The sequence below is a fragment of the Uranotaenia lowii genome, chromosome 1, assembly GCF_029784155.1.
Source record: "Uranotaenia lowii strain MFRU-FL chromosome 1, ASM2978415v1, whole genome shotgun sequence".
In the NCBI taxonomy this organism is placed as follows: domain Eukaryota; kingdom Metazoa; phylum Arthropoda; class Insecta; order Diptera; family Culicidae; genus Uranotaenia; species Uranotaenia lowii.
Window position 1 is genome coordinate 51,029,516 of NC_073691.1, and position 60,948 is coordinate 51,090,463.

The 60,948-nt window shown below is 37.9% G+C and overlaps 4 protein-coding genes across 4 annotated transcripts; 1 reads left to right on the forward strand and 3 right to left on the reverse strand.

Annotated features, from left to right (window-relative positions):
- Positions 1–6,589: 6,589 nt before the first annotated feature.
- Positions 6,590–11,635, reverse strand: LOC129760021 (uncharacterized protein K02A2.6-like). Its single transcript, XM_055757604.1, has 3 exons — positions 10,201–11,635; positions 9,004–10,139; positions 6,590–6,667 (listed from the first exon to the last, which is right to left on the reverse strand). The coding sequence occupies exons 1-3, from the start codon at positions 11,633–11,635 to the stop codon at positions 6,590–6,592; spliced, it is 2,649 nt and encodes an 882-aa protein (XP_055613579.1).
- A 904-nt stretch (positions 11,636–12,539) lies between these two features.
- Positions 12,540–19,030, reverse strand: LOC129760032 (uncharacterized). Its single transcript, XM_055757616.1, has 3 exons — positions 18,990–19,030; positions 17,053–18,012; positions 12,540–12,566 (listed from the first exon to the last, which is right to left on the reverse strand). Exons 2-3 carry the CDS (start codon positions 17,992–17,994, stop codon positions 12,540–12,542), a joined length of 969 nt encoding a protein of 322 aa, XP_055613591.1. The 5' UTR covers positions 17,995–18,012; positions 18,990–19,030.
- A 14,789-nt stretch (positions 19,031–33,819) lies between these two features.
- Positions 33,820–35,314, forward strand: LOC129740240 (transmembrane protein 135-like). Its single transcript, XM_055731849.1, has 5 exons — positions 33,820–33,992; positions 34,065–34,192; positions 34,274–34,397; positions 34,462–35,010; positions 35,061–35,314. The coding sequence occupies exons 1-5, from the start codon at positions 33,837–33,839 to the stop codon at positions 35,295–35,297; spliced, it is 1,194 nt and encodes a 397-aa protein (XP_055587824.1). The 5' UTR covers positions 33,820–33,836; the 3' UTR covers positions 35,298–35,314.
- A 3,038-nt stretch (positions 35,315–38,352) lies between these two features.
- LOC129739588 (uncharacterized) lies at positions 38,353–56,077 on the reverse strand. Its single transcript, XM_055731062.1, has 5 exons — positions 55,493–56,077; positions 55,190–55,332; positions 39,546–39,807; positions 39,157–39,485; positions 38,353–39,095 (listed from the first exon to the last, which is right to left on the reverse strand). Exons 1-5 carry the CDS (start codon positions 55,910–55,912, stop codon positions 39,044–39,046), a joined length of 1,206 nt encoding a protein of 401 aa, XP_055587037.1. The 5' UTR covers positions 55,913–56,077; the 3' UTR covers positions 38,353–39,043.
- Positions 56,078–60,948: the final 4,871 nt, after the last annotated feature.

Sequence of the window (60,948 nt, forward strand, 5' to 3'; positions counted from 1 at the left end):
TGGAAGGGAGTGAGATGAGTCAAACCTATCCCAAACCAGTGGTAACGGACCCCTTGGTTGTTTTACAAATATTGTTGATGAGTTAAGCATAAACAATATTTGAATGTGCGATCGAGATTTCCCGTACCGACTCGGGTTGAAAGACCTATCAGGCACTGGTGGGTTCTCATACATACATACATACATAAACAAGGATTTCATATCTAGTACTTGAGGCGGCTGACGATCTGTGGAAATTGCAAATCACTCAGTGTTTCATGACGGTTGACACGATTAGTTGCCTTATATACAAAGAAGACTGCCTCCAAATGCGACTGAATTCACTGAAAATTTCATCAATTTCCATCAACGTATTCAAAAGTTATTCACAAAACAAAGTGGTGCATTTTTTTCTAATACCCTCAATGAGGGTCCCTCATTAGATTATTTTCCATTCATTTTATTACTTAGTCACGTCAAAGCAAAATATACACAGTTAGAAAAATCCATGTAGCATTACATGCAAGTAGATGGGTAGAAGGGAATCGGCCTTTTACATGTGATGATACTGTTTATTTCATGTAAAATCCCAATAGCATTCATCTGCTTTGTTTATTGTAAGTTTACATTTTATTACCCCAATTCAAAATTCCTATTGGATCGCAATATTCGAAATAAGACCGGAAACACAAGTTTGACCAGGTATTCATACTTTATTAGCAGATTTTATGGTTGATATTTACACCTGTTTATAAATGTTTGAAGTTCCCCCGGGAATTGGACAGCGGACTGTAGAATGCAAACAAATTACTCCTTCGCTGCATTCGCCCGCTGCTTTTGGCTCTTATGGTTTCTGAAAAAATAAGATCAATCGGTGTGAAAAATTAGTGACGATTTGTTACAGCTATTCAGCACCGTCTTTTCACATACATTTTGATAAATCTTAGAACAAAACTTACCTTGCTAGAATATTCTGCGAGCAGCAAACGGAATTCAATTCCTACGGGAATTGGAGCAAAACAACAAGTGTGTTGACAGCTTTGAGCACATGCAGTTTCATGTAAATGTCCTCTAGAACATGCATTCCCATTGAGTTTCTGCGCGTTTCGCTTGCATTTTCATGTAAATTTCTTTGCAATTGCAAAGACGCTATAGTCTTTTTCACATTTTCTCTGAAATTATGCGGAAACGTAAATTCACTTGTAAAGTAGGATAACATTTTTTTCTGTGTATGAAATCTCATCATTATTAATTTTTGGTTCTTTTGAATCAGAAGGTTGCCGAACCCTGCTCTGGGAAAATGGGCAAAGCTACACCCATAGAAGATGTTGCAAAAATCCAATGCCTATTTAGCAAACCTCTATGCCGAAAATGCGCTGAATAGTGTACTGCACTAAAGATGATATGATTGAAAAAACACTACTGCCATAAAGACTCGAGTTCCCTGGCAAAATGATGCACGGCCACTACATTCAAACAAAACAAGAGAAACATTTTGTGGGATTTTCATCCTATTGGATATGTCATCAAAAAATAAAATATAATGAGAATCGAACTCAATGCAAAATCTCATCTGGGCTTGCAAGTCCAATATCTTATCCAGGGCACCATCTGAGTCGGTTAGCATACGAAAATTTTATTATTGATGGTTTATTTAAACCAATATATTTTCCTCGATTTTCCTCGAACATTTCTCGATTGATACAAAGTTCAATTATTTTCTTAAATATTATTCTGGATCTGATGAAGAGAAAATTTAGACGATGAAAATGGACAAACGGAGAAAATCATCCTGATTTAACCTTTACCAACGGTTATGCTAGCCACAAAAACATTAATATGCAACACTTTTTTTCCGAGTGAAAGTTAATGGTATTGTTTTCCATTTCCGCCAACCGTACACACATGTGCCAAACCAAAAACGTAGCCCCACTTGACGTGTGACTCAATTTGTAACTGTCATCTTACTAATGACAATCTCTCCGGTAGAAGCGCCCCAGCAATTTGGCCACAGAATCATCTCGCGCTTTGGGCGAAACGAGAAGTTCGTTCGCAATTTACAAATTACGATGTTTTTGGTGGGTGCATTAATCATTTTTTTCCATTTAGGTACCATTCATTTGTAGTTGAAAGCTATTCAGAACTTAGCCATAAGTGGGAAGGCGGTTGTAATTAAAATAATTTATCAAAGCACATCACCGGGACCACCGTGAGTCAATCCTTTACTGAGTTTTCTTTTTCGGAAAAGGATTGGAACGAGAAGGATTCGTATATGAGAAATGGATTTTTCCCACCGAATGTCACCAGTCACGAGATCATCGTGTTATTTTTGTGAATATCCTGTGACAACCGTGATGAATCAAGAGCCCCGCCAAACGTCACTCGAACCAGTGTCAACGTTAAGAATTCCTCGGAATCGATTCGCTCTGGCGCTGGTCCACAGATTTTACTGCAGCAGCACCGAAAAAAGAGGTAACAACTCCAACAAGCCCTTATTATGATGTATTACATCGATTGAGGTGACGCCCAGGAATTATCCTGAATATCCTCGAAAGCCAAATGACATCATTCCATTGACCACGAGGGGAGACGCAAACGATTGATTGAGAACCAAGTGACAGCAAACGACGCTCCTTCGCCCGAAGAACGGCATCAAGCTAAGAATTATAATCACAGAATAAATACACAAATCCATCAGCCGAGCGCCAGGCAGAAGCGAATTGAAAATTTACAGTTGACTTGTTAACAAAATTTTATGGGAACGGGTAGTTTTTCGGGATGTGATGCGGTTTCGTCACGGTGTCACTTCAAAAAGGCTAGACGTGTCTGGAGCAACCGAAAACGATCGAAATCGGCTTTTCTCTCGAGGAACAAAAAAGGCGTCTCCTAGACGAAACCTTAAAACGTTGTCGTCCTCTTCGTCGGGGGAAAAAGTTCAAAGAAAATGGACAGCAGCTGAATGAAGGTGCGCTCTACGGGTGTTGCAAGATGCGGTTCTCTTGGAAGACGTTTTGACATCAAATACGTCTAATCAACACGGTAAAGCGCCTGAATTGGGGCTTAATTACAATGAATGAGGCAGCGCTTTGTGATTTTGAGTTGAGGATGAAATAATTAATATTGTTTGGACAGAGGTGGCAGTTTGTGGTATGATTTTGGAAAAAGGGGAAAAGGAAAATTTTAAAACCATCCACAAATAGAATAACTTCTAGAGATTCTGATTTTTTTTAAATTAAAAATTCTTAATTTTGAAGCGCCTTTAAGTATGCAACGTCTCCTTTTCGAACTAAAATGCATTGAAAGAAAATTTATTGCCCAACTAGGAAAGGAAATGTTCACGATTCAGTGAGTTTGATGGAAGTCATCTAGCTGTCGTTTAGAGCCAATCCATATGTGTCATTCCGAACAATGGCTAGGACTGATCCAGGGGGCATCTGCTTTTCCCAAATTCCACTGGGATATACCGAATGTATTCACTGGCACCGACCAGTGGAATCAAAACCTGAACCATTTTCCCATTGCAGTTCCTCCCGGTGTGGCCAACAATGGCAGATGAAATATTTTTATAAATCGCTCCTTAAGTCTGGCATACACTTTGGTGCACACAAAAGCACCGGCATCAGTCACACATCCCCCATGCTTTAGTTTTTTTTTCCTTCTACCCGAATGTTGTCTTCTGTCTATCTGTGTGAAAAGGTTTGATGAGGTGGTCATGAAAATGTGAATGAATTTGCTTGCCCGGCACCACCATTCACCCTTTCTCCTTGCTTGTGGAAATACTAAAAGAAGGATCTAGCTGAGGAACGACCAACCGCATTCTTACACATTGGTCATCTTTTATGAGCTAGGAAATGAGAAAGAACTCCGAACTCCAAGGGATGCAAATCATAACCCAATGAATGGTGGCATGCATATATTTTCAATATGGCTCATTTCCTATTCCTGACAGCGATGAATTCATTTGAAAATGGATTACTTATGGACGGGCAGTGGTGCTTAACGTTGTTTGAACGTTATAATACAGGAAAATGTCAAAAAGCACGCAACTAAGTTCTAGTTGTTAGGGATAGACGCCAAATACAGGACCAGTTTTTTCCACATGATAAGTAATGTGCAAGTAACTTCAAAGTTACACTGTTACTCCGATCGCCGATCACTTATCCTATGAATTCCCATCACAGAAAGCAGGGCTCGGGATAGAGATTTCATGAATCACAGGGAAATTGCTTAATTTATTCAAAGTTCGAAAATCCCGAACTTCGAAACGTTTCATTTCTCCTGTAATCCGGGCTTAAATTTTTTACGAATGTTCAGGGACTCGAAAACCGTCTTGTATCACACACAGAGGATCGTCGCAGCTGTCATCCGTTTTCTGTCGCACTGTTAGTAGTTTGTTCATTTCCTTCTTTTGTGTAGCGTCAAGAAAGTTTTCGTATGTGCGGTAGAAGGTGAAAAACGAAGATCAAAAGAAGACTTCATGGAATCTTCATGTATTTTCAGGTTCGTTGTTATCAATCTTTCATCATTTAGATTCAGTAATTTACGTTTATTATCGTTATCGAAACACTCTTAATATATTTTTCGTAGACATACAACGAAATGTGGCCGGAGTATAGCGAAACAGCGGGAGTGAACGAAAACCGTTTTGTTCCAGCGGAGTGTCAATTCGAGCAAAACGGACGTCGGATTGGCCTTCGCAGCATTCATTTCATTCCATACCTCAACAATACTTCACCTGCTAGCTTGATCAGAAACTCCAAGATCATGGCTTGCATGGGCCTGATGGAGAGGCTGCTGAAGAATGTATTTTTTTTTAAATAATTCATGACTGAGTGTGAAATTGAAATCCTTTGTTATTGTTTCCAGGCAAAGCTCAAAAAACATCCTGACTGACTATTATTCATTTTCCTTCGAAGTATAATAATAAATATTATTGTAATTTGAAAAAAAGCTGCTTCATTAAAAATTTTGTGTAATAAAAACCTAAAGTCTATGTAAATGTTGTGAGGACACTCTTACGAGCCTACAGGGAAATTTTGAAACTTGCTGCTAACCACAGGAGAAATCACCTTCAGGTGATTTTTACAGTTGTTTTCCTATAATGTTTTTCACAAATCTTTCTATTGTGCTTTTTTACATTTTTTTCTAATATTTTTTTCCATGAACTTGGTTTTAAAAGCGTCTAAAACTAAATCAGTGTTTATACCGACTTTTGAAATTTTCATACCGGCTTTAAAATACCGATTTCAATGAGGAATCACTACTACAGTTCTGTTTGCCGCTAGTAGTATTCGGAACGTTTAACTAACACTTTAACATTAACCAAAAAACAACCATGTTCGTAGGCCGGCAGCTCGATTTTTGAACTAAAATTTGTGAACGTTAATTTTCCCATTCTTGTCCTTACAGGCCAGTGGGACGCCAGTTAATGTGCGTGAGAATTGTCAAAAACAACTCTATTGTGGGCGTGGGTCAAATCCAGACTGTCGCACAAATGACATGATAACCGGCTATATTCTTCAAAGGACAGTTGTGCTAGCGATTGCTCAACATCGTTGGATGAGATAGGCTTTCAAACACTATCCGTACGATAGGAGCGCAAAGATAACTTATATCAAGATGCCACACTCTCACCGTTTTTAATAATATCCTTAGCTTACGGTATTTTTAGATTGCCATGGTCTGAACCCGGCCCCCTATTCTTTAACTGATGGCCAAAGTCGGCTATGATTTTCTTTCCTCTCGACGGCTATGTGCTGAAATCTGCTTCTGCCCTAACCTATGCCCATTGCCTTATAGCTTTCAATGACCAGTGCTGGGTTGCCTTCAAGTACTGGTCCCATTCTTCCTTCTTCCCTGAGGGAATATGCCAGAAATACTGGCATAGACCGCTAATGTGGAGTTCTGGATCCTATTGAGGTCCAAATTATTTTTTTTTTTAGGGATTTTCATCCTGTTGGATGATTCATCCCATTGAGGTCCAAATCGAAAACATAAATGCTGGCTACACTCTGCAAAGGTCAGTTGTGCTAGCGATTGCTCAGCATCGTTGGCTCTTATACACTGTCTGTATGGTAGAAGCACAAGGAAAACTTATATCAAGATGCCACAGCAGGCTCTGGGTTAAATCAAAGTTCTGGAATTCCTGGCAAACGAAAAGTCCTCGCTTACAAAAATAACAAATTATTCTTGTTTTCGACAACAAGTTCCGTATAGATAAGTATTCTTAATCCTTTCAACAGTTATTTTACATTTCCCCAGAGGGAAAAATGCCCCCCCCAGCCGAATGAACCATTCACCATCAGAATTATTTTCCTGGACGAACCAATCCCCAGAAAAATGTTATCCGGAATGCCGTATATATTACAGGAAATTTTTTCGAGAATGCACCCTTTTCCAAAATTCTTTAATCATAGAATGCATCATTTCCCAGAAAACTTTTCCTCAGAATTAAAATATTTCCCAGGAATGTTAATACGATGAATTATTTTCCAGAATTTTATTTCCCAAAGATTTTTTTTTTATTTATTTATTAACAATTTTGTAGCAGTTGGATTAGTCTGAAGACTGTTGTCGGCTGCTGAAGCCGGCGATACAGATGTGCACGTGATTAACACTTGACCCCTATGACTTCTTCGGGGGTGGATTTGTTGGTGTTGAGGCAGGTAAACTTCAAAGTCATACTTTGCTACAAGGAATATGATGAGCTAAGGAAGGATATTGGTAGGGTTTGAGGATTGCAAAGTTAGAGGATAATTTCCTATCCCTTTTTGCTCCCAAGAGTCCATATAAGTAGGTTTTACCGCGCCTACGTCGCGTTGCTTTAGGAGATTGTCTTGGGAGTGCTATGCAAGAATTAAAGTTTTTTATGATGGCGAAGCGAAGAGATAACCAATCCCCCGACTAACCAAACTATCTTTGTACCGTAAGGCTCCGTCAAGGTGGATCAGTACCACTAAGCTGAATTAGTTTAAGATGCGTTGAAGAGAAAAATCTTAAGGTTATTTTTGAAAGTCTCTAAATTTCTTGCGTTCTTTAAGTCTGATGGAAGTGAATTGAACAGATTCATTCCACGATAAGCTAAGCTATTTTGTGCGAAGTGTGTTCTTGCTCTAGGCAAAAAGAAATTCATGTTTCCAGCGCTTCTCGTATTTCTATTGTGAATGTTTTTAAATATAAATGAGTTCAAGGTTCGATTTCAGTAGGTTTCTTGAGATTTTGAAAAAGAAAGTTAAGGTTTCAAATTTGTTAAGCATTTCCAAAGGTAATAGTTTTTGACTGTATAGTAATCTAGTGGAAAATAAGGTAGGCAACTTTTTAACATATTTGAGAGGTTTGTTTTGAAGAATCTTAAGGCGTTGCAAGCGTGTTTCAGCAGCATAGCCCCAAATGGAATTCATGTTGATCAGGTGGGATTGTACATAAGCATAATAAATTTTCCAAGCTGTTTTTTCATCTAAGTATTGACGGACTTTTCGTAGAGCGAAAACATAAGGAGTTATTTTTTTGCAAATATGGCTTATATGAGCGTCCCATTTCAGATGTTCGTCAATGTATAAACTATGCAGAACTGCCTTTGGCTCGCCTGTGGTAATTGTCCTTCCGGGCTTGAGGGGCATCTTACCTGGTAATACGGGAACGGTGTCGGGAAGCGGCTGGTACTCGTAAACGCTCGATATGGACTGGCTGCCTGAGGAGGGCCGTGTTGCCAGGCGGTATGATTGTGCGACCACACATCCACCTTCTTCTCTAGAATATTTTTTTCCGTAACACATAGTCCCTGAATCTACATGCGGATTATTTCCTATCCGACGCGATTTAAAAAATGGAAGTGAAATCTTCCAAAAAATAGAATTTCATTTTCTTCAGTGTGATTCACGATGTTTTTTTTCTCATTCGCTTCGATGTTTTCCTGTCAACGCATAAGACAGAGTGCTTACAGATACGGGTGGATGCATATTGAGAAAAAGTAGGCAAGGGGTACCAAAAGTTTCTCAGTGGTGGGGGTGGAGGCGGAACACTTTTTTTGACAGCCAATTGTTCGCCCACCAATTCTACGATTACGATTGCCTGTCAAAAAATGGATGATTCAGTGTATTGGTATAAGAGCACACCCGAAGCTGTACTCGCCCTGGCATTAGAGATTGCAGATCAAAACAAACGAACAAAACACAAAAGTTCGGGATAAGGTAAATAACTTAAAAAGAAATCAATATTTAATTGTTTATTTTAGGTTTGTTAGCCGAGAAAAGCTTATTCGATTTGGCTACTGGACTGAAGCGATTGAACATAGCCCTTAAGGGGGGGGTAGGGTCTAACACTTAAAAAAAATCGATTTTTTTATTTTTTTATTTTCTTATTGTAAAACATTTCAAGAATGTTGTGTCAAATTTTCAAGTCAATTGAAGCAAAACTGTAGAAGTTATAGGCCTTTATCTCCTCCTATCTAATACTGCAAGAAAGCAAGAGCAAAAACTTCAAACGCGTTTTTCTCGAAAGCACATTTTTAAAGTCCGTGGACATCGTCATTTGATAACTACTTATCCGATTCTTTTCAAATTTGGAACATATTTTCTACATATAAAATACCAGACCCCAACGTTTTTCTTTTTTGATTTTTTTTACTTTGGGGAGATTTTAGAGGTGAAAAATGGCGGATTTTTAAGTGAAAAATCGTAGTTTTTACTTCAAACAGCCACAAAAATTTCATAAAAATATTTTTAAGTTAAATAAAAACGTTGGGGTCCAGAAAAACATCTATTATAAATATTTTGTTCTAATTTTTTGACTTCAGATGATTCTGTGCTGAGATACAGTGTCCACCGCAAATCCTGTTTTCTAAAAGGCATCCTCGAAAATGCTCCGTCACCGGCTCATTTTTCAATATTTTTCTACGAAAAAATTACTAAATGTTCTTTTAACAATGCTTTGTATAATGCAAAAAAATTGAATACATTTGTTTGAACGATAGCTCTAGAAAAAAATCGTGAAAATGGTGTTTTTGTTATATCCGTTAGACCCTACCCCCCCCTTAAGGAAAACCGGAGAATGTTTCACTCGTGTTGATCGGCGAACGATATCGGTTGGTGAGATTGGTCCTGATGTTTGAAGCTGCTCTGCTTTGGTGTTGTGCTGGCGTTTGATGCTACCGGCTGGTTCAAGACTTTCCCTCCAATTGTGGACTTTTTTGGTCTGAGAAACGTGCCGTTTCAAAAGCTGCCCATGTTCATCGTTCAACAAGAGATTACCGTTGTTCTCTTTTACAACAGTGAATTTCCGAGGATCAAACCGTGAGTCGCCTTTCATTCTTATATTCCGTTCAACTATTACCATGTCTCCGGGCTGAACACGACATGTACGTGCCCCGCGTTTTAAATCTTCGCGTTCTTTAGATTTAATCTTTGATTCGCGGTCTCTCGCGTTCAACAGTTCATCGTCTATTATCGCTCTCCCGCGACGAAGCAGTGGGAGGTTTCGTTTTATTTTCCTTCCCGTCATGACCTCTTCCGGTGGCACTTTTGTGACGGAATGAAAGGCTGCATTGTAGGCTTTCACGGCAGCGTTTAATTCGTCAACATAATTGCTTCCATTTGCATGAGCTGCTGCCATTGCTTTGTTCACCAGCTTCATGCAACTTTCGGCTAGACCGTTTTGCTGAGGGTATAATGGTGTCGAATATAAAACGTTAATCCCACGCTCCTTGCAATATTGTTGATAATCATCGCTGTTGAACGGGGGCCCATTATCGGATTTGATGTTTTTGGGGAAACCCTCTTTCTCGAAAACATCATCCAAAACTTTACGCGTATTTAGGAAGCTGGTGGACTTCACGGGTTTTGCAAAAATATACCTTGAGCGGTAATCGATAATGACGAGAATAGAGATCCCTCCGAATTTTTGGTAAGGGCCGTTAAAATCTAAAGCTAGCGTTTCCCATACAGCGTCTGGCGAAAATGTTCGCTGCATCGGGGTGGTCTTTTCGGGCTTTCCGTTGGTCGCACAAATTCGACATGAGTCTGTCCAAGACTCCGCGTCTTTTGGCATGCCTGGCCACCATACTCGTTGTCTCAAGATGCTTTTAAATTTGGCTAAGGAGGGATGGCCTTCATGAGCTACTTCTAGCGTAGCTTTCCTCAGTGAGTCCGGGATCACGGCACAACCTAAAGGATTTAAATTTTTTTATATAACATTGACAACCATATAAAGACGAATGTAAATAACCTGTTTTTGTCAGTATTCCATCTAAAGCTGATAATTCACTGCCTAAAACTTCGTATTTTTTTAGGTGCTTTGGCCAAATTCCTGTCTCGAGTGCGTCCATCACCTCGACGAGGAGCTTATCAGACGCAGTGGCTTTCCTTATCTCGTCTTCGGTAATGAATTTTATAGAATTTGCTTCTAGGGTGGCAATCTCCCAAGGGCTAGTGTTTTCTTCAAAAGGTTCATCCTGACCTTCGTATAACCGAGATGACGGGTCCGCGATGTTATCCTGGCCTCGAACGTATTCTACGTTAAAATTGTAAGGACTAAGCCTGAGTGCCCAACCGTCTGCACGTGTAAGGGCCCGTTTGGAAGCTTCGCGGGATCTGTTCAACATGAATGTGAACCCCTGTGCGTCAGTGCGGAGAGTAAATTGTCGTCCTAGTAAAAAATATGCGAAATGCTCAACCGCCCACACTGCTCCCAGAGCTTCTCGCTGATTTTGGGGATATCGTTTCTCGGTATCGGTGAGTGCCTTGGATGCGAAGTAAATGACTCGTGGGGGTTGTTGTATCGCATCTTCCTGTACTAGGACCGCTCCAAGGGCGCTCGGGGAAGCGTCGGTGTACAGGATTGTTTTCGCTTTTTCGGAAAAGTAACCGAGTGAAACTGTACAGTTTGAAATCTGGTCCTTTAACAATTCGAATGCTTTTGTTTGGGCGTCGCCCCATATCCACGAAGGAGAGCTAATGATTGCCCACAAAGGGCTCGCGGTGTCAGCGAAGTTACGAATGTACGGGCTGACATAAGAAGCAAGACCGAGAAAACTTCGAAGCTCCGAAACAGTGGATGGTTTCCTGAACTTGCGGATGGCTGCCACTTTGGCTTCGTCGATATGAAATCCATGCTCGTCCAGTTCATGGCCCAGGAACTTTATTCGAGTCTTGTCGTACTCACATTTGGAAGCGTTGATAGTGAGGTTGTTTGATCGCAGGATTCTAAGAATAAGAGCGACTGTTTTGTGCAGCTCTTCTAGGCTGTCCGAGAAAGCAAGAATGTCGTCAATAAATACAATTTTGTTTTCAACTTCCTCGAGGATCCGGGACATTTCGCGCTGAAAAATTTCAGGAGCGCAATTGACCCCAAACATGAGGCGCGTGAAACGGAACATTCCGGTTTCCGTTAGGAATGTTGTTAAATCCCTAGAATTTTCGTGTAGCTCTAGATGGTAAAAAGCATTTGAAATATCGAGCTTTGAAAAGTACTTGGAGCCATGAAGTTTGATCTTCATATCGTCCAAAAGCGGCATGCGATAGTACTCACGCTTGATTGCACGATTGGGAGCCCGCATGTTAACGACCAAGCGGAAGTCGTTTCGGCCTTTAGCGACTGCTGACATCCCACTTATCCAGTCGGGAGCGGTCGTGACGCGTTCTATGATGCCCTGGTGTTCCATCTCTTCTAATCTAGCTCTAGCGCTCTCACGAAAGGCAGCCGGGACATTGAAATAGGCATTCTTTGTGGGGGACACAGATTTATCTACACTAAACTTGATGCGGACCCCCGGTACTTTTGGAAATGTCTTGGCCTGCTGATAAGTTTCACATGCATTAATACAAGCTCCTACTTTCAGCAATTCCAGGTCACTTGCTGTTGCTCGTCCCAGCAAGGAACGACGGCCAGCGTCGGCTACAAGAAAATTAGCTTCTACCAATGGTTTACAATGGCCTACAACTTCTACCTGTGCATTGAAGCTACATCGAATAGAAATGGGTTTGCTAGAAGCATACGATCGCAGATCTGCATTTGTGCCCAATCGGATTGGCTTTAGAAGGGCCTTCCCTGCAAAGTAATCGTTCTTCAAACGCTTCCAATCATCTCCGCCGATGATATTGACATCCGCGCCGGAATCTATTAAAAAACGGATTGGACTCGACGATCCAAGACGACAATCAATAAGAACGTCCGATAGAGTCAAGCTGTTAATGTCAGGACAAGGAGATTGCTAGAAAATTTAAGAAAAAAAAATGAATAAAATTCAACTACTGCTTTTTTCTTTATTGAAGTCCAACAAACAAATCATTTTAATTTATTTAGCTCATTTTCACTCCATATCTACCTTTTTTTCGTCTTCCGAATCTGTCCATCCTGGGATCTTCGTTTGGACATTGTTAGCATGTTTCTTTTTTTGATGGCACGTTGCTACATAATGACCCCGCATTCCACATCCTTTGCAGTTTTCATTTGCCGCCGGGCATTTACCATGTTTATGGAAAAGGAAGTTACATTGCGGGCATCTTGACCGTCGTCCTTGTCCGTATCGTCGTTGTTTCGTGGAATTGAACGGTTCAGCGGTAGCGTTATAGCTGCGTTTCATAGCGCCCCGTCTTTCGGGCATCCGTTTTTTTTTTTATAAATATGTCTTTATTTGTATCAAATCATGATTACACTTATATTACATTATTGCATTAAACTAGGTGTTCAGCTCAATAATGAACTGTTCATAGCCCTATAAGTAACTAGATTATAAAAATTTATTTATAAGATTTAAATTTGCTGAGCGCAATCAAGTTTTTAATGTAGGAGAACATCCTGTAATAGCAAAAATATTTTATACTTAAAACTAAACACTATCTTAAAATTAAACTAAACATAAAGAGAACGAATCTCTGCGATGGATGACTGCATCGATTTGCCTCTGAAGTTGGAGATGATTTTGTTGGCCATCTCTTCGATAGATTCAATGCCTGCAATCCGATGAAGATCTTCGGTGCTGTGCCAAGGTGGAAGCCGCAAAATCATTTTCAGAACTTTGTTCTGAATCCTCTGGATGACTTTCTTCCTCGTCGCGCAGCAGCTAGACCAAATCGGAACTGCATACATGATCGCTGGTCGGAAAACTTGTTTGTAGATGAGCATCTTATTTCGCAGACACAACCGGGATTTCCTGTTGATGAGAGAATAAAGAGATTTAGTGTATTTACTACATTTAGATTGAATATCTTCAATGTGATTTTTAAAAGTAAGATTCCGATCAAGTGTAAGTCCCAAGTACTTCACGTGATCAGACCATTCTAATGAAACCCCATTAAAAGTTATGGAATGATTTTCATTAGGTTTTAAAAAATTTGCTCTTGGCTTATGGGGAAATAAAATAAGTTGAGTTTTGGAAGCGTTAGGAGAAATTTTCCACATTTTCAAGTAATTCAAAAAGGAATTTAAATTTTGTTGCAATCTACTGCGTACCACCCGTAAATTTCGACCTTTTGCTGAAAGCAAAGTATCATCAGCAAATAATCTTCTACCTTTTCCTTCTGGTACATCAGGAAGATCAGAAGTAAAAATATTGTATAAAATTGGCCCAAGTATACTGCCTTGAGGGACACCAGCTCTAATGGGTGTCCTTTCAGAGCATGAATTTTGATAGCTTACTTGTAAGGTTCGGCTAGTCAAATAATTTTGAATAATTTTGGTGAGATATACAGGAAAATCAAATCGAGCTAATTTAGCTACTAAACCTTTGTGCCAAACACTGTCAAAAGCTTTTTCAATATCAAGAAGAGCAACACCAGTTGAATAACCTTCAGATTTGCTAGCGTTAATCATATTAGTTACACTCAAAAGTTGATGTGTAGTAGAATGTCCATGACGAAAACCAAATTGTTCATCAGGGAAAATGGAATTTTGATTAATGTGAATCATCATTCTATTCAAAATAACTCTCTCAAATAGTTTACTTAAAGATGGAAGCAAACTAATTGGTCGATAACTTGAAGGCTCTGAAGCACTTTTTCCAGGTTTCAAAATTGGAGTTACTTTGGCATTTTTCCATTTATTGGGAAAATAGGCCAAGTGAAAACATTTGTTGAAAATTTTAACTAAAAAATTTAAAGTGCTTTCAGGCAACTTTTTAAGAAGAATATAGAAAATCCCATCTTCCCCTGGAGCTTTCATATTTTTAAATTTTTTGAAAATCAATTTAAGTTCATCAATATTTGTCTCACAAGAACTTTCAAACACATTTTGCTTAGAAAGAATATCATCAAATTCTAGGGAAATTTGAGCATCAATTGGACTTACAACGTTTAAATTAAAATCATGAGCAGACTCAAATTGTTGGGCTAATTTTTGAGCCTTTTCTGAATTAGTTAAAAGAAGTTTATCCCCATCTTTCAAAGTAGGAATTGGCTTCTGGGGCTTTTTCAAAATTTTAGTTAATTTCCAAAATGGCTTTGAGTAGGGTTTTATGTCCTCTACTGCTTTAGCAAAATTTTCATTACGAATGAAATTTAAACGACGTTTGATCTCTTTTTGAAGGTCGCAATAAATTAATTTCAAATAAGGATCTCTAGTACGTTGATATTGGCGTCGACGAATGTTTTTCAGTCGTATCAAAAACTGAAGATCATCATCAATTAAAGGTTGATTGAATTTATGTTTAACTTTAGGTATTGAAGCGGCTTTAGCATTGACTATTGCAGTTGTCAAATTTTCTACAGCCAAATCAATATCTTCTATTGAATTCAGTGGAACGTTTACATCTAAATTACGTTCAATAAAATTCATATATCGCTCCCAGTTAGCCTTTTGAAAGTTAAAAGTTGATTTTAAAGGGTTTTCAATGGGACTTTGGGATAAAGAAAATGTTACTGGAAGGTGGTCTGAATCGAGGTCCGCATGAGTAACTAATTGACTACAATGCTCGCCTAAATCCGTTAGAACCAAATCAATTGTGGAGGGATTTCTAATTGAAGAAAAACAAGTATGCCCATTAGGATATTCAACAGTATAATAACCTGCAGAGCAATCATTAAACAAAATATTCCCATTAGAATTTGATGAAATATTATTCCAAGATCGGTGTTTTGCATTAAAGTCACCAATAATAAAAAATTTAGATTTATTTCTGGTGAGTTTTTGTAAATCTCCCTTCAAAAAATTTTTCTGTTCACCGCTACATTGAAAAGGCAAATATGCGGCAACAATTATAATTTTCCCCATAGAAGTTTCTAATTCAATTCCAATTGTTTCTAAGACTTTTGTATTGAAAGAAGGAAGAAGTCTAAATTTGAGACGACTATTGATGACAAAGCTACACCCCCACCTTGTCGATCAAGTCGATCATTTCGTAAAATTTTAAAGAAAGCATTGCTTTTCAAGTTATTGTCTGGCTTTAAAAAAGTTTCAGTGATGGCAGCAATATGTATGTTTTGAGTTTTCAAAAATAAAAAGAACTCGTCTTGGTTAGCCAGCAAAGATCTAGCGTTCCAATTCATAATATTTAAACATCTATTTGGATCCATGAGGGAATCGTAAAGTCATAATAATTTTGTTAGCATAATTAAAAGAAGTTTGGAAAGCTTCAAACATTGAATTTGCTTTCAACATAAGTTGCATCATTTCCATTAAATTTTGATGCAAAAATTTTAATTTTTCCTCAGTAATCTCACCCAAATCAACAAAATTGTTAGAATCAGAAGAGGAAGGAGAAGAAAAAGTATTTGAATTTCGAGGATTTTCCCAAGCCTTCGCATGAACGTTGAGACTTGGTTTTTTCCCATTTTTATTAGTTAAACCTGAAGAGGGCAACCCATTTTCAACCACCTCTGAGAACGATAAACAACGAGTCCAGGTAACATTAAAATCACTTCGGGTATTACCCAGCCGTGATTCCAATGTAGACCGAGGCTGAATGCGAACAGGCAGGTTGTTTGCCGGCCCGACGTGTGAAGACGAAAAAGAGGAAGGAGGAGAAGAAACTTTTCTGGAAACTTTGGGATTTTTCCTAGAAGCAATAATTTTTGCCCTGATGGGACAGTCTAGCGAATTCGAGGAATGATTACCTGCGCAATTTGCACACTTAAAAAATTCTGTTTTTGGCTTATCACCACCAAAAAGGCATTTAGATTTTTCATGATCGAATGAGCCGCAAAACATGCATCTGGCATTCATTCTACAATTTTTAGTTCCATGACAAAAAGCTTGACAACGACGACATTGCGTAATATTTTGAAGAAAATTGGTAGAAGATTTACGAAAAGGTTCGAATTTGACTCGACAATGAAACATAAGACGAGCCTTTTCAAGAATTTGCAAATTATTAACCTGATCCTTTTTAAAATGGATCAAATAAAGTTCAGGAGCAAAACCAACACTACTGATATTATTCGTGTTGGTTCTTTTCCTCATTTGAATTACTTGAATTGGAGAAAAACCTAACAAAGAATTTAATTCAGCTGTGATCTCATCCGGTGTCTGATCGCCAGTGAGACCACGAAGTACAACTTTAAATGGACGATCACTTCTAGTGTCGTACGTAAAAAATTGGTGTTTTTTATTATTCAAATAATTTAAAACCTTTTGAAAATCACTAAAAGATTCCGCCAATATACGAGCAGTTCCCCTTCGACCGATCTGAAAAGAAATCTTCACATCCTTGACGGAAGTGACGATTTCTTTTCGAAAGGCATTGAAGTCAGGAATCGTGACCGTTATTGGTGGAATCTTTTCGTTTTTAAGAGTATAAGAAGAAGAAGAAGGTTTCTTAGTACTCTTATCAGAATTAAATATGAATATTTCTTCATCACCGATGTTATGAAGGCCATCGAATGAATTGGAAATTTCAACTTTTTTGGCAGATGGCCCTGGATTAGGTTCAGCAATCCGTTTTCTTCCGGCCCTTGAGCCGGCCGAAGACTTCCCCATGCTGGAAAGAAAAGAGAAAATATGAATAAAAGAAAATGAAAATAATTTTAGCACTGAAAAGTGCTGATTGAAATACAGGTAAGGAAAAAATAAATAATGTAAAATGTTCCTGCAGGTACACAGCAACGATACGATGCTCCGGCGTACGTGTTGACGGCTCAACGGTACAGATGGAAGTGTTTCGGGCATCCGTTGTTTCCTGTTATCCACAGCGAAAGCTTGTTGCGTTTCGGTGTGGGTCCCTTCGGAAGGCAATGCTTCCTCGCGAGTGGCTAACTGTACAATCTTGGTAGCGTTGTATTCATGTATTCTCGATTCTTTTGCCAGTGTTCTGCTACGCATTCCTTTTAAAAGTTGGGTTCTCACGAATCGGTCCTGGTCGCTGCAACTGTACCCACAAAGGCGTACTTTTTCCATCAGGCGAGCGTGGAAAGCCATTGTTGGCTCATCTTGTTCCTGCTTCATGTTAGAAAAGGACTCATGCTCTGCCGTGATGTCGATCATTGAGCGCAGGTAATCTTCGATGTTTTTAATGAAGATACTGTAGCAATTTGGTTCTTGGAGATTCGGGCGGAGTCTGGCAGCTCTAACTATTCCCTGAAGCTTCTCCCCCATAGCGAGGAAAAGCAGTTGGGATCGCTGAATTGTATCGTTGGCATTGTACAGAGAGGCTGCAATCTCGAACCGGTCAATGAAACGAATCCACTGTTCCCACATCTTGCTGGCAGGCACATCATTCGGGAACGGTTGAATGCTCTCCCAACGGATGATGTTGGTGCTTTTCGTTGAGTTGTTCGCTATGTTCCAACTGCGGTCTACATCGTTGGGAGCTGTGCGAGTAGGGTATTGTTGTATCGAGTTGAAAGCTCTCTCCAACCTGTTCAACTCTTCTCCAAAGCGGTCCAATTTTTGATGGAAATCAAAATTGCGGGACGTTTCGTTGGACATCGTTTCTCCTCCCTTTTTCGGACTGGCTTCAGGAGACGGTGAAGCTTCCATACTGGAGTAGCTGAGTGAAATGCTTCCTTCGGCCAAGTTTTCGAGGCTCTCATTAGTTGATCCTTCTGAATCGTTCGAAGGGGCTCGTACGTATTTTCCGTCAGAGAACATTTTGATGAACTAGTCAACCTACGAGAATAAAGGAATAATTGCTAGTGTTTAAAACACACCTCAAACGTCATTTCGGGAATTTATACCGAATGTTACTTCGAGCTATTTCTTTAAAGGATTTTTCGAAATCAATAGAATAAAATTAAATTCGGCCTTCAATGGCACGTTTCAGTAACCGGACATCCACGATCCATAACTAAATATCGAGCGGTCGTCCTCGATCCGCGATTTAAGCAGTCAGACGGTCGTCAACGATCCGTAACTAAATGTTTAGGCGGTCGTCCTCGATCCGCGATTTACACAGTCAGACGGTCGTCCACGATCCGTAATCAAATATTCAGGCGGACGTCCACGATCCGCGACTCTTAGCATTAAACGGTCGTCCACGATCCGTAACCAAAAATTTAACGGTCGTCCACGATCCGCGACTCTCAGCATTAAACGGTCGTCCACGATCCGTAACCAAAAATTTGACGGTCGTCCTCGATCCGTTCTCAAGTAATTGGGCGGTCGTCCACGATCCGCTTGCTATTCAATCATTACGCACACAATTAAGAATAGCGGTCGTCCTCGAACCGCACACTCTTTCCTTAAGCGGTCGTCCAAGATCCGCACATGAATCTAGGTCGATGATGTAACGGTCATCCACGATTCGCGGATTCGTCCGTTCAAGGTCCATCATGATTCGTAATACTAGTGCAAGCTCAAAGGAAAGGTGTACTCTTCTTTCGGAAATTTTGTTTCGGTTTCGGCCATTTTGCTTTTTTTTTACGCTTTCCGATGGACTTGGCTATACCATTTTCCCTTCGATGAGAGTAAAGGTAGCCATTTTGTTTCATCTCTGGTTTCGTCACAAATATGAAGTTATAACAATTTCCCAAAGGAAGAAAATCCAGAAATGTACTCTAAATATAACCTAGCAGGATCGCCATTATGCAGAACTGCCTTTGGCTCGCCTGTGGTAATTGTCCTTCCGGGCTTGAGGGGCATCTTACCTGGTAATACGGGAACGGTGTCGGGAAGCGGCTGGTACTCGTAAACGCTCGATATGGACTGGCTGCCTGAGGAGGGCCGTGTTGCCAGGCGGTATGATTGTGCGACCACACATAAACCAAGATATTTTATTTCAGAGATTTGTTGGATCTGCGTTTCATTTATTGACAATGCCAATGTTCTAGAGTGACCCCTTAAGGAAAACACCATAAGTTTAGTTTTCTTTAGATTTATCGACAAATGATTTCTAGAAAAGTATCCGGACAGTAATTTTATGTCCCGTTCAATTAATGTCTTCAAATTCATCGAATCATCGGTTGCATAAAGTAGAGTGGCATCATCTGCGTACATTTGCAGTTTTCCGAAAAGCGGTGTTTGAAATATATCACTAATATAAATATTAAATAGTAATGGTCCAAGGACGGAACCTTGAGGTACACCATATTTTATTACTTTGTGAGAGCTATAATTTGATTCTTTGTGATTGATCATTTTAAAAAGACTAATTACAATATGAAGAGATTAGTCACCGTAATTTATGGTTGTTACTTAATTTTATCGGTGAAAAGTGATGTCCTTTCCAGTAGGGACATCTTAAGATTATGAAATTTTATAGACGGACAGAAAGTTTGAAGAAATGAAAGATGGTGAAAATGAGCGGGTAGAATTTATTATGAGTTCGCGCTGCAAGCTACCCCTTGTGGGGCGAGTCACGCTTGACCTACTAATGATGCAACTCTATCTGTATCTACCACTTCATAGTAGTTGGTCCGTGCCGAACAAAATTTCGGTATGTGATGATAATGATAATGATGATAAATTCTACCCGCTCATTTTCACCATCTTTCATTTCTTCTAACTTTCAATCCGTATATGAAATTCTTCTATTTCAGATTAGCTTGATATATATGTAATAATATTTTTTCCAATGTACTGAATTTTTGTTCCATTCATGTTTTGTTAGAAAAAATGTAATTTCGAGTTTTGAAATGTCTTTATTTAAAATTTGTTGAAGTTATCAAAAAAATTCATGATTCTACAGATTTCACTGCATATTTTTTCGTATCCGAATTTGTGTGACAAATCACACATTTGTGAAAATTTAAAAATAAATTACAGACTTTTTTCTGCAGGGAGATTAGCCGTTAGGAAGGAAAAAAGAAAACTGAACTGAACATTCGAATCAAAACGCCATAGCGAAGAAAGAAGCAGGAAAAGTTTATTTTTTTCAGGAGCATAGATATCCAAAAAATGTCGTTGATTCTCAAAGAATATTTAAATAAAATAGTGTCGAGAGCCATATTGGATTTTTTTTGTGACGCCACAAAAACGAATGTATTGAAAATTTATATGCGAATGACAGAAATTTCAAAGAAAAACATGTTTTAGAACAAAAATGAATTCCAATTTCATTTTGATTGTGTTGTAAGACAGAGGTCTTTCACTATGTTATGAAATTTTCTGGTCCTTTGAAGATTGCATTATGTTTTTTCTCATTTTAATAATGAACGCAATGTCATCTTGAAGCTAAAACGTTCAAAAACGAAGATAAAATCTACTTTTAAAAGGTCTAGCTTGTAGTTATTGAGTGTTCAACTGATTGTCATGACTTTTATCCAATCGGTTTACCATATTCAATTCTTATGTAGAACAATTAACATCAATTGATTATTGTTAACTCGATTTACTAAAATGCGAATTAATTTATTTTTTTTTATATAAAAGTTTGTTTTTTGTTACCTTTTTTTAATGAGGATCTTAAACTGCATTGATTTGATCATTTTCATGGAAGACTTTGAACTAATTTTAAAGTTTTGCAAATTTGTGCAGGGAAAATCCACCATTTTTTCGAACTTCGATGGTCTATTTCATTCAAAAATTACTCGAAAATCTAACTGTTTTCGTACCAATCTTGAAGAGCAAGAATCCTTCTAGAATAACAGGTATTAAAAGTGGAACATTTCCAGCAAATTCTTCAAATTATCAATGAAAAAGGCAAATTTCCTAGTAAATTAACAGATTTTTCGTGATTGTGACGTCGCAATGTGTACTAATACTGAAGCAGGGCTGCCTCGACACTACCTTCTTTAAATATTCCTTGGTTGATTCTTCGAAAACATCACTTAATTATTTATTAATTGAATTAAAAAAACATGATTGTAAAACTGCAAAATATTTCGAATATTTTAAAAATATTCTGGGACACGGTGCATTCTGGGGAAAAAAATCATCCTGTAAAATCCTGCCTGATAGTTCTTATTAGCAAAATTGAGTAGTGTTAAAAATTGTTTAAAGAATTATTGTCAGCTGAGTCCAAATAAAAAAAAACTTTCACACACAAATATTTAAAGTTTAAATATTTCAAAAATTTATTTCATATTAATACGGAATGGGAAAATTTTGATTGACAATCTCTGCCCATATAAATGACGAGAGAAGCGGTTTCTATCTATTGACATCATCATCATCATCATTATTGGTGCTAAAGATCCGGTATCGGAGTTTTTTCCCTAACTTTCGCTACTTTCCACAAATCAACATACTTCTCATGTACATTTATAGTCGGAACGAAAAAGCCTCCAGATCGAAACCAACCCAGAGAGTCAGAACGAACGCAAACGACCGGGAATCCATCATCCGATTGTTAGCATGCGAAGGATATAAATGATGTATCATTTAATCATGTTCAGCATAATTGATATAATTATGTGTGGTACTGCTTGGATAGAAGAGCGACGACATACAGATGAGTTCTAGAGCATGTGGGTAAAAAATCCTTTCGATTTGGTTTATCCTCGTACATACTTCTTTCAGAGAAGAGGGGGTTCTATTACGATTTATCACACATCCTTTAGGCGCTCGTGGCTATGTACATAGATAAAATTGCCATCAATCCGCCGCTTTCGGTTCCGCAAGATTCATGGCTAAATTTTATGGGACCTACATACACTATTTAGGATCGAAGCGGGTTGAAGTGTGTTTACACGAATGTTCTTGCCGAATGTGAGTGAAATATTTTTTAATTACTTTAATTGATTCGGAAATGCGACCGACTACCAGCTAGCAAATAGGAGCTAAGCCACGTTGAGATGAGCCCTGTAATAAACTGTTTCTTCTGTGGAAGATTTTTGGAATGAATGAGTGGGTGTTTGGAAGTCGCGCTCATTTATAACGGGCGATGCCATAAATTTAATGAGATTTTATGAGGCGCTCCACAGTTGGTGCTTTATGGGCTACGAGATACGGGAACATGTACATATCTCGGCACATTTATAACACGCATTTAACACCTAATGAGTGGGGAAAATCTGCGATTAAATGGTGGAGTAAGTCATAAAGATTTCTAAATCGAAATGATAATTATAACGACTTACAATTTTGAAAGCACAAGTGATTTTTATCCGTTCTCAAATCGTAAAATCTCAAAATCGTCACAAATTCCGATAATTTATATCGCACAAAACCAGCGGAAAAGAAAAAAAAAATTAACATGTTGTACCTACATGATTTTAGATAAAACAAAATCTGTAGAAAAAGTGTAAATTTGACAACTTTTAATTTATTAAAAATACATGGAATAAGCTTTCTTCTAGCCTTATTTTTATCAGCGCTTACAGTTAACTTGCTATCATTCTTGCAAGATACCTATTGTGATACCTCATCACAACCAAACTAAATTTTGATGTTTTTTGCACGAGCAATGATGGAAAAGTATTACTTGTCACGTAAGTAACAAATGCTATTGATTGCTTCCAGTAAATTCACTACGCCGAATAAATAGAAAGTTTCCCGGTATTTGCCTCTGAAACAAACGGGCGTAAGTGCAAGTTGAATGGATCAAAGGACGAAAGAAAATAATAAGACAAATTTCCCCTCCAAGCGACGAATGTTTTTGGACGTATAAACGATTTATGTTTGAAATTTTTGTATGTTTCGTATATGATTAACTCGATAAAAATAGGATAAAATTGGTTAAAAATCCCAGAAAAAAGTACATGATTTAAAAAATAGCTCTAAATATTTCAAAAAATTAATTTCATTATGTGGAATATCTGACACGATAAGTTTCGATAGATATTGTGAATATTTAAGGGCTCTCAACGCAGGAATAAAAAAAGGATTTGGAACAAACTCTTCAAATTACAGAAGCGCTTTTCTCGGTTCGGTGTTTCTGTTTCATTCGACGTAATAACAGCTCACTCGCGAATTATTGATAAACTTATGTAAATTTTCCTCGGTGATCAATGTTACCCCGGTTATCAAAGTTCCTAATATTTACTTTACGATACATGATATCTGATTGAACAGCAAATGTAAGGCCTGTCTCGAATCAAATTTGATCACGTGAAATACGATGTAGAAAATAAACTAGTAGATCGATCCTTTTCAAATTTTCGGGCAATGAAAAATATCACATTGGTGAGCTTTGGGCATATTTTTTCATTCAAATTTAATACCATATCCATACCATGTATCGAGTTTTCAGCCTAGCTCTGTTCATTCAATTTTGTACACATTTGGCTGTAGCTTCTTCTTTACAGAAATCGACTTTTTCTCAGTTTCTTCCTCAGGATTGAACTCCTCGAGATGTTTTCGTAGTGTTCGCTCCGGAATATTCCACCATTTGTGTCTGGAGCTTGAAGGAGAATTGAAGAACAGTAATCAAATGTGGCATAATTACTGACTTCACATAAATGATTTTTGACCAGAAAGTCAAATACCTATTTATCCGACAAAGTATACCATATTTTTGCGATTTTTTATTGTATAATCCACATGCTCTATGAACTTTAGCTTATCGTCGACTTGCACTTCTAAATACTTCATTTGACGTACTCTTTCGATCACACATCAGCCAATTAGCAGACTTTGGCAATTCACAGTTTTGCGGTTGGCTATTATCTCATCCAGTTGGTTTTATCGAGATTCAGACATAATTTTCTTTGTTTCAGAAACTAAGTAATGTTTTTCAGATCAGCATTTGCCTCATGCATTATGGAATCTAAATTTTTACCTGTCCAATAAGACACTGAATCATAAGCAAACATTTTCAGATGACCGTGTTGTAGGCACATTTTCAAGTCGTTGATGTATAGAATAAATAGAAATGGCCCCAGGACACTTCGTTGAGGGACACCGACATTATTTTCTTTGTACTGAGAGTAAGACGAGCCAAACTTTGTCCGTTGCATTCTTTTTTCCGGGTAACTTTAGAACCAGTGTAAAACCATGCCACTTAAGCCGATTCTTGCTAACACATCCAACAATTTCAGTCGATCAATCGTTTCAAACGCTCCCTGAAATCAAGGAAAACAGCGACTGTGTAGTTACCATTTTCAACATTATGTTTCCATTTTCGAAGTATCCAATTAACCGCCGTTTCCGTGGAGTAATGTTTCCTGGATCAAGATTGTTCCTCAATAAAAAATATTTTCCAGCACCGTTTCTTGTAACTCCAACATGTTAATAGGTCTAAATAAAGTTGACTCTCGTGTGTTTTTGAACAGGGACCAAAGTTGAAAACTTTCATGTATCTGGCATTGTACCTGGTTGCAGACTCGTATTATAATCTCCAATAATGGATATGCAAGCATGGTTAAAGAATCCTTGAAAACTATTAATGACACATTATCAATGCCCGCTGAATGAATACAAACGCTTTCGAAGGAGTTCTATTTTCGATAATTGAAATCTTTTTAACCTAAGCCGATATTTGAGCCATAAGCTATACTATCATGGATTTGCATGACACTGTGCACAAAATAATCGTTAAATTTTTCCGCAATTTTCAATTGAGAGAATTCGTGTCCTTGGGAACAAAAGTGACCACCTTGGGTCCAGACATCCCCAAGGCATTATTTTAACAGTAGAACGAAACGAACGAAACACACTAAGATTTTCATTCGACTTCCAGCAAAAAAAAATCTGGAAACGTTCATCAATCCAAAATTAGGCTGGAAACCAACAATCGGTTTTCAATTTGCTGAACTTACCAGCAATTGGTCTAGTTTGCTGGAAAATCAGCAATCGAGCAACACGCTGACGCAAGGTGAGACTCTATTTCACGAATTTTGATTAAATTATTTAATACAATTATTTTTATTTTCCTCTATGTTCTAGCAACCAGATATCAGGAGACATCAAGTCAAGGGTGAGTTTTTACCCCATGAAAGATATTGATCAAAACTCTTAATTTTCAGGTGGCGGATGATCAACACTTTGGCACAAAGCTGGCACCCCAGAGCCGTAGTTGGGATATTGAAAAAAAAATCATGTTTCTGAAAATAAATTCATCCTTTATTGAAAAATTGGAGAAAATAATTGTTATTTATTGCTTATTATATGCTCAGTCAGTATTAAATACTTAATTTTAAATTTAAATATATACATTTTATACCAAATGCAGGCGGTTGTTTTCAGCAATCTGGGTTGTTGATTTCCAGCTATTCGAATAGCTGGAAACCAGCATTAATCTTTGCTGTTTTTTTCAGCAATTTAACGTACCGTAAAACGGGGTAACTTTGATCACCGTGGAAACTTCGACCAACAATAAATTTTTGCACGTTATCATCAATAACTCAGTCTATAGTTTGAATTTTTGAAAACTGTTTTCTTCATTTGAAAGCCTATTTATTGCGTATCAAATTGTCAAAATTTGGATTGTATTTGAATTTTTTTTCTGTTGGTAAAGATGTAATTAAAAAATCCTAAAATATCTATTTTTTCCAAAGCTCGCAAACAAACAGCTCTCCTAATGATACCAAAAAAGCATTTAGAAGCAAACGGGTTGTTGAAAGTGAAAGAACTACTTTTTTCCTTTGTATGTGTATAGTCGTAGTGTTGTTTAAATAGTCATTTAGTGATCATTTTCAAATTAAAAAAAAATAGGGACATTTTCCAATAGTAAGCCCGTATTGTTCAAATGGATAGAAACCCTATCAAATGATAAACTTTGAAGAAAAAATGAGAATGGAAATAATGGGAGGGCCTACAGGAATGTGTGAAGTTAAATTTTCATTTGTATTTTGTAGCTCAAACTATTTAGCAAATAATTTAATTTTTGTCCCTAAATGTATGCACCATAATAGTTCTTTTTTAGATAATAAATGTTTTTAGAAGAAAACGTTAAAAAGCTAGGTAAAATTTATAAACAACCATTTGTAAATATTATGATGGTGTTTTGTATCCTTTATGATCAAGAAAACTCGTTAAAATCGTCGAAAATAGAGACTGATCAATATTACCCCAAAGCATCAGATTCAAAACAGAGACGAAATCGATTTTTAAATCAAATTTGAAGTAGTCTAACAAATTTCTGCAACCATGTTTTACGTTCATAGGAGTCCAGTGCTGGTTTTAAAAATATGAAACATGCCACATTCCCCTTTAACAGAAAAAAAATAATAAAATATTGAAAAAAGTGATCAATATTACCCCGGATAACGGTACTAGAATTTTTTGCTGAAAAGTAAGCGGGACCAAAACCAGCCAAATTTCGCTAGTTTCCTGCTAGAATAAGTTTACTGTGTAGGTCAACATGAAGCGGAAGTCTTACTCTCTAGCTTAGTTTGGTATTTTAACTGACCCACAAATGCAGATCCAGATACGAAAAGTTTCAGCATAAAAAAAATTTCGGCAGTTTCAGGCTTTGTTAAGAAGAGCGGATCTCATCGAACATTTTGAATTTATCGATATTTTTTATTCGACGTCATTAAAACTATACAAAGTTAACAAAAGCGTACCAGCTATTGAGACGAAACACAACAACTTTAGTTTTTAAAATCGGTCCAGTAGTTTGTAAGTAAATAAGTAAGTAAGAAAGTAAGTAAGTAAGTAAGTAAGTAAGTAAGTAAGTAAGTAAGTAAGTAAGTAAGTGAGTAAGTAAGTAAGTAAGTAAGTAAGTAAGTAAGTAAGTAAGTAAGTAAGTAAGTAAGTAAGTAAGTAAGTCGGTCGGTGCAATTTTATCCAACTTTTAAAAAATACACCATTGAAAAGTATAGCGTCAAAAATACATTTAAACTATCCAACAAACAAAAATACATTTAAACTATATTTTAAATGCAAATTTTCATTAAAAAATATTTAATGGGTTATTTTCTACAGCGTTTTTCTCGCGATTTAAATTGAGCCGGGACAGGCTTATATATTTCCAAAGATGCATTTCCATGTTTTTGAAATAATTTTAAAAAAAATTTGTACGAAGCTAACAAAACAGGAATAAGTTAGTAATTATTCCTGTTTTGTATCCAACCAGTTGTAGAAAATATGATCTGCTCTCAGCAATAAATAAATTTAGCAAGTTTACAATAAACATTCAAAACTAGTTTAAAAAAACCTAGGCCCTCGGTGCGTAAATTCAGCTTTGCTCAAATCACTGTATTTGGGATCCTGTTTTAATTTTAACACTTTTTTAAATTCAAAAATAGATTTCCCTAATAATTTGTTTATTGACCATCACCCCAACTGCAATTCCGAGGACAATGATTGATGCTACAAATCCATCCCAACATTCATATGAATCGAATATGTTGACAAAAACTATCGAACATATCTATACCCAAAACAACAAGGAACAAGAAAAATGATTCCCACTTAATTTAATGATGTGGATCGATACGGTTTCCCGAATTCTTTTCAGCTCCTTGGAATCGTTTTGCATTGTTTGACTTCCTCAGCCGTTGCCTAAATGATTGCCATTCATTCATACACTTCTATCGATATGAAAAGGAACAGTTTTGTGCAATTTTTCTCGATTTTCGCTCATTTTTTTAACGACCGACCTCATTTATCCTTATCATCTCATCGAAACCAGTCGGTCGGTTGCTGGTGAATTCATGCTGTGTTTTGGCAATGCCGCTTGTTACTCCCTTGAAAAAAAGTTCAATTTCAATCATTTTCCGTATCTTTTTATGCAAAGGGAGAGGGAGGCAAAAAACTGTCGAATCTACATCGAATTTGATCATCGGTCATTTATTATGTCCTTCGAGGAGCTTCCGTTTATGTCCCGGAAGGATACAATCGAATGGCCTTTGTTAAAAAAAAAAGAAAACCCTGGCATAAAAAATACATACGTATGCACGGACCATTAACAGGAACTTTGAAAAATGAGATGAGCACGCTGTGTTTGAAAATTGCATAGAATTAAATTGAATCCACGGGATGTTTATGAATTTCTGACAATTTATCTCAAAGATTACTTTTTTTCGGAATTTCTCCGGAATGACAGCGAGAAGTATCGCAAAATTTGTAGAATTGTTTTTACCCTGAATTTATACCACACCCTTAAGAGCAAGTTCACTGGTGTTGGGAAAAAGTGGTAGAAATTTTAACACTTACGGCACATTTTGAAAATTTTCCCATGCAAAAACATTTTCAAGATCTGTGACCTTCTAGTTTTTTTTACAACACTTGTAGTATTTTCGTATGCTGTGATGCAAAAATAGCAATATTTCTATCACATACGGCTGAAATAGAAACAGTGTTGTAAAAAAATACAACGCCCCATGATCTTGAAAACATTTTTGCATGGTAAAATTTTCAAAATGTCAAAATTTCTACCACTTTTTCCCAACACCAGTGAATTTGCTCTAATATAAGCAGTTTGGGTGACAAAAATATGGATGCGTCCAGAGTGCCTCCAGCTACGGGTGGATGCATATTGAGGAAAAGTAGGCAAGGGGTACCAAAAGTTTCTCATTGGTGGGGGGTGGAGACGGAGCGCTTTTTGAAAGCCAATTGTTCGCCTACCATGCCTACGATTACGATTTGCCTGTTACAAGATAGACGATTCCGTGCATTGGTATAAGAACACACCCGAAGCTTTACACGCCCTGGATGCGTCTACTGAACGAAAAGATATGGGCTGTTTAAAACTATGGGATTTCAATATAGTTATTCATGGAATAAGTTTCAAAAAGTAGATTTTTCAGCACGATACGTACATTTATCTAACAAGGCTGGCCGAGTTGGATAATGACGCCGAGTGCTAAAAAAAATTTACTTTTTTCAACTTGTAGCAAACAGAAGAACATTACAAAAGTGTTCATACAGATATCATGTACCGTAATCCGGGGCAAGATTTACTTTTTTCATTATTTTTTGATGATTTCCAGTTAAAGGGGAATGTGGCATGTTCCATATTTTTAAAATCAGCACTGGATTCCTATGAACGTAAAACATGGTTTCTGAAATTTATTAGACTATTTTAAAATTGATTTTAAGATCGATTTCGTCTCTGTTTAGAATTTGATGCTTTGGGGTACAATGATCAATATCTATTTTGACGATTTTAACGAGTTTTCTTGATTATATAGAATACAAAACACCTCCATAATATTTACAAATGCAAGTTTGTCAATTGCAAAGGCAGCTCTGAACAAACTCAATTTATATAAAATTAATCAAGAATCTCTACAAAATTGAACACAACACATTCGGTGGCTCAAAGATACTAAATTTGTAACTTTAGGTCCATTGAATTCTGATTTCTTCGCAGTCCAAAAAAATAACATCGAGGTCCTTAATGTGTTTAGGCCGAACAACAATTACAATCGAAAGATGGACAATGATGCTGCATAAATTAAGGGGCTGAATTTTTTAACATTTAAAATATCAACTAAAAAAAAAGTTAAATTTCTTTTATTCAATTCTCTAGGCCCTCGCACTATTCCCCTTTATTTTTTCTCTTAAAACTTTACCATTCGATAGGGTTTCTAGCCTTTTTTCCTATTTTATAAATATCAAAAATTTACCTCAAAATACAACAAAAACTACACCAAAACTAAACATTTACTAAGGAAAAAAGTTTAATCAACCTGCTGCTTCTAAACCCTTTGACTTAATCAGGAAGGGTGTTTGTTTGCGAACCTTCGAATTTTTTTTTGTAATTTTTAAAAACAAACCAAGTTTTTTTCCAATTTGAAACTCAACTTATGGGTATTCAAACGCAGAAAAAAGTTTTGAGATATTTTAACTTAAGACTTAGTTATTGATGATTATTGTGTAGCCGATTATTGCGAGCGTAGCACTATCTCAGCTAGTAGGCCATTCCGAATGGCTAATCTCCCTCCATAGTCCTATCTACACGCACACACACGACGGCTGAGCTGTCGTGTCGTAAGCGGTCGTCAGTCGAGTTACGATCTTCAGCGGGAGTGGAAGCGAGTCTCCCGTTCAGCCAGTGCAGCACATAGCTTAAGTTTGCACAATTATATGGAAAATTTAATGTTGATCAAAGTTACCCCGGTGATTAATGTTATCCCTTTTTACGGTACCGTAAATATGGTGAACTTTGATCACCGGGTTTGAAAGCTGATACAACAAACTCCAAATAAGTGAAATTAGGTTTTCACGCACATTTTTTTTTAATTGCTGAATTTAGAAAATCAATTTTTCAATAATATGTGTTTTTTTTCTGAAGGGGGGTATTTACTTGATTTTTCCAAAATAAAACCAATAAAACCTACAGCACTGATCATGGTCAGTGCCTACAGCATCATTATTACGGTTTTTCAAAAAAAAAAAAAAGCGTTGATAGCTCAAAATGTGAAAAAAACAATTATTTGAACAAAACTAAAATCGATTGCAAATATTATTATGAAAGAGACAATGAGCTTGGTGACCTGGCGAAAAAACGAGAATTCTCGTATTTGGTTCGCAATGTGGATAACAGTTTAACAGTTTATCAAAACTGTTTCTTTTTTAGCTTCAGTATTCTGTACACATTGCTTGGAGAATAATTTTTTTTAAACAACTTATGACACATTCCACCGTGACGTGAAATCGCTTTTCCGGACTTTTCTGCACTGTTATCATTCTAGAAGTCAACCAATTTACTTGAAAAGGAAAAAAATTGTATCAAACGGTCGCAAATTGAATTTCCTTCAAAATTATTATAATTTGGTAATTTTAAAATTTAAGTTGTTTTTGTTGTGATTGATTACTTTTGTGATGTGAATTCAGGCTAGAATTAAACATTTCGAACTTTAGTACATACATCTATGATTTCCTGTTCTCTCTGTGGAAATAGAGTATTGGTATCTTAGAATGAGTTGTAAAGAAAACAATTACCCACAATTTGATGTACAGAGCTTCTCGATTGAACAACAACGAACGAAGTTATGCTTATTTGAAGTTGTGACGTGAATTCACTCAGTTCACACAGAACAGGGTAGTTGACTGAATTCACGTCACGAAATATAAAGATAGACTGTGGTTTTACTGAACCATTGTTTGGAGTCTTCAAATTTCATGTACACTTTCAAAAACGATATCTTGTTGTTCCGAATTTTAAAACTATAAATTTTCAGTATCTGCACCTAACTTTTTCCTTTTTTTGATTGGCACTTGAATCAAATATATTAAAACATTACTATATTTACTATATTTGCTTGAATAGCAACATATTGAGGGATCATAGGTTAAAATTACTACTGTCTTCATTTAAAGATTCACCAAAAAAAAATTTTAATTTTTTTTCAATCTTTTTGTATTTTTATTTGAAAATAATGAACTTATTTAAAAAAAAATCAACTTAATTATGCTCGATTTGTAAAAATCCGACCATCTGGAGGGTCAAAACAGCTTTCAGAGCACCTTTTTCATATAAAATTTAACAAAAAATCAAATTTTGTGACGTGAATTCACTCATTCGCGCCGTTGTAACTCAGCTAGATTCCAACCGTTTTCTATAAATTTTAGAGTTTTAGAATCGTCTTATCATTTTCAAAAAAAATCTAATTTTTTTATTTTAAAAAAAGTCAGAATTTTCTCGTAAAATTAAAAACTTCCCTTTTTTGTGACGTGAATTTAATCATTTGCGACTGTTTTTGTTCGCTTTTCAAACCAACTGCATTGGATATATTCTATTTTATACAAAATGAAGCCGTGTTTTTTGGCTTCTGAACATACAAAAAATATTTCAAAAAAAATCATCCATATATTAAAATTAATGATTTTGTAAAAGCTGTCAAAAACATCACTTTTTTCAACAAAAAAACTGATTTTCAAAATTATCTTAAACATGTGTAAAACAATTTTTTTCTCTTTTTTCCGTTGGTTTTGTGTGATTTGAATTATAAAAATTATAGACAATTTTGAGATTTTTTGATACGCGAACGGATAAAAATCACTTTTGAGCGGTACAAGCGCGTGGAATGTGTCTTATGATTTCTAATAAGAGGAAGATTGCATGCCGAAAATAATAACTTTCGGCCATCAAAAATTCCGGAAAGATCAATCAGGTGAGATAATTCGAATTATTCTAGCGGCAATAGCAACCAGATAATATCCTATTTCGTTGCAACAATTTCAGTAATTTTCCGAGTGTAGCAGAAATGATTGAAAACGAATAAAGTGAATGCTGAGTGCTGTAATTTTTATTTTGTTCCAATTTCAAAAAAATAAACTTGAGTTTTCTTTTTGCTGATTTCAGTGACACCTATGCGTCAAAGGCTACAATCAGTACCAATACTGCAGTGACATCTATGGCTGAACTTATCGAAGCAAAGCTTGCTTTCAAGCTTTTGTACAATCCAAGTTGTATTCAACTTTTGCACACAAGCTCTTTCTTACGAGAGCACAGTGTGCTATGAATAAGTGGCACAAATAAGAGAAAACTAAATCTTTGAATCAATTTTTGCACGGCAAAATCATGTGGGTGTTTTTAACGGTTTTACATTTTCAAATAGTAATAACTCCCAAATAACTTCGGGAAAAAACTCAAATACTCATGTTGTTATTTGCATTTAATTTTTAGCGTTCGGTATCGCTAACTGAAGAGTGAGGGGCGCTTTTTGAAACTCTAACTACATAACACAAATTTTACAAAAGAAAAAAACATTACGGAAGAAATAAGCAAATAAGCAGAAAACCCCAGATAAAAAAATGTGTTAAATATATTTGAAATTGATATATTGAATTAATTATAAAAACTTTTTGAACATTTTATTGATTCGAAATGAGGTCCTTTAAAAGGGGATAAATTGGATCAGTTTTAGGATTGTTTTCATCAGTGTGTTTATGTCATAATAAAAATAAATGTAACAAAAAACAGCGAAACCCGTTCATTCAATTTTCGGCTGATGTTCCTGGTCCGTTCAATCCAATTTTCCCTTTTTTCCGGCATTCATGGTTGAGGAAGTACATGAACCTAGGGGATATGACGATTGGAAAAAATAACACTTTTTCTATTTGACTTCAGTACGAACTTAGATACATTATTATCTGGAGGAAACAAGCTTTTTTAAAGCAGTTTCAAATATTTTATCGGATGTAAGGTAATGAACTTGAAAACTTTAAAGATCTAGCGTTATTCACCGAGAGGAGCTTTCAGGTGTCAGGTATCAGAAAAGGGGTATGTTTTAGCGGCACGTTATGCGATAAAACTGTGTCTAGCCTTTTTGAGAAAAAAAAAAGTGTTAACGTTTTTGTATCGTTAATTGCTTGATAGATTGAAGTGCGTTTATTAAAGAAGGTGTCGTGCGCAAAGCAATCAAGCACCCTTTTTTCGTTAATTGGAAAATTATTTGAAAATATTTCGATGGTTTTACCCCTATATTTATGCACCACAAATAACTTCCGAACAATGCCCAACTTGACTGTGTAACAACTTGCTCAACTACCTACTGCCAAAAAAATGCAACTGAATGACCAAAGCCTTCACTTCAGAATTGAATGTTCGAGTTCTCTTGGATAATTGTCTGAAGAATCGATGAAATTTATGCACTCCCAAATGTACTCGATAACTCTCACTCAATTCCGGCTCATTTTTAATAATAATAATAATCAGAAATTCCCCGACTAACGTCGTCCCGTTCAGTCCCGATCCGGGTTTCCAATCGCGAACAACCATGTCCGAGCTAAGTAAGTGCTTCTACCGGGCGACCGCCGGCAAAACGTGTCGTGACCTTTGGCATCCGGAGTACGCCAGTTGCTGGCGCTACACGTTCGACGTGTGGAAGAGCATTGCGCCCGGCAGTTTTAAGCTGTTTTTCCCGCTGCTGGTGGTAAGATTTGAAGTTAAAATCTTACCAAAATTTGTGCGATTGATCCGATGATTTTGTTCATTTATCGTGCAGCTTCCGCCACTTATCAAGGACGGGGTTACCAGATCCTACCTGGTGAAGCAACTAGTCGAGTATATTCAAATTTCGTTCGGCACCTTCGTTCAAACGGCGCTTGCACTAAACATCCATTGCATATCAAGGTGGGCTGAGCTAACCCTTTGAAGACCGTGATTTATTTAAGTTTTTTTTTTTCAACATGAATCTTCTTGTACACTTTTCAGTAATACATTAGGCTACCTCAACTACTGGTGGCTTATGTTTTGGCCGATATCGATTGCGGTCGCCATCGGTCCAGAGTTGCCTCCGAAGCTTCTTCGACTTCAGGCAATCACCTTTTTCAACATGGTTTGTGCTACAAAACAAAACAAAAGGGTTATCAATTTTATTTAACACAAACTTTATTTTCCAGATGACCGAAACGATGATAAAGAAAAGTCACATCCCGGTGGTACAGTTCTTGAGGACGTCCAAAGCCTTCGGAACTCTCCTTTTCATGATTTTTAGCTCGGCCATCATGTCCAGCCTCGGTACCGGTGTTGTGAAGCAATTCTGGCTGATTAATCCACCACCGAAGGTGGAGGAACCTTCCCAGGATTTAAAAAACTGTCAACACGAACGTACCTGTCAAAGTTACATTCTGGATGGAATGATGAAATACGCCAGCGTTGGGCTGATCCTGGAATTTGCTCGTGCAGTTTTGAGCAAGTTTCCGTTGCTGATGAAAAACCGTCCAGCATTTTGGAAACATTTCTTCAAGCTGAGCCGCACTCGGTTGGGATTGTTCCTTTCATTGCACGTGGGCCTCTATCGAGGCGTGTGTTGCTTACTCAAACGACACAGTTCCAGTTTTGGTCAGGGAGCTTACCAATCCCTGATCGCTGGATTTGTTTCCGGAATAGCCTATTGGGTACATCCTACCTATCAGCTGTTTACCCTGGCCTTCAGTAAAGCAATAGAGGTAAGTTTGCAACTAATTCAGAGACCTTCTTCTAATTCAATCCATTTCAGATGACCTGGGAGTACTGGATGAAAACGGGCAACGTCCCTTCGTTTGTTCGGCAGTTGGACCGACTACCCTTCATCAAGATGGCACACGTGTTCTCCTTCGGCTATCTGGGCCACATGTATGCCTTCCACCATCATCTGGTGCCGGGATTTCACATCAAGGCGGTGGATTATTGTTCCAAAAATCTGACCGTTAACATGCGCCGTCGATTGATTGGATACATTTTGGCCGTCGAGTGAATACTTCAGTTAATATCAGGAAGTTGAAATAAATATTACAATTAATATTTCAGCTAGTCGATTTTAGAAGCATTCTTTCTATAAAGTCCTGATCACTTTAGAAGACTTCCACTGTTCCCTAAAGCCACCTACCGGTAGTGCACTTTTTGCTGTTTTCTGCTCGTTTATGCGTTCAGTTTTGCACCGGTAGTGAACTGAGCCCAGACGGTGGCACACGCTGGAAATGTCCAGTAGATCCAATGTTGCTTGTGCCCTCACCAATCCTATCGTGAATTTTTGAAAGGTCGATGTAAACAAATTGTATGGAGGCGAAAACAAATATCAGATGGTGATGGATTTTCACTATAGGACTGAAGCAACTGTCAAATCACATACAAACATACAAATCACATAGTTTATATATTTAAATGTTATATTTATGTTTTTATAAAGTCTCACAACAAGACAGCACCACAGTAGGCTACATTTTACTCCTAGCTGCTGTCAATTCACAGAGGAGGAAAAGGAGGAAAGAAAAGAGAAATTTGAAGGCAAAAAGGAAGCTTGCTTCCGGAAAATTTGCTCTCTTCTAATTCAGGCGTCCGTTAGTTAAGTCGGTTCCCTTACAGTGTTCGTGGACATCCAAAGATTTCACCCGATAAGTATTCTACTGCTACACGGATCGGGCCGCAGACCCTTAGTGGTCTCGCGCCGATCCGTGCCGCCGATAAACGTAAAAGACCCGCATCATCGTCCTCGGGTTCTGCGGAACTCTAATTTTTAAGGAGGACTTCCCTTCTCGGCCTGTCCGGATACGGGTGACTCTCGTCGATACGCCCTCAAATCGACGGCCCTCCTGCCGAAATTGGATTTCCGAAACAGCAGCACATCACGGTTAGTGAAACAATTACACGCCACACAAGACACAGAACATTGTTTTATACACACAGACAACACGTCACAAGAAAACTTTTATAAAAAAAAACATATAAACATGTAATTTCCGGTTTCCTGTATTTAATCCGTAAAGTCCTTGGTTACCCAGTAGTTTAGAGTACCTTACCTTGGCTGGTCACATTAAGAGATTTTTTGTGATTCTTAGTGAATACACCCAAGAGGCTTAAAATCCGAAATGAATACGGGAAACTTGGCAGGTGTGGTTATTGGTGGCCGAGGAAGGTGCCTAGTAAATTTTTGCCTCGATTTCCAGCAAAAAAAATTCAGCATTCGGTTGTGTTCTTGTCATTTTTGCTGAAAAATCAGCAATCGAGTTGTCAAATTGGAGTCTGTTTGTTTTCGTACGCTGAAGCAAGGTGAGACTCTATTTTACGAATTTTCGTTAGATTTATATAATTATTTTTATTTTCCTATATATTCTAGCAACCAGACATCAAGTCAAGGGTGAGTTTTTATTGGACAGGTAGATTTTTCATAAAATATACTAATCAGAGTTCAGAACTCTTTTCTCAGGTGTGTTTTATTTACATTGTACTCCGTCCCACGACATTACTTGACGAACATAATTCCTTTTCTCAGGTGGCGAATGATAAATACTTTGGCACAAAGCTGCCACTCCAGAGCCGGTGTTGGAAAATTTAAAAAAAAAGTACTTCGAAATAAATATAAACATAATTGAAACAAGGATTATTTTTTATTGCTCAGTATTCAATAATTAATTTTGAATTGAAATATTAATTTCATACTAATTACAGCCGGTTGTTTTGAAAGAAACAGCTGGTTTCCAGCAATCTGGATTGCTGATTTTCCAGCTATTTGAATTGAACCGACATGACCGTTTGCTGTTTTTTTTTCCAGGAATTTCTATTTCTGGAAATTTTGCTGAAAAAAACAGCAGGCCAAAAACCATCAAAATTTTGCTGATTTTCAGCAAAAAAAAAATTAACTGTGTATAATAGTTTGGGACCCCTCCCTCTCACTGGAAGGGGAGAGGGGGTCTCTCAAATAAAAGTAACAAGTCTTCATAACTCGAGAACTGATCATGCCAATGGAACCAAATTTAGCATGGGAGTGTATTTCGACACGAGGAATGTTTCTATGATGGTTTGGAACCTCTCTTTTTTCCTGTGAGGAGATAGGAAGGTGGGAGGGGGGCTCTCTTACAATTCTTTACATAGCTCGATAACTAATCAAGCAAGTGGAACCAAATTTGGGATGTAAGGCTATTTCAATGCAAGAAATGTTTCTATGGTTATTTGAGACACCCCCCCTTCTTCTAGCGGGGAGGATGGAAAGGAAGGGGGAGCTTCCATACAGTTTTTATACATAACTCGAGAGCTTATCTAGCAAATGGGTCCGAATTTGACATGGGAGGGTAACCTCATGATAACGAAAGATCACGATTCATTCAGATGAAAAATACATCTTTTTGGACTCTAGGGATCAATTACACCCATAACATACATGTTGGAAAACTTCTTCTTAAAAAAATTGAGAGTTTACTATTGCTTTGAAAATATGGCATTATGAAGATCATATAATACTCCGACGATTGATGTATTGGAATAAATATGTTTATAATAATTTTTTAATATGAGAAACATTTTAAAATGATAAAAAAAAGATATTCAAATCACATTTTGTAAAATTTTTCAAACAAAGTTTAATAACTCGAAAATTAAAATTTTTAAAATTTGTTAAGATAACAGCATTGTTGTTTGGTTTTGTTTGGCACATTTCGCTAGAACATTTGATATTTGTAAGACATTTCTGTTTCGAAATATAGCGAAGGAATCAAGTATCCCCAGGGATCAAGTATCCTCATTCTCCCCTACTACAGACACGTTTGCATCTCTCGCCATTGTATTTTTTTCTTAATTCCCGATTTTTTTCCTAGCGTATGATTCATCAAAATCCTCGTTACTGTGCTGTAATGGTTTGCGCAGATGTATGATCTTTCTTCTATTAATCCAATTGCTTTTTTGGTTTTTCGGAAGCAATAATTACGCTTCACTTCACACGCGAGCCTGTTGCGTTAGACTATCTAGCACTTGTAATCCGAATGCTTGATGACATGGCGTTTGGTTTTGTGATTGGACATATCTCTTCAAACAATATCTAAAAATATTACACAAGTGTATTGATTTTTAAAGATATAACTATTTTTAAAGATTATCATCTTACGAGCGGTTGCTTGACAAACCTAAAGAAATTCTAATCTTGGTTCGGAAAGTCTTCACTGGCAGTAATCGTACTTTGGGTAGGCTTTCTAGGCCGCTGCAAACTGACACTATACGATTTTTCCAGCAATTTTAACATTAAGAAGATTAAACAACAAATAGATATTGTTCTATCCAATATTAGAAAATGTATTCTCAAACTCCGGAGTTTTAGGGCTTTTTTCAATGTTTTGCTAAACTGCTATGCGTTGTGACATTTGAGCCAATAACATCATGATTCCAAGGATTGTTCCAGTTCACTTCACTTTTTGATGTCATCTTTTTTTCATAAAATAAGAAATACTTACTCAAGAGCCACAGAAGTTTAAGAGTTATAAAGTAAAAAAAAACAACATAAATAACCAAAGTAACATGGAACAAAAATATTACTTTAATATCAAGGAATTGGGTTAAAACTTATCTAAATAATTCAACAAATTCATCTAAGTACTTCAATATTACTTTTTCTTGTACATAAAACTTTTTCTAGCAAATCAATACGCGAATCGTTGAGGCGTAAGAAGGAACGTTGTCTTCAAGAGTCAAATATTAATTGAGCAAAATCGGTAAAAAATGTAACATAAATGAATATCACCGCGGTTCAAATAACAGTTTGGCAAAACATTCCGAAGCCACTTGGGATCTGCAATAAAAGATAAAATGTAAAAACCTTGTAGTCACCATAATTTTAAAAATAATCTTACTGTGAAGCGGAGCAGAGATCGGTAAACTTGAGCGCATACCGGGACATGGCGTAGGGATAGCAAGCCCGGGCGTACATGTTGTAGTTCATCAGCAGGACCCAGGCGATGAAACTAAACGGCAATCGATCCAACTGCTGAACCATCTTGTTGCGTTGTCCGTGATGTTCGACGATGAATCGCCACATATTTTGCAACATCACAGTGACGCCCAGATTGAACACGTTGTAGTTGGGCGATAGCCAGTAGCTGACTCCACTCAAGAATCCGGCGATGGTACTGTCATGGGGGGACATTTTTCCCCGACGTTTTGCAAGATAGCAGCTGATGTACTACAAATTGAGTAAGAAAAGTCAAAATTTTAAAACTTATTTTTTTTTATCGAAACTCACCCTAAACAATCCATTGTACAGCGCCAGAAAGGCGACAAATTTGAATCGAATTTTTCGCAAATCGGTCACCAAAACCCATGGATCCCGTCCAGCTTTCGGCGCCGATCCGATCAGCCGGCGTGCCACTTCCAAAATCATTCCGAAGGTGAAACTGGTCCTGAGGCCATCCTTGATGTGTTCCACACAGGAATCCCGATGGAAGCATGCCTTCGTGACCCGATCACTTTCGGGGTTGTAGTTTTTCCGGACCGGAGCGAAGAACCTGAAAGGTAATTTAAAAACCATGGTGAAACGATTATTTTTTTCCGTATAAATTTTAATTTTATACATAAATAACAAAAAAAAATACCAGAATTCAGATGATTTTAATCGGTAAGCTGAATATCCTATAATTCCACTGCATATCATGAACCATAATGTTCCGAAAGTTCGGGAAGTTCTCCAAAATTCTATCAAGCGATTATCTCTTGATTTTATAAATGCTTCAAGAAACTAGTTCAATGAAAAACAAAACTATTATAATAAAAGACATTTATGGAATCACAAATCACAGTCCATACCACATTGAACGAAGATTTGGCGTGGGCAATCCGGATTTCCGAGGACGGAAGCAACCAAAATGCCAAAGACCCCAACGAAACCGGAAGAAACCAACTTTTCACTTCCAGCACTCGACCAAACCACCAATATAGGGCGCAGAATCCCACATTCCAACTGTTAACCAAAATCCACGAGTTCAAAACACTGCAACTCAGTTCGGTTCCAACCTGTCGGAATATTGTCACCGGATCTGCCTTTCGACCGTAAATCATAAGAAGTAATCTGATTGCGAACAGAGGAGTCATAAATCGGGCAATTCCCCAACCAGTTCGATTCAGCTGAAGCAGAATGTGCTCCTGGCAGGAACTATTCGGATGCAGACAGGAACAAGTTAGTTCCGGACCCACAATCTCGTAGAAGTACTTGCTGAGGCTGGACATTGCAAAAAGTGTGACTATTGTATGATCAGATGTAGTCCAGAGCTGTTTCTTGAGATGCGTACAGTAGTAACATGTATTTAAAACTGCAAACCATGATTCAGAATACGAGTTAGAAGCGAACCAGTGCCTCGTTACTAATTTGGAGTTTTTGTGTCTTCGCACTTAGTAGGAAGACTTGTTTTGATGTCTAGACTACTGCAATAAAATGGTTCAACAGGAACAACGCGTCATCAATGTGACTTTTTTTGTTTAGATTAAAGTCGTTTTACTATCTTTATGTCATTCTTAACTTTATATCAACGTTGCAGTTGACGAACAGTCATTGATAAACTTATCCGGTAAAACTGTGACCGATGTTTATTCTTGGACTCGAACTTGCGGACATCACCTCAGGAGGCAACTGATTTGCCAACTGAGTTATATCACAACCTCAATGTGACTTTATGAGATCTACTGATTGGTTTATATTAGGGAAGTGTTGCCCAACGAGGCAAACTGGCTCAACTTGCTAGTGTGTCACGGTGTCTCTGGGAGAAATCTTCATTTTTTGAAAATTAGCATCGCTAATTTTCGCACCATTCGAAAGCTGAGACTTTTCCCTTTCATTTGAGTCCAAATTTTAAATAATCCATAGGAGGGGGGGGGGCTAGAACAATTTATTTAAATTTTTAAATTTTCGCCATTTTAAGGTTTTTCCAAAGACAAAATCATATTAATCACTGTGAAAACGCTTGTCTTATCTTTAGAGCATAGGTGGCCAAACCATGGCCCGCGGGCCACATGTGGCCCGCGACCAACTTTTTATGGCCCGCGAAGCTAATTTTGGAAAAGCCATGTTCTAAGAATTGATCGATTTTCTTGGTCTACGTATAGCATTTGGAAAAATATATCTGAATCTACTCTAACTAAATTCAAAACAATAAAGATCTGAAAATCGCTGAAGTGATATAAGGCAATGAATTAAATGTGTATAAAATTTCAAAAATCAAATTTTGAGAAAACACGCATTTAAACTGATGTATTTGGACATTTTCCATACCATTTTCAAAACATTTGCAATTTTCTCACAAACGTAAAAGCATGCGAATATAATTTTTAAAATCTTTAAAATTCAACATGGAGAATTGTTTAACATTATTTACTCAAAATCGATAATTTTTGCACTTATATTCCTCTGGCTCTGCGGGCCTCATATAATTTTACACAAAAGGTTACCGTCACTGTTTAAAATAAACAAATACAATTTCAATTTAAAAATTGTCAAAATTGTACAGTATTTGACACATTATCTGTAAATTCCATTACATATTTTTCAATGTATAGTAGGATCAAAATTGTTTAAAAAACGTAAAAAATCACCGAAGCATATCAACATCATAATTCAAAGTATACTTTTACAACTTCAACCATTCGTAACATGAATTCTATTTTAACAATTTCGTTCATCTATCCGAATTGAAGAACTTTTGTAAATTATGTAAAATGTCGAACGTTTGCTTTGTAAATTTTTCTATTTGTTATTGTTTGCTTTGACAGAGAATGATACTTTTATGAAAACTAAACAAAATCCAAATATATTTTAATTAGCATCTTGCTTGCTGTTCATAAATCAATAATGAAAAACTAGACAGAATTTACAGTTGGGTAGTAAAATTCAACTAGATACGGTTTTGTATTCGCAAATCACTCAGAAGAACGATTTCTTTAAGCAAAACTTTGACTTGAAAAAGGTGCAATGATTCAAAAATATTCAAATTCGTATTAAGAGAGTTCGTTGAAAAAAATTATTCTTTCAAATGTCAAAAGCTTGTGAAAGCTACTTTTTTTCAACAATAGGGGAGAGTGGGGATACTTGATCCCTTTTTTCTTATTTTCACCATATCTTTTAGGAAAAATTTTGCAACTCGCCGTCTTTGACATTTTCTGACAGCTTGTAACTTCAAGTTTCTATGTTCCAAAAATTAGAACGATACTTGAACCCGTTGATGAACTAGAAGCATTTTCGTGGGAGTAAAAAAATTGCGATTTTTCTGAAGTTAGGGGAAACATGATCCCCTATTGAAGGAGACTTGATCTTTTATTCAGGAAGCCCTAATCCTTGTATAAAAATCAAACAAAACCCCATGATAGAATGTTAATTGACTATTTTGGTCATGTTTGTTCTCATTTCACAATTTATAGCAGACATATATAGATAATTCTATAACTTTGTCTCAACGCTAATAACATTGCATACTTAAAGGCGCTATTTTTTATAATTAAGAGAAAATAATTTTTTTTGCTCTTTTCTTCAGACAATTGTTTGATAAATATTAGTTTTTGGATAAATATTAGTTATTTCGTAATCAGCAATCATAACGATCAATTCAGAAGAAGAATATGCCATTTGGAAGGGGGATCAATTGTACCCAACTCTAGGGGATCAATTGTACCCATAATCAACATTTTAGAAAACTTTTTCTGAAAAAAGTTGAGAGTTTTCCATAGCTTTGAAAATATGGCATTATGAAGTTCATTTTACGCTCGAACGATTGATACATTGGAATTAATATTTTTTTCATAATTTTCTCATGTAAGGGACATTTTAAAGTGATGAAAAAAGATCTTCAAGTTACATTTTGTGAAATTTTTCAAACAAAGTTCAATTACTCAAACAATTATTTTGTTAAAAAATTGTAAACTACAAGCATTGTAACTTTGCTCATTTTGGCACATTTTTCTAGAACATTTGATCTTTGTAAGACATTCCAGTTTCGAGATATAGCTAAGGAATCAAGTATCCCCAGGGATCAAGTATCCTCATTCTCCCCTAATGGCTAAACAAATTTTCACTTTCATAATTATGTTACCACAGCATCAGCCAGCTTTGGAAAAGTTTCCACTCTGGTTTTTGAAGTCATGGATATACATCTATTTCTGGTCCAATAGAAACCTGAAGGGCAGTTCCTCGAATCAACGATTCTAGGCTGCAGCAGCGATGGAGAGGGGATTTCTTCACTGGAGCAGGAAAAGAGATTTAGGCATATGGTCCGCCACACAAAATTGTCGACCTAGTAATAGAATCCGAAGATTCTGTAGAGCACATATCACCGGCAGGAATTTAAACAACGCTGCAGTGAGAAACGTAAGTCCTTTTTTCTTCTATACTTTTTTTAAAAGATGCTTGGCATTTTGCCACTTATTAAATTACTTCAAATGACATGTGCCACTCAGCACAAGAGTATTGTTATATCAAGCCTTAGTTCTTTAAGCTTTTAATCAGGAATCCACGAAGTTTAGGACAAAATGACTGGAATTTTGAAAAAAAATTGTCATTGTGCAAAACGACGTCTACGCCAAATGCGTAATGTGAAAGGGCGCAAGTGCATGTTCACTCGAAAAACTAAATTTATGCCTGAATCGAATGCATTAGCCTATTTCTCATCTACTTTTGCATCGCATATAAAATTTTCAGACTATTCTGAGCAATATTTTAAATTCTAGAATTAAAAATGGGTTGCAAAACTTTAACAGCGATTTTCTCGAAACACTTGAGGTGGCTCATACGACCTAATCACAACAAACTCTAGATTTGATCTTTGTAAGACATTCCAGTTTCGAGATAAAGCTAAGGAATCAAGTATCCCCAGGGATCAAGTATCCTCATTCTCCCCTAATTTTGAAGATGTTGAGGTACGTTAAAACCATTGTTATCAAAGTTACCCCGAAACTCGAAATCTGGTTTTGTAACAAACATTTAATTATAACCACCAATGTCATTTGAATTTACTGCAGTCAATGATCATGTTTCATACTCCTCACCTCAGTAAGTGTTTTAAAACTTTTAGGTATTACGAAATAGCAAACCCCTTCAAAAATATTCAAAAATGAATGAAAAAAGTGATCAAAGTTCCCCCAGTTTACGGTGCTTTAAGGGAAAATTTAAAAGCGAGGAATAATTCATTGCAACGCCGGAAAAACACGTATTTGTTAAAACTGTATGTTGCTTGTTCCAATCGCCGCTCACAAGTGTACCAATGGTCGCGCACGTCTTAATAAGAGTTTAAACAGTAAATAAGGTATTCAAACAGTTTAAAATGTTGTTTACATGGCTCTCAGGCTCATTGTGAATAATCTCAGGTAAGGCTTTTTATGATTCACACATCAAACACCGATTTGTCTCCACTGTTTGTAAAACTAGTCTGGTGCTGTCCCAACTTTCGAATGATGCAAAAATTAGCGATGCTTATTTTCGGTAAATAAAATGTTTCCATCAGAGACACCGTGGTGTAACCAGTGCGTTGTCCAAGAAGCCCAAGATCAGTGAAAATCAACGGAACAAATGTGGTTTTATTGGTGTAATTTAACTTTGTTGTGTACAATTTATAAGCTCTTGGTGGCTTTTAGTTTTTTGTGCTTTGTGATGGGTCGTCTTAAGTCCTGCTAAGGAGAAACGATTTTTTTCTATGAGCGATGGAAAATAACAAAATGGCGCTTTATTCCCCGAAGAGGGACTTTGCCCAGCAAGGTCATGAAAAAAGAAAGCTCTGTGAGGCTTGTATAAAAAAACGCTCTGTGAAGCTTTCATTAAGAAAAAAGTAGCCCTGTGAGGCGTCAAAAAAGTTGCCCTGTGAGGCTTAAAGAAGCTCTGTGAGGCTTGAAAAAAGTAGCCCCGTGAGGCTTTAGAAAAAAGTAGCCCTGTGAGGCCTTAGAAGAAAAGTAGCCCGCTGTGAGGCGAAAAAAAAGTAGCCCTGTGAGGCGAAAAAAAAAACGTTGCCTTGTGAGGCTTATAAAAAAAAACTCTGTGAGACTTGGGAAAATAGCTTTATGAGATATAAAATAATAATCCCCTGTAATGAGAAGCAAACCAAACAGTATGAAGAATGATAGGATGATTGGGTTAAAAAAATATTGTAATCAAATTGTTTTGTTTTAAAAATAAAAGAAACTTCCAATAGGGATACCGAAGAAGTATAGTATACAACGGTGAAACATGAGTGCTGTATAGTTCGTTGTTTTTGTAAATAAAAAGACGTATAGGGTTACCAGTTGAAAAAACTAATAAAAATACATGAAAAATGAAATGGGTTGTCAATTTGAAAAATGCTCTATGATAAAAAAGTTGCTATTTGTTTTTAAAAAAGTACTAGTGGAAACACTTAAAGGAAATTTGCGTAATGCAAAACTCTATAAAATAAAATAAAATCTAAGAAGAATAAACAGGAATGAAAACAATTTTTAACTTGATTAGCCTGAAGCACGAGATATATAAAACTCAAGCGTTGCTGAATCGTCATTTGTATCAACAGCTTACAGCTTGGCATATTGGCATCGATAGAATGTTGCATGGGATTTATGCGGTTCTTTTCTATGGCCATAGGAATCGCCTGGTTACCGACGTTGTTTCCGGAGAATGGGGATATTTACTTGACCGTCGCTGCTCCTCAAGGATGCGTGTGCTAACTGGTCTGACGAGTGAGAGAAGTGTTGCCAGTTTGGAAAATGCAGCAGATTCGTCGGATTCCGCCAATGTGGCTTTTTCAAATACTATGAATCATTTGCAATGCAACTTCGGATCTTAGGCAACGCCAGAGGCTCCGTTCCAACACTCAAAACTCTGACGATTTTGTATTTTATTTTGTTGCACGAGTAATTTCTTAACTCCTGGTTTTAAACTTGAAGGAGCAGCAGCTTACCAAAAGTTAGCGTATAAATAGATCGTTCTCAACTTGAAACGTTTCAAAGCGTTGCGAAAAGGCAACATCGAGAAAGAAGAGTGGTTCTGAAAGAAACGAATCACAATTACTAAACTGTGAAACTCAGGGAACTACCACCTATCAATACGTAACGTGAAATGGGCGTAACTGTTTGAAATTTGATCATCTTTTACTTGCTTGCAACAGCATTCAGGGTTCGGCTTAACCAAAACTCTGATCAGCGATTAAATCGTCAATACTTCTACCCCAAAAATTACTGTGACCATTAGAAAAGAAGACTTTAACAATAAAAAAGTTTTTCAATAATAATCTGGTTCTACGATCGATGTACAAAGCACAATATTCGTTTTATTATCTCCGTTGTAACCTAAATTGCATTTTAACATCATATTTTTAATCGTGAACGATTTCAACAACAATACCCCGGATTTAAATTAAAGTGATCCACAATACCTTGACAGAAAACGAAGAAACGATCATCGTAGATCCACATTAAAAACTATAAAAACATGCTTGGCAAATCTATCAAGTACAATGACATGCGAGTTAACTCAACTGTTAATCATTAAAGCTTTAACTATTTCTGAGAGTAGGGGAGGAGGGATATGTAGAGTATAAGCTGATGAAATAATATAATTCATACTCCTGAAGAAATCAATTTCAGTAAAAAACAAATTCTATCAAAAATTCGTCAAAATAAATATATACGATTTCTTCCAGTGCATTGCTTTCGAGTTATGGTAACCTTTCATATTGAATTCACCTTGTTTGATCAACTTAACAAGAAAATAAATCGAGAATTCGCTCGGACTCTCTCGGACGAACAAGACGCGCACAAGTTCGTTAATACGCACGCTCTTGGTTTTGATCTTCGCGTATTGTGTCGATGTCATGAACAGGGTTGCCAACATTTATTTTCAAAAATCAGGGAACTTGCGAAATAAAAATCAGGCAAAATCAGGCTACGTAAAAGTAACGGAAATTTCGCTCAAAGTGATGACCTTTTTTTTGGTCATCGCTCCACATTTTCACTCCAATATGTGTTGTGTGCCTACTTAGTTGAATAATTCTGCTGCATCAAAGCAATCCCTTCAATTCTCTTTTTCAATAAGAATTAACGGGAATCTTTCGATTGCTTTGATTCAGCCCCTTTTTCACTTTTTCACTTCAGCTATGGTACCTACTCCAGTACCCATTTTTCATGACATTCGCAAAAATCAGGCAAAATCAGGCATATTTTCAAAAATCAGGGAAAATCAATGGCTTATCAGGTTGTCAGGCAGAGCCTCGAAAAATCAGGCAACGCCTGAAAAATCAGGCATATTGGCATCTCTGGTCATGAACTAAAAAAAGAACGAACTTAACGAAACACAAGAGAGAGCCCGGCTGAACGTATACGATGGGGGTTAAACGAATCAGTTATGAGAGTGACGTTAAGATGACAAGGTGTGTTGCGGAATAGAAAGTAAAAACAAATTTCGACGTGAAGCACAGAATACGACACTCACCTCACCTCACCACGCAGCATAGTTCCACGAACGGAGACAGAAGGGAGTGAGGTGCAGGAGTAGCCCCGGAGTTCATCCTTGGCACTCATCTTCAAGGTAGGAAGAGCCCATGTTTTGTGATGCGTTAAAGTTAGTGGAATAACCATCTTGTCGACCCAATCAATAATAAAGGGGGAAAGTTCGTTTTTACAAAGCTCAGTATTTTCTTGTGCTAGCTAGAACGCGGATAGCCGACCCTGAGGCTTATTGAAGGGGGTTCTCAAAGGTGCTGAGCAGGCTTACCAACCCATAGGTGAAGGTAGCCGCCTCAAGCTCGAAATTTCGGGACTAAGCGAAGTCCGTGAGCCTAACACTAGATAACACAAGACACAGTCCGCGCAAGTTCTGCTTCTTCTTCTGATTCTATTCGCCGATGCTATTTTAGCATGACTCCGGACTGCCTTATCTACTAAATCCTGAAATGGTCAGTAGAGTTTACAATTCTATTTTTGTTTCTTCGTGTATACCAATTTTCGTAGTGTGTATGTTCATTTTAACGTTCGTAGACTTACAAAATTTCCTTAAGCTTCAGATCCCTGATCGTCTGATTACAAACCAGACACGCTAGCCATTAGGCTAAACGACTGCCCCAAGTCCTGCGTTACTGTGGCATACGAGGATAACACGCTACTCGGGAACAAGGAGTTGGTTTCCTGTTAAGCCCGCAGGCCCATGCGGCCCTCATAAGATGGGAACTGATAAACGAAAGAATAGTTGTAACCAGATTCAGAACACGGGTTAGAAACCTTACAATAGTTCAGTGTTATGCGCCCACTGACGTTGCCAATTTGCAGTAGACAGAGCAGTTTTACAGTCAACTGAACAGCGTGGTAGAGAAAATTCCGAAGGGTAGAATTCAAATCCTTTTGGGCAACTTCAACGTAAAGATTGGCTCCAACAATCAGGACCTTGAGCGCATCATTTGGCGCCATGGCCAAATTTGTAGAATTTTGTGGCAACAATAACAAGGTGATCGGTGGATCGCTCTTCCCCCATCGACCAGCACATAAGGTCACTTGGGTATCCCGAGATGGCCGAACAGAAAATCAAATTGACCACATCTGCATCAGCCGAACATGGAGAAGGAGCCTTCTTGATGTCCGCAAAAAACGAAGCGCAAACATTGCATCTGACCATCACCTCGTCCATGGACTAAGAGTTGCGCGTGTCCAACGGCGCAAGGAGAAAGTCGGGTGTCGATGCGACGTCCACCGGTTGGAGAATCCAGATGTGAAAAGGGCATCCAATGAGCAGCTAGAATCCCAAGCCTCGGAATTTCCGACAGACGGAAAACAGTGGTGTTATGTTAAGAATGTCTATATCACAACGAGCCATGATACTCTCTGTGTAGCAGATTATCGCTTGCGCGATTGCCCTGCCCTAACAAATGGCATCGTCGGCGCTCACAGCCTTACCGAAGTGAACTCATATCTCCCTCTCTCTATCTCTGGCACAACGCATTAACACACATCTGTGATGTGCACAGTACGTTAACGGTCTTCGGCGAGTTAAGGTGTACGTCTCCCGTTCAGCGAGTATAGCGCGAAGCTTAAGTTGCACAATGGCGTTTCCTTGCCAGGAGATTTTTTTTGCGGTAGGGCTGAACGGGAGGCACTACCTTTGGTCGGTTTTGCCAAGGTAATTAGTGAAACAGTGTGTTGTGAAATAATATTCGGCAGATTCCCGGTAAGTGAATTCTTTTTTTTCATTTCGAATTTGGAAGAAACATGATGCTCTGTTGGGGTATGGTGTTATTTTTGTAAGAGAAGTTTGATGATGACAATTTTTTGAAAAGGGACTAAGCTTGATTTGATTTAGTTTTCGCTGAGTGTTCGATTTCTGCGTCGTGAAAGAAACCTTTAAGCATAGATTCATTAAAAAAAATGGCCGCTGATTTGTCCCAAAGTTGAGCGTTAGGTTTTTTAAACATTTACGTGGAGCTCGCATGAAAATATGTGTGGGTGGCATGGTTACCTTTGCGCATTCAATTTATGGGGTTTTAACTAGTGATGAGCTGATAGCCTTAGTATATTGAGAGTGTTTGCAGACAGGAAAGAGTTACACATACATCTTGGCTAAACTACAAATCGTTTTCTCAAAGTATTACAGGACAATGTGCAAATACACTTTTATATGTGTTGGGGAGCATATGGCGTATGAGAGAAGATAATTAATATCGATTTTAAGCAAAGGAAGTTGTCGATCTATTATCAAAGAATTCCACGTTTTGCTGCTGAGCATTCGACTAAAATTCTGTAGATGGGTAGGAAAAGATTGTAAAACGGATTGATGATTTATGCGTAAGTGTTATAACACTTGGATGAAGCAGAATGTCTAGCAGTGAAAAGAAGGATTGCAAATACTATTTTGTAAATCTTGCAATATCACCTTTTGAGAAATTTAACAAGCTTGGTCTCCATCGATTTTAAAACCTTCATTACACACGTGCACTTCGTGTTCCATACTACTTGAATGATAACATTCTTTCTTCATACATACAGATTTTATTTTCGCAGTATGTTTTTATGCTTACAATATTTCAGGTTAGAAGGTGAAGTTTCACAGATCGTCGAATAGGTAATGATGCTCGTTCTAAAAATTTATGCGCCCAGTGCATGAATATGTGACTACTCATTTCAAGACAAATTTGATGAAACAAATGTTTGGGTGCTGATTAATTTGTCCAAGCTAAGATAATGATGGTTATTGATTGTCTAGGAAAATATTATTGACATGTAGATGAATCAAACCAATCTAAAAAAATAAAATAAATATAAAACAGAAAAAGTTAAGATGGAAGGATTTAGCTTAATGAGTGTGCAACATGAAGAGTGTTCTGAAGGTTCACTTTATGAGTTTTCGTTGGATCGGGAGGACCAACATGAAGAGTGTTCTGAAGGTTCACTTTATAAGTTTTCGTTGGATCGGGAGGACCAACATGAAGAGTGTTCTGAAGGTTCACTTTATGAGTTTTCGTTGGATCGGGAGGACCAACATGAAGAGTGTTCTGAAGGTTCACTTTATGAGTTTTCGTTGGATCGGGAGGACCAACATGAAGAGTGTTCTGAAGGTTCACTTTATGAGTTTTCGTTGGATCGGGAGGACCAACATGAAGAGTGTTCTGAAGGTTCACTTTATGAGTTTTCGTTGGATCGGGAGGACCAACATGAAGAGTGTTCTGAAGGTTCACTTTATGAGTTTTCGTTGGATCGGGAGGACCAACATGAAGAGTGTTCTGAAGGTTCACTTTATGAGTTTTCGTTGGATCGGGAGGACCAACATGAAGAGTGTTCTGAAGGTTCACTTTATGAGTTTTCGTTGGATCGGGAGGACCAACATGAAGAGTGTTCTGAAGGTTCACTTTATAAGTTTTCGTTGGATCGGGAGGACCAACATGAAGAGTGTTCTGAAGGTTCACTTTATGAGTTTTCCTTGGATCAGGAGGACCAACATGAAGAGCGTTCGGAAGATTCACATCATTAGTTTTCGTTGGATCGGGAGCACCAACATGAAGAGTGTCCTGAAAGTTCGATGGATCGCGCAATTAAAGAATTTTTAAATAACCAGTCAGAACATTTCAGTACAAGAGCTTGGTTTGGAGAACTAGTGAGCTGGTCTGTACATAATGGTTAGTAATAAAAATCACCTATGCTCTAGAATCTGGAGAACCAATAAAATATGTCTTAAGTTGTGTGCCGTCGGTTCAAGTAAATTTCCTTGTCATTCAATTCGAAAAGACTAAAAGGCTGACTAATGCGGATTGAAAGTATAACTTCTACAAGAGCGAGATGTGCAGGACAAAAATAAAGTTAATAGAAATCTACTGTTGGGTCGGATCTAATCCGAGGGGTTAACCTGAAGAATTTACTGAGTAGAGCTTAGAAGTGTTCCTTGTGTTCGTAGCAAAATGTCCAATACCAAAGAAAGGCTTGATTAACTTAGTAAGCTTTCGAACAGGAGGTTCAACAGCCATAATTAAAATGCTTGGTTTGGAGGAGACATCCAGTAGTTATCGTTTTCCAGTTTTTTTTTTCAGTTGCGATTGAATATACAACTGATGCTTAATTTAGATGGGATAACCAATTGAATTTCTATTTCTAACTTGGATTCATATTTTAATCTTTTCTTGATAGAGATATCCAATCAAAAAAAATCACACTGAATGAAACATTGATAATTGTTCACAGTCTAGTATCAATAAAACAGAAAAACATGAAATGTTCTCAAACAAGAGCAGAGCTTTGACGAGCCAACATACCTTTCTTGCGTGGCTCATGGAACAATCGAGTTTAATAGCAAAGTGGATCAAGATCAGCTCGTTTGGATGCAGCTTCTCAGAAGCATGCTTTACTGTCTAATTCGAATACAATATGAGGGATACACACCGGCACACGAATCCAGTAACACAGTCATTTTATAACAAAAAAATGGAGAAGTCGATTGATTGCTTCTAGCATACTACTAGCATATTCATCATCAGTTACGGTATAGATAAAGGTTCAAAATAAAAAGAACTATGATGTAGGTTAATTAAGAGTATTCGTAATGTAATATACAAAAGCTTAGCGAACAATCCAAATTCAATTAATTCATTTTTGTTTGCTTCAGCTTTTTGTGTAGGGGGGAGATGTGTAGCAGATTATCGCTTGCGCGATTGCCCTGCCCTAACAAATGGCATCGTCGGCGCTCACAGCCTTACCGAAGTGAACTCATATCTCCCTCTCTCTATCTCTGGCACAACGCATTAACACACACCTGTGATGTGCACAGTACGTTAACGGTCTTCGGCGAGTTAAGGTGTACGTCTCCCGTTCAGCCAGTATAGCGCGAAGCTTAAGTTGCACACTCTCGGTAAAGTTTGTGGAAGAAGAAGTGAATGGATGTCGGATGAAACTTGGAGGATGGTCGATGATCGGAGGAAGGCGAAAGTTGGAATTGAGCAGACATGTACCGGGTCAGCTAAATAAGCAGCTGCCCGCTTACGTTATGCGGAGCTGGAAAAGGCAGTTAAACGAGTTTGTAGACGAGACAAGAGATCCTGGACAAACTCCCTAGCCGAAGAAGAAGAAAGAGCCGCCGCCAAAGAAGATATCTGATTACTTTATGACATTCCTCGCCGCCTTACTTAGTGGTGCAAGGACTGATGCAAGAATGCCGCTGAAAGACCGAGCAGATCAGCTTTTGACCGATCGAACAAATTAGCTCAAACGCTGGACTAAGCACTCTTCCGAGTCAACAGAACCCGCAGCTCGAAGCGCCAACAGTGAGTCGCATTAATGGCGTCAATTCGGAAGCGCCCTCGCTGGTTAAAATAGAAGCGGCAATCAAAAACGTGAAATCCAACAAAACGCCTGAAATCGATTGCATCGCTACTGAGATGCTCAAATCTGACCCTGTCTTCCCAATAAACCATTAAGCCCTGTTATAAGCCGCAAAAAGGACATGCAACAGCATTTCAGTGCCTATTAGCCGTAAATAATATTTTTTAATGCCGATAGGCACTGTTGTAATGAAGACGTTGGCGCTACGCATTGGCGTATTTCAAAAGTGGGGTCAAGCCGTCAATCTGCCGAAATACACGCCAAAACTGGCTTATGGACAGCATTATAGTCGAATATAGAGCTTTTTGAGCTTTATAAGCAAGCTCTATATTCGACTATAAGGCTGAACTAGGGCCAATTTTAACGGCCTAATGGTTGCTTGGGTTGTTAACACAAATCTTGCACCGTCTTTTCGCTGACGGTGCAAGGTTTATGAAACTGAAAGGTAGAGATGTACCGAATAGTGGTATTCGGCGAACGGCCGAATACCGAATATTGACCTTTCCAACTATTCGGCCAAACGAATATTCGGTCGAATAACCTACTGAGTTTTTAATAAAAAAAAAACTTAAGCGATTATTTATATGCTTTCTATTTCTTCCATATTAATACCCCTAATGTTTCAGAGTTGATAATTTTCAACCAGATGATATTATCGGATGATCGGACCTACAAGATATTTTTTGGTAGGGGTCTTTCAGATTTTTAAAATGTCACCAATAACTGAAAAGACATCAGATGAGTCGTCGCGTTCCTGTGAAATCTGGGATAAAACGTGTCGAAACAGATGCCAAGCTTTTTGAAATTGCTTCTCTGATATTGAATTAGATGAAGCTTGGATTTGAGCAAGATATTTTCAGGATAGTTGTTGAAAAAAAAGATGAAATTTAACTTCAAGCATACCTTACTTTCATCCACACGTAACCACACGGTCAGGCATTCAGGACGATTTAAAAAAAAATTAAAAAGGACAAAATTTATATATATTTTGAAATTTTTGAAAAATCCATATTGAACACAAAATTATAACAATTTTAAAGAGTAATTTTAGTTTATTATTGGACTTAGCAAATAATCTGAATAAACTCGAGCAAAACTCGGGAAGTTTTATTCAATATCCGGGCATCCCGGCCAGATTTGACTTATCTGGATTTATGGACAAGCCGGAATATATCCCTCTTTATTAAACTATAATCAAAGTATAAAACGATACCGTTCAGATTCGGTACATCTCTACTGAAAGGCGTGCAACCCTCAAATTACTCTGCGAAGTTATCCTGAGCAGTATCGAAGAGAAAATTGACGCTACGCTCCGACGGCAACAAGCTGGATTCCGAACTGGACGATCATGTGTGGACATGATCACAACGCTACGAACAATACTGGAACAAATCAATTCAGAACTCTCTTCTGCTGGTGTTCGTTGACGACGCATTTTTCGTGCAAGATTTCACGACATTGTCTTGTCCGATACAATCCCGGTAACTGCTGGAGTGAGACAGGGATGTATCTTATCATTGTTACTTTTTCTAATCGTAATGGATGAGATTCTGCCTGAATGGATCGACTGTGCACCGAACCGAGGATTGCCGTGGAATCTTTCGGCAAGGGTAAGCTCGGAGACAAACTCTCAATTAAAAAAAAAGTTTTCCATAATGTATGTTATGGGTTCACTTGATCCCTCGATTCCGAAAAGATATATTTTTCTTCTGAACTGCTAAGCACGAAATTTTTAATGTTGATCAAATGACTAATATTTATCCAATAATTTTCTGATGAAAAGAACTCAAAAAGTAGTTTTATATAAAAATTAGAAAATTGCGCCTTTAAGTATGCAATTTAAATAGGGTAGTAAAGTGTAATGGAGCATCCTGCACACATATGTAAGTATGTAAATCCACGTGGATTTGTAATAATAAACGCCTTTGCGTATCAAAATTTAAAAAAAAAACTAGCCAAAACAAACCCAGTTGAAACAAATAACCGAAAACGTGTCAATCCTTAAAATGTTTAACGCAGGATAAAATTTGTAAACTAGAAAGCACCAGTCTTGTTTGGAATTTCATTTTCCCAACATATTATCATCGCTATACAACTTACCAAAATTCCGCTCCCTTAATCCTTAGGGCAGCAAATCCGATAGCAGCACTGACGATCATAAACGCCAGCGTTCCAGCTGCTTTGGACTCTCGCAAAAACTCCACCCACGGTCGATCTCTCGATTTAATCCAACACTCTAAAAACTAACATCAACAATCATCATCATTGAAGGTTTCCTCAAATATCACTTCGTACAAGCTACGATAGTTGTAAGCTAATTTTTCGCCTCATCACCTAATGGGGTTCTTCATTTTTTTTTTCAAGTCGCGTGTCCCTGTCTCTAAATCACAACTTCATATTTACCACATTGAAGATCGCCCTCGAGTGAGTACTTTTGACGTACTGTGGCATCCAGTACATCAGCAGCGTGCCGGCAATCGCCGAACCGTAGATGAAGCTGGTTCCGGTCATGCGTCCGTGCCACCAATATCGGGCACAAAATCCGGCACTCCAACTGTTGGAAACTGCCCATCCATTCGCGGTACAACAGAAAAGTTCGAATAAAGTCTGCCGCACGATTTCGATCGAAACGGTTCGCCGGCTATAGATCAGCAGCAACAGCCTGAGCACCGAAACCGGCACGAAAAAGCTCAAATTTCCCCCAACGGTGGTCCTGATTTGGGTCCGAATATTCTCGTAGCAGGACAGTCCCGGATGTATCGTCATCTGACAAGTGACATCCGGTGTCGCTATCTGGTGCCAATACTTGCTGACGGCCGACATTTCCTCGTCCTCCGGGTGGCCTGAGACTTTTCCGAACCACAAATCTAATCGATCCTTTTCGATGGACAGTCCACACAACTCTGTCTCAGAATTTTGGAATCGATCGTCGCTGATCGACGGCGTGATTGATGTGACGTCACTATTTCATTCTCATTGAGGTAGACAGTAATTTGTTCGAATGCAACTACGAATAGTTTTTGAGAGACCGAAGCGTTTTTGCGCCACCTCGAAGAGTCCATTGAAGCAGGAAAAAATTTGAATTGCGAAACCACATGTGATGACCCTCCGAATCGATAGAACCCTGAGACTGGACCAGGGTAAAGGGGAGGAATCTTTCAGGAGACTTGTTGTTATCAAACAAACTTTGACCAGCCAGTCGCGCGCATTTCGTCGGGAGGATCTTGAATAATTTGAGTGCAAATGGCTCGGCACTCTGCTGGCGGAAAGAAACTAATTAGAAAACCGTTAGTACCGCGGAAAATGAGTCTCATTAATGCTATTTACCTTGCATGTTCTCGGTGCGCATGCAAATTGGGTTTTTTTTTGTTCCGTTTTATGGTTCCACGTGAAAGTGTTCTATCCGAACCGGAGTGATAGTAACCTAGTTCGAAACGTAAACTTTTTTCGTAAGTTTTGCGACGAATGTGAATCGAAATGTTCGTTAGTTTTGCAAAATTTCTATTTCCAACCTTCTAAATCTGACGCATTTGATCGAGAGTCTAAAGTTTTTGAGGCACGTTTCTAGATGTTCTGCAACTTAACTGCACGTGATAGTTAATTTTGTTTAACAACTGCTTACTCATGCTCATACTCCAAACCAGAGAGTCACTTGTTTTTACGTCACGTGCTTAGTGAACAACAACTTAAAATCATCAAAGTAGTAATAAAGCCCCTCAATTTAGACTAGCAAAACGATGTCGACTCGGCAATTCTACACGAATAACACGCGCTGAAGTTTTATGCCATTGGGTAGGTAGTAAAAGTCCAAAGAAGAAAATGCAAATACAGTAGAACCCCGCTTATCAGTTGTAGTCGGGGGAAGGACCACTTTGGATTAGTGTAACCCAGGATCAAAGGGCGATCACGAAATTACTGCGACACCGAAAATGTCATGCCAATTTTCTTATAATGTTTAGAATAAAATCAAAATTATATGGTAGTTTTATACATATATTTACTTCAAAAATCGAAAGAAAAGTTAATCAATGGAGCTTTGAGTGTAAAATTTAACGCATTTTCGATCGATGTCTTAAAGTTTTTACATAGTCATCCGGTACCAGTTTCTCAGTTTTTTTTTTTCATTTTCTTAACCTTCTTGTCTTTGACTGTCTTCTTGTTCTTCCGCAGTTCCCGCTTCATCATTGTCCAGTACTGCTCCACAGGGCGTAGCTAAGGACAGAATTGGCCTCATTCCACTCCAGGGCACTTTTAGAATAGTGGTATGATGCATAATTTGGCCAAAATAGCGGAGCTTCGTCGTGCTGCTGCAAAAACGGCAAAATGCGCTTCACGAGGCACTCAGATCTGTAGATCTCGCCATTTACTGTGTCCTTTGTCACGAAGGACTCACTCCTTAGTCTCCAGATGGTCTGCCAAACGACATATTTGGAGATGAACTTTGACATTTTCTTCTTCTTAAATTTATCGTCCAATCCCTGAATTTGCTTAAAATCAGTTTCTATATACGTTTCGTCGTCCATCACACAGCTGCCATATTTTGTCAGCATCTTCTCATAGAGCTTCCGTGCCCGAGTTTCAGCCGTCGATTGTTGACGCTAATCACGGTTTGGGAAGTTCTGTACTGTCGGATATGGCTCAGATAGGTTGCTTCCGTTTCCAAGACGATTCCCGATCGACGCGTCTACAGTACGTCCGTACGCTTCCGTGCTCACCACTAATCTCCCCGGTCCCGAGCTGGTTGTCATTCACCCACTTCAAACTCTCAAGGTAGCATCATCTGTCATGGTGCATACAACTATCAAGGTAGTGTCATTTTGGGATGCGCATTTATTATAATGTTTAATGTAGAACCCTACATCCCACCCTTTCTTTAAAAGAAATGTTAAGAAATTTATCGTTCAATATGTAATGAAATCTTTAAGTTTACTTGGTTCTGATCGAACCCTGGTTGATCTTCCTGTTGGCTTACTAGCTGTTTGCTTCTCGGATGCCTGCTCTTCCAAACATCCCGAAGGTCCATCAACATCTATGTCGTCTGGAACAGGGGTAGACACTGATGTATCTCCTTCCGTTGGTTTTACAGGAATGACTTTAAGGTGTGTTGCACTTCTCCTGAATTCCTTTCCAGATGATGAAGAGCGAATCATGACGTCCGTCCCTTGTTTACTGGTAACAACAAATTCTTCGAGAGCGAATTCGGAATTTATCTTGTTATCTTTTTTCATCCGCTTGGCTAGAACATGATCTCCTACTTCAATTCCACTCGGTCGTGCTCTCCGGCGAAGATTAGCGTATACTCTCCCCTTTTCCTTTTGAATCATATCGTGGTCTCGTGCTTCCTCATCATTGCTTATAGATGTAGGTACACCTGGCAGCTTTGAACGTAAACGCCTTCCGAACATCAGCTCAGCAGGCGCTCGCCCTGTTGTAGGATGAATTGCTGAGTGGTATGTTAATAGATATTGATACAATTCCTTCCGCCAATCTTTTCCTAACTCTTGCGAAATTCTGAGGCGTTTCAAAATTGAACGATTTTGGCGCTCCACTTCACCGTTCATTTGTGGCCAGTATGGTATTGTTGATTCCAGATTGATACCCTGTTCAATACAAAAAGATCGGAACTCTTCTGAAGAAAATTGCGGCCCATTATCCGCTCTCAAAAAATTAGGGATGCCATATCGAGAGATTAATATCAACAGTTGTTCAATAACGCTTGTCGTTGTGATATCCCGCATCTCGATTATTTCTAAATATCGACTATAGTAGTCGATACAAACTAATAGACTTTCTCCCTCGGGGAGTGGTCCTAGAAAGTCTATGGCGATATGCTCCCATGGACCAGTTGGGAACTTCTTCCTAATCATAGGCTCTGGTGGATTAGGAGCGGACACGAGCGCACATCCTCGACAAGCCTTAACGAATGTCTCTACATGTTGATCCATCTTGGGCCACCACACATTAGCCCGCAGATGTGCTTTCATCATTCTGATGCCGGGGTGCCTCTCATGTGCCAGCTGCAAAATACGCTGCTGCAGCTCGCTAGGTATGACAATGCTATCACCTCTTAGCAGAACATCATCCACAACACATAGCTCAGTAACTATCAGTTTAAAACACAAAGGCAACTCGTCAAATTTATTTGCGGTTAGAGCTTCTTGAACCAACCTTATAGTTGAGTCTTCACGACTAGCAGATACAACTTCTGCCCAAGTCAGTGCAAAAGTATTGGTTCCAGCTGAAACTATCTCTTTGATTATGATTTCCTCTGATTCATCGAATGCTTGTGGGGTGAGCGTGTAGTCAATCGTGATAAGACATCGGCAATATTACTCTGTACAGGAATGTGAACTATTTTGTACTGGAAAATCTGTAGGCGTAATACCCATCTTTCAATGCGAGCACATGGTTTGGAGGTAGGAGCAAACAAGAATTTTAAGGCTTTGCAGTCCGTCAGAAGATTAAACTTCCTTCCTATCAAATAGTTATGGAATTTTTCAACGCTCCAAACTAACGAGAGGGCCTCCTTCTCGGTTTGGCAGTATCGCTTTTCTATCTCCGCAAGCGATTTTGATGCGTAGCAGATAACTCTTGCTTCTTTCTTGTCGTTTGTTTGGACAAGGACTGCCCCTAAAGCAACAGGGCTTGCGTCTGCGAACACTGAGGTATCATCCCTCGAGTTGAAAAATCCAAGACAGCTGGCTCGCGTCAGAGAAAATTTAATATCATTGAAAGCCTTTTCTTCTACTGCTCCCCAATGATATTTGATCCCTTTTTGAATCAATCTTCTTAGTGGTTCATCGAGCTCTGCTAAATTTGGGATGAATTTCCCCATATAATTGGTCAAGCCCAGAAAACTCCTGACCTCGCTTTCATTCACCGGACGACGAAAAGAAGCTAGAGCATCGCGTTTAACAGCGGAAGGGGTTATACCTTGCGGACATATTTTGTATCCCAAGAACTCAAATTCAGTGACGCGAAATTTGCATTTTGCCCAGTTAAGGACAACTCCTCTATCCTTGAGCCTTTTAAGGACCTAAAATCGTTGTGTGAACGAGAAAAAAAAACGAAGTAGAATCAATCATTGACATGTTGTTTATTTTCGTTTCTCTCTTATAACATCAAATAAATGACTCATACCTTTTCCAATCGGATGTCATGTTCTTCCAAAGTACTACCCTCAACGCCGATATCATCGAGATACCACCCAACAAACCAATAAGCCCAGTAATAAGCCGTATAAAGGTCATACAGCAGCATTTCAGTGCCTATAAGCCGCATACAGTGATTACAAATGCCAATAAGCACTGTTCCAATCCAATTCCCAAAAAGCCGTATATCAGCTAGGCAAGTGAATGTAAGTGCTTTTACCGGGCTATTAGTTGTCACTTTTATTGATTAAAGAAAACAAAAAAAATTTACTCCAACAAAAACCATAACAATCTTCTATGCAGTTGCAAGCAGATTTCACCAGTAAAAATAGTGACCACACTGAAGACAACGGAAGATAAGGAAATGAACGACGGCCAGGAAAACTTGATCATGCAGATCTAGGTGCAAAGGTGAGAGCTTGTCTATTTTCGAATTGCCGAAGGACGATTGATTGATTTCCCTTGAAGCTGATAAAAATCAAAGTGGATCGAAAAGTAATTAACTGCCTTGGGTACTGACACGAAAACCGAGTGAAGACTGCTAGGACATGGAAATGTACATATGGATCTGGTAGAAGGAAACCTCCACTGAGCAAACCTGCCCCTGAAGAATCGATTGCCCGTGAATTAAAAGTGTAAATGAGAGTCTAAACACGTTGAACAAAAAAGAAATTTTATGAAAGCCTGGAAAAAAGAAACATTATGTGC

What these genes read in the sequence shown, in the direction of transcription:
- LOC129760021 (XM_055757604.1), bottom strand. Translation starts at nt 11,635, where the DNA reads ATGGAACACCAGGGCATCATAGAACGCGTCACGACCGCTCCCGACTGG. An exon ending in TGGAATACTGACAAAAACAG is followed by an intron (nt 10,140 to 10,200) that starts GTTATTTACATT and finishes TAAATCCTTTAG; the next exon opens with GTTGTGCCGTGATCCCGGAC. An exon ending in CGGTTTTCCTTAAGGGGGGG is followed by an intron (nt 6,668 to 9,003) that starts GTAGGGTCTAAC and finishes TATTCCTTGTAG; the next exon opens with CAAAGTATGACTTTGAAGTT.
- LOC129760032 (XM_055757616.1), bottom strand. Translation starts at nt 17,994, where the DNA reads ATGTTCTCTGACGGAAAATACGTACGAGCCCCTTCGAACGATTCAGAA. An exon ending in TGCCCGAAACACTTCCATCT is followed by an intron (nt 12,567 to 17,052) that starts GTACCGTTGAGC and finishes GATGCCCGAAAG; the next exon opens with ACGGGGCGCTATGAAACGCA.
- LOC129740240 (XM_055731849.1), top strand. Translation starts at nt 33,837, where the DNA reads ATGTCCGAGCTAAGTAAGTGCTTCTACCGGGCGACCGCCGGCAAAACG. An exon ending in TGTTTTTCCCGCTGCTGGTG is followed by an intron (nt 33,993 to 34,064) that starts GTAAGATTTGAA and finishes TTTATCGTGCAG; the next exon opens with CTTCCGCCACTTATCAAGGA. An exon ending in CCTTCAGTAAAGCAATAGAG is followed by an intron (nt 35,011 to 35,060) that starts GTAAGTTTGCAA and finishes AATCCATTTCAG; the next exon opens with ATGACCTGGGAGTACTGGAT.
- LOC129739588 (XM_055731062.1), bottom strand. Translation starts at nt 55,912, where the DNA reads ATGTCGGCCGTCAGCAAGTATTGGCACCAGATAGCGACACCGGATGTC. An exon ending in CGAGGGCGATCTTCAATGTG is followed by an intron (nt 55,333 to 55,492) that starts GTAAATATGAAG and finishes TGTTGATGTTAG; the next exon opens with TTTTTAGAGTGTTGGATTAA. An exon ending in TGTACAATGGATTGTTTAGG is followed by an intron (nt 39,486 to 39,545) that starts GTGAGTTTCGAT and finishes CTCAATTTGTAG; the next exon opens with TACATCAGCTGCTATCTTGC.